The sequence below is a fragment of the Patiria miniata genome, unplaced genomic scaffold (genome assembly GCF_015706575.1).
Source record: "Patiria miniata isolate m_02_andy unplaced genomic scaffold, ASM1570657v1 HiC_scaffold_14, whole genome shotgun sequence".
Lineage (NCBI taxonomy): Eukaryota > Metazoa > Echinodermata > Asteroidea > Valvatida > Asterinidae > Patiria > Patiria miniata.
In genome coordinates, this window is record NW_024037052.1 from 5670321 (window position 1) to 5731106 (window position 60786).

General features: G+C 41.5%; 2 protein-coding genes across 2 annotated transcripts; one reads left to right on the forward strand and one right to left on the reverse strand.

Annotated features, from left to right (window-relative positions):
• Nucleotides 1-21973: 21973 nt before the first annotated feature.
• LOC119721759 (lactose-binding lectin l-2-like) lies at nt 21974-24062 on the reverse strand. The gene has a single exon (XM_038191720.1). It carries the CDS (start codon nt 23720-23722, stop codon nt 23003-23005), a length of 720 nt encoding a protein of 239 aa, XP_038047648.1. The 5' UTR covers nt 23723-24062; the 3' UTR covers nt 21974-23002.
• A 26497-nt stretch (nt 24063-50559) lies between these two features.
• Nucleotides 50560-58307, forward strand: LOC119721760. The gene is made up of 5 exons (XM_038191721.1): nt 50560-50783; nt 55551-55636; nt 56101-56160; nt 57182-57291; nt 58053-58307. The coding sequence occupies exons 2-5, from the start codon at nt 55582-55584 to the stop codon at nt 58161-58163; spliced, it is 336 nt and encodes a 111-aa protein (XP_038047649.1). The 5' UTR covers nt 50560-50783; nt 55551-55581; the 3' UTR covers nt 58164-58307.
• Nucleotides 58308-60786: the final 2479 nt, after the last annotated feature.

Genomic DNA, 60786 nt, shown 5'->3' on the forward strand with positions numbered 1-60786 from the left:
AGGTGCAGGCTAGTAAATCGGTCCGAAATCTGCTTACGCCGGCAAAATCACGATTTGCATGCCCTCAAATTCTTCAGTATTTGAGCATTAGTGTGGGGCATGAACTTGAGGGTTTGTAAAAAAATAAAGGTGGCAGTCATGCACATATGAGTTTGTATTTCTGTACAATTTGGGTGAAATTTGGGCCCTTATAAAGCGCTCTATTTTGCAATGGAGTGTAGGCGCCGTTTTTCAAAATGGCGATGTGCTTCCGGACTGTTTTAAGGGGTGATCATCTTTGGATGGATATTTCTCCCAAAAGTCATCAGATTTCCCCTAAAAATTTGAAAAGAAAATGAAAGATGATGAAATAAGCTTTAATTTTCATGTGTTTTTCGAACACCTTTAATTGTGAGTATTTTCCCTGAATTTCTGAAGTGTGGGCATTTATCATTGGGGTCTATGGCAGTTTATTGCACCCATAGGGGCACTGTATGTTAAAAGCGGACACTCATGGACACTCTCGGACAACAGCGGCGCTCTTCATCCCCTGCCGTCTGACGTGACACGCTTTTTCCGACAGTCCGATGTCGCCGCCCCGATTTTGCTTCTATCAGCGACCCCGCCTGGCTCGCTCTTAAAATCTGTAGCCCGTTGCAATTTGCCACTATGCAGCAACAGGCCCCCCCCCCCTCTGCAACTGCCTGAGGTGGGTAAAATGGACGCTAAGAATATCGGTAAAAGGAAAGGAAAAACAAATATCCGACAAGGCAGCACTAGACTGAACTATTTTTTTTTTTAGAGATCAGCGAAATACTGCATCGTCACGCACATATTTCGTAAAGTATCACTGTTTTTGCAAGTTGATATATAGGGCCTATACATGCTAAATTTGCTTACTTGCTTTTGCAGGCCTTTAGTTTTAAAAATGTGTGTTTAAATGGCGCGCTCCAGTTCAGAAATTTCACACATTGTTCAGAACGAATTAGGAGCGTCCCACTCTTAATTCGGAAGCTGAAATCAATTAATTTATAGCTTGTCATGGGCCAGGTTTTTTTTCTCATGCCGATGCCTTATTGGAAAGATGTCACACCCAAAAACTACGTATACCCCAATTTTAAAATAAATTTAGAAAAATCTCAGAATGTCCGATGAACCTCCTTACTTTTTCACTTGGGTACTACAATGTCAAAAAAGTCCAACTTTTTGATCTAAAATAACTGTTGTTTATCAATGGAATTAAACCAAAATGTCATATCATGTGAAAAAGGCACGACAAACTATTGTATGGAGCGTGTTTCATCCGTTTTGTGCGAGAGGGTGAGATTTGGACGCTATACGAATAAAATACTCACTTTCAGAATGTCGATACAACACTCATGCAGGAGACGGTGCACGGCAGAAGGCGCGTGCTGCAGACGAAATCTTCTAAAGAAAGCAGGATCACCCCGGATGTCATTGCACATCTCCTTGATCATGAATTGCGCCAAGCGATAGAGAAGGTGTGCAATGTCATCAGGGGAGATAATGCATCCCTTCAGAAGCTTTTGGCCGCAGCACGCGCCTTCCGCCACCGTCTTACAATCCGAAAGAAGAAAATTTGATGTAAAACAACACACTTGTGTTCCCGATGATTACTAAATAACTATATTCAAAAGATTGGTCGTAATATACTAAACACATTTCTTGAATATCAACAGAAATCGTCGAGCAATAAATATATTATAGCAAAAAAAAAAAAGGTTGTGTACGCGCGAAAAATAACCATCCGAATAAACGTAAACTTTCAGGGAACAAAAACAACACACTCGTTTTCCAGCAAAAAAACCTCTCCAAACATACGTATTGTATTACATTTTTATTTCAGCCCCTGCAGGATTGGTCGGGATATAGGCCTATAACAGAAATCTTAGAATATAAGAGAAATCCTCAAAAATATAAATGTACTTGTACAATCAAAACAATGCGGTGTGTTTCTATAGGCTGCGCTAAGTATATCAGCCGAATTGGAAACAACTAAAATTTTCTTTCAATAATTATTCTAAACCGTTCTTATAAAGCGCATTTTACACGGGGTTCCAATGCGCTGAACAATAAATAGCAGAGAAAACACAACATTATATATAATTTCAAGAGAGGGCGCGCTACACACAATGTGGTCATGTACAACGTAATATTTCTGTCAACACGAAGAAAAATCTCAGCCTAATTGAAGTCCAACACCTTCGTTTCCAGAAGATAAGTCAAGACATACCTGCTGTATTAAATTAAAATATCGGACTATTGTTGTATATCCTATTATCCTGTTGAATATCGAGAAAACTTATAGTCATAATTGATCGAACGAAATTTCGTTTTGATTATAGTCAATTATTAAAAATTCATTGATACATGACGTAGACCTTTGTTTTGTTTTTAATACTTCCGTAGGCCTGCCGAGCAGATGTAAATATCAAACTAAACCAAAGTTTTTACAGAAATATAGGATAAAGTAAATCAAAAAGTTATGTGCTGGCCAAGCTTTCAGGGTTCGGTCTGAGCCATAACAATGCCCCAGCCAATCCCTTAGTTCTCTTCCGGGCTCTCGGGGGTCCCGACCAATACACACTTCCTTCCCTGTCCATCCATGTAACCCCGGAGGGCCAGTCACCGTGTAAAAGCAAAGAGCTAAGGGAGGAACAGGGCGGCACCCTAAGCCCTGATCCTCCGAGTGGACCACATGCCCTGAACCTGTACGAAGGCGCCAACCTGGAACTCACGGACAGTACCAGCCGCAGTGCTTACCGATTAAGCTTAGGTACGATACAGTTGGTATTTTACGACGGGAAATTAAACATCTTATAATGACTGAATAGAACGCGCGCGTTGAAAAGCAAAAAGACACCGGGGGATTCGAACCCGTGCCCCGCAATGCGTGGAAGACTTCTCTAACTACTAGGCCATTCGCCTTCCTTAGAGGTTCTTCTTAAAAATAATTTGTCTTAATAGGAGGAAAAAAACGTGGGACATTGGCAGGTCCAACTGTTTTGGCTCCCTGGACGAAAAGAAGTTGACATTTCGGGCAGTAATGAGCTCACAGTTTCATTTCTTTGGAAAATTGTATTATGGCAGCCTCGTTAGTCGTGCGCTAAACATACTTATCTTTTACGCAACAATGAGCACTATTGTTATGCAGGGCTTTTATTGAAAAAGTCATCAGGCGTGCAGGGGCGGATTCAGGAATTTTGGCGGGGGAGGGGTCAGGCCCGTTAGATGTTTAAATCCGATCGTTGCGGACAGACGGACCTGATCGCTATATATTTTGTGTGTGTCAGAGCGGGGTTGGGGAATATGGCGGGGAATGGGGTGGGGGTTCGACCCCTCTGGATCCGCACCTGACTTATACTCTTTGCATTTGGACAGATTCTCAACTTCGTCTACTATACTATTTCAACATTGTACGCGGACGTCTTTAAAAAGGGAAACGATCATTGTTTTTATGGATTTGTTTGTTAACACCGTAAATCAGGCCTATATTCCGTTCACTGTTCCCAACAGTCCTTCATCAGCCTGTTATCGAACATTGTATCCGTGAAAAGTCATGTGAACAGCAAGTTCTCCTCCTAGTTTTCAAAAAACGAATATCAAAATGTAGACGATAATAACAAACTACGGGGTGGTGTTCATTATACCGATGTTCATCTTATGATAGCGCTTCGCACGTACCCCCGCCCTGCAGACATTTTGACTTTTTCAAAATTTGACTTTTTCTGGAAATTTCAAAAAGAAAGGTGTTAGCCTTGCATTTTTATCAAAATTGGGCAAAATTGGACTTAATTCTGAAAAATCACCAATGTAAAGGGTTAGCCTTGAATTTTTATCAAAATTGGGTTCAATTTGACTTTTTCTGGAAATTTTAATGTGTAAGGGGTTAGCCTTGAATTTTTATTAAACTTGGGCAAAATTTGGCTTTATGGGTAAATTCAATTATGTAAGGGTTTTTATCAAAATCTGGCAAAATTTGACTTTTCTGGAAATTTCAAAATGTAGGGAGTTAGCCTTGGATTTTTATCCAGATTGGGCAAAATTTGACTTTTTGGGTAATTGCGAATATGTGAGGGGTTAGCATTGCATTTTTAACAAAATATGACAACATTAAGCTTTAACTGGAAATTTCAAAATGTAAGGGGTTAGCCTTACATTTTTATTAAAATTCAGCGAAGTTTGACTTGATCTGAAAAATCACCAATGCTAGTCGTTAGCCTTGCATTTTTTTCAAAATTGGGCAAAATTTAGCTTTTTGGGTAAATTCAATTATGTACGGGTTTAGCCTTAAATTTTTATCAAAATTGGGCAAAATTTGACTTTTTTCTGAAAAATCACCAATGTAAAGATTTAGCCTTGCATTTTTATCAAAATTGGGCAAATTTTTACAATTTGGGTAAATTCAATTATGTAAAGGGTTAGCCTTGCATTTTTATAAAAATTCGAAAAAACTTGACTTTTCTAGAAATTTTAAAATGTAAGTGGTTAGCTTTGCATTTTTAACAATATTTGACAAAATTTGGCTTTTACTGGAAATTTCAAAATGTAAGGGGTTAGCCTTGCATTTTATCAAAAAATGGCAAAATTTTGCTTTTCGAGGAAATTCTCTAATGTAAGAGTTTAGCCTTGCATTTTTCTAAATATTGAACAAAATTTGACTTTTTTTGGAAAATCAAGAATGTAAGGGGTATAGCCTTGCATTTTATCAAAATTGTGCAATATTTGACTTTTTCTGGAAATTTCAAAATGTAAGGGGTTAGCCCTGCATTTTTATCAACATAGGACAAATTTTGACTATTTCTGGATATTTCAAATTTTGAGGGGTTAGCCTTGTATTTTTATCAAAATTGGGCAAAATTTGACTTTTAAAAAAAAAATCACAAACTTAAGGGGTTAGCCTTGCATTTTTAACAAAATTGGACCAAAATCGACTTTTCTTCTGGAAATTGCAAAATGTAAGGGGTTAGCCTTGCATTTTATCAAAATTGTGCAATATTTGACTTTTTCTGGAAATTTCAAAATGTAAGGGGTTAGCCTTCAATTTTTATCAAAATTGGGCAAAATTATTTTTTTTTTCTGAAAAATCACAAATGTAAGGGGTAAGCCTTGCATTTTTATCAACATAGGACAAATTTTGACTTTTTCCGGAAATTTGAAATTGTGAGGGGTTAGCCATGTATTTTTATCAAAATTGGGCAAAATTTGACTTTTTAAAAAAAATCACAAACTTAAGGGGTTAGCCTTGCATTTTTAAGAAAATTGGGCATAATTTGACTTTTTCTGGAAAATCACAAACTTAAGGGGTTAGCCTTGCATTTTTAATAAAATTGGACCAAATTTGTAATTTTTCTGGAAAATCACAAATGTAAAGGGTGAGCCTTGAATTTTTATCCAAATTCGGCAAATCTTTACTTTTTTGAACAATCACAAATGTAAGGGGTTAGCCTTGCATTTTTATCAAATTGGGCAAACTTTGACTTTTTTGGAAATTTCTAAATTTCATAATGACTGAATACAACGCGTGCGTTGAATTGAATGCAAAAAGACACCGACGGGATTCGATACCAGGCTCCGCGATTCGTGGACGACGGATCTAACCACTCGGCCACCAGGCTTCGGATGTTTCGGGCAGTAATGAGTCAACTGTTTTCGTTTGTTTGGGAAATTGTATACGGCAGCCTCATTAGTCGTAGGCCTACACGTGTACTAAACATACTTATCGTACGCAACAATGAACACTATTTTATGTGGGCTATTTTGAATTTTGACGGGGTGGGGGGTCAGGCCCATTTTAATTCTATATCCAATCTAAGCATTTTGATAATTTAGTCTATTTTGTGTGTGTCAGAGTGCAGGGTGTCTGGCGGGATAGTGGAGGGGGAGGGGGGAGCAGTGGCGTAGCCAGGAATTTTTCAGTGGGGGAGGGGGCGCTGGGGGGGGGGCTCTATTAAATCAATATTTCGTCCAATGATTGGTCGTAATACTTTAAACACATTTCTTGAATATCGGGAAATATTGCAGAGCAACACATGAAATATAACCAAAACAATGTGGTGTATTAAGCGCGAAAAGTATATACCATCCAAATAAAAGTCAACTTTCATGCAGGGAACAAAAACAAGACACTCGTTTTCCGAAAGAAAACTCCAGAAATACCCATTGTATTATATTAAAATTTTAGCCCGGGATTGGGGTTGATATGTAACAGAAATCTGTAGAATATAAAAAGAAAGTATTATAAAATAAAAATATTATATTTTTCAAACAATGTAGGCCAAGTATGTTTGTAGAGAGAAAAATTCAGCCAGAACTGAAGCCAACTTCAATTTTCTTTCAAAAGAGGGCACACTCGGTTCAAAATGCTATACAATACACCTGCTATATTGAATTACAATTTCGTCCAATTATTGATCGTCTGATATGACAAAAATCTGTTGAATATCGAAAAAAATTCTTAAACAATAAATATAATATAACCAAACCAATGTGGTGTGTTGTGCTAAAAAAATACAATCCGAAAAAAAAAGAAAATTTGATGTAAAACAACACACTCGTGTCCCCGATGATAACTAATAACTATCAGCAAAAGATTGGTCATAATATACTAAGCACATTTCTTGAATATCGACAGAAATCGTCGAGCAATAAATAGCAAAAAAAGTTGAGTATGCGCGAAAAATAACCATCCGAATAAAAGTAAACTTTTAGGGAACAAAAACGACACACTCGTTTTCCAGCAAAAAAACTCCAAAAATGCGTATTGTATTGAATTGTAATTTCAGCCCAGGGTTGGTCGTGGTGTATAACAGAAATCTTAGAATATAAGAGAAATCCTCAAAAATATAAATGTACAAACAAAACAATGCAGTGTGTTTCTAGACTAGTGCTAAAAATATCAGCCGAATTGAAAACAACTAAAACTTTCTTTCAATAATACTAAACCGTTCTTTACATGCTGAACAGTCAGCAGAGAAAACACGCCATTATAATTTCAAGAGAGGGCGCGCTACACATAATGTGGTCATGTACAACGTAATATTTTTGTCAACACGGAGACAAATCTCAGTGCCTAATTGAAGTCCAACACATTCGTTTGCAGAAGATAACTCAATACATACCTGCTGTATTAAATTAAAATATCGGACTATTATTATATATCCTATTATCCTGTTGAATGTCGAGAAAACTTATAGTTATAATGGATCGAACGAAATTTCGTTTTGATTAAAGTCAATTATTAAAAATTCATTGATTAAAGACATAGACCTTTGTTTTGTTTTTAATACTTCCGTAGGCCTGCCGAGCAGATGTAAATATCAAACTAAACCAAAGTTTTTACAAATATAGGATTAAAAAAAAATCAAAAAGTTATGTGCTGGCCAAGCTTTCAGGGATCGGTCTGAGCCATAACAATGCCCCAGCCAATCCCTTAGTTCTCTTCCGGGCTCTCGGGGGTCCCGACCAATACACACTTCCTTCCCTGTCCATCCATGTAACCCCGGAGGGCCAGTCACCATGTAAAAGCAAAGAGCTAAGGGAGGAACAGGGCGGCACCCTAAGCCCTGATCCTCCGAGTGGACCACATGCCCTGAACCTGTACGAAGGCGCCAACCTGGAATTCGCGGACAGTACCAGCCGCAGTGCTTACCGATTAAGCTAAGGTACAGTTGGTATTTTACGACGGGAAATTAAACACCTTATAATGACTGATTGAATGAGCCCGACTAAAACCAAAAAGACGCCGAGGGGATTCGAACCCGTGCCCCGCGATGTGTGGACGACTTCTCTAACCACTAGGCCATTCGGCTTCCTTAGAGCTCTTCTAAAAAATAAGTTGTCTTAAGAGGAGGAAAAACGTGGAACATTGGCGGGTCCATCTGTTTTGGCTCCATGGACAAAAAGAAGCTGACATTTCGGGCAATAATGAACTCACTGTTTCATTTCTCTGGAACATTGTATACGGCAACCGCGTTAGTCGTAGGCCTACGTGCGCTAAACATACCTATCGTTACGCAACAATGGACGCCATTGATATGCAGGGCTTTTATTGAAAAAGTCATCAGGCGTGCAGGGGCGGATCCCATTTTTGGCGGAGAGGAGGGGGTCAGGCCCGTTAGATGTTTATCCGATCGTTGAGGACAGGCGCACCTTTCATTATTATTGTTATACATATTTTGTGTGTGTCAGAGCGAGGTTGGGGTGGGAGTGGGGTGGGGGTTCGACCCCCTCTGGATCCGCGCCTGACTTATACTCTTTGTATTTGGACAGATTCTCAACTCCGTCTACTATACTATTTCAACATTGTACGCGGACGTCTTTAAAAAGGGCGGACGTCTTTAAAAAGGGACGCGATAATTGTTTTTATGGATTTGTTTGTTAACACCTTAAATCAGGTTTATATTCCGTTCACTGTTCCCAACAGTCCTTCATCAGCCTGTCATCAAACATTATATCCGTGAAAAGTCATGTGAACAGCAACTTCTCTTCCTTAAACAAAACCCTCATACAATCCTTCTGGACACTTACCGCCACTTACCTGTGAGAACTGGGCAAATTCTGGATTAGCCAGCATGGGTACGTGGCAAAGCAGTTCATGGCAACAGTCACTGACAACAAAACCATAAAAACCAAAACGTTATATCTGCAGAAACGAAATATTACTTAGAGGAACAAAAAATAACATTATCACCATACACATTTCACTGTATGATCTTTTTGTTTATAGGTCTACAGAAATAGACATTTCGCAAACGGCGCCCCCATTGAGGCCTGGACATGCATCAATTTCCCAAACAACATTAATTATAAATGATAACGGTGAATAACTTTCAGTCAATGAATATAATTTAATGAAATTTAGAAACCACACCGGTGGGTTTGGAGTGGGGATCATGGTAAGGTAGAAAAAAAACCCCTAAATGCAACACATGCAGATGCGGCACAAAAGTGCGTTGTGTGCGCGGTGATGATTGCGGTGATATACGCGCAGGTGGATGATTAAGCACCCATGCAGTTATTGAAATGTTAGCACTTTGGTGATTCGTGTATTTATAATGAAACGAATGTCACTTTACCGAAGATGGAAACGTAACTGTCAACCGTGGTAGGCCTACCTTCGAGTATCGGTAAACGTCGGTAAGTTTATTCTTTCGGTTTACCGTCGATTTCGCAGATTGTTCCGTGTTTGAGAATGACTGATCAAATATTTAACTATGAAATATCTAATGATGAGATTTTTTTGAAGCAGATAATTAAAAATTGATGAGTTCTGGATTGTTTTACTGTGTTGGTGAAAGATGAATCATATCCGAGTTCAGCACTGCAGAAGTGTCCTCCTTCCCAGAAGTTAGACCCTCATTACGCCACCGAGGACAGGTCTTTGCTCCTCAGGATACGATTGAGTAAAGTACTGCACTTTCATTGTCGCTGAGAGTAAATGTTGTCGTCGTTGAGGGCGCTCTGTGCAAGGGGTACATCGTTTGTCGTAAACGCGCTACTTACGGTTCGGGTGTATGAGCGGGGGACGAATGATGGCGTATGTACTGCGTGGTCAGAAAGGTACGGAACGCCAGACTCGTCAAGAAATCACGCAAAGTCAACAGACCAGCGACTGGGCGAAGTTGGAACTCAGCCTTTTCTGTCAGTGGAAAAAACCACCAAAAAAAAACCCCCAAAAAAGGAAAGCAGTACAAATTTGAAAATCATATTCAATCGTGTTTTATTTATGTATTTGTTTATACTATTTTCATGATACAGGGCGAGTCAAAAGTAAGAAAGAAAAGCGGAACCCAACCCCCCAAAATATATTTCATATGTAAAAAAAAATCTGTAGCACCAAAAAATAATAATGACTCGAAAACCAATTTCACAAACTATTTTCAGATGAACAATAACTGAAACTGCACAATCCGTTCAAGGAATATCACCATTTAAACGCAATGATCCCAAAACCCCTTTCGTCCAAACTCCAAAAAAAAGCAACAGATCTGACTGTTTGGAACAACAAAGAAAATGACGCAGAATACTTGTTTCAACAACTGTCTTCAACTGTAGTACACAATATCTTTATTTACAAGCCTGGTTAGGCAAACAATATGATAAAATCCACTTTGTTTAAAAGACGGGCCTTAAAAAAGGACTTTGTTAGATATATTTTTTGACTTTTAAACTGAGGTTTATCGCTGGTGATGCTTGAAGACAATTATGAAAACGATTTGTGAAATCACCATAGGACGAAAGAGGTTTAAGGGTAATTGCGATTAATTTGGGATATTCTTTGAACGGAGTAACCAATTTAAGTTATTTTTTTTCATCTAAAAGTAGTTTATGAAATTGGCTTTCCAGTCATTATTAGTTTTGGTGCTACATTTTTTTAAATACGAAATATATTTGTTGAGGTTTGGGTTCCGGTTTTTTTTACTCACCCCGTATTAAAACGGGTAGGAGTAGAATATGAGTACCACAACCCTGCCACGTATTGGAGTTTACTTTGAAGTTTTTAAACAAAGTCATAGCTTATATAGATCAAAGCGTCAAATGAGTTATATTTAAATTCATGAAGTATAACGGTGAAGTACTAACTATGAAGTATTATTTTATTAGAAAAGCATCTTTTTACATTGCATGGCCTTTTTAGCATTAATGTTTATCTTCGAAAAGTGACATATCTAGATATTTCAAACAAGGTGGGTGAAATCCGAGACGGGGGCAATAAATAATGACTTTACAGGGTGAGTAAAAAAACGAAACCCGAATGTTGGGAGTCTTGTTTTAGTGAAGTTCTGCTTGTAGCACTTTCAAAATCCATGATTTGAAAACACAATTTAACAGCTTTCTTTTAGTACAAAAATCATTCAAATCACTCATGTACTTTTCAAGTTACGGAATTTTAAACACAACCACCGTTTTATAGTTCTGTCCAGGGATCACAAAAAAAGGTGTGCGTTCTTTCAGCAAAACGACAAACAATTCTCCACAAATCCCTAGGTGATTTGTTTTCGTTTTGTTGAAAGAACACTTACCTTTTTTGCTGATCCGTGGACAAAACTTTAAAAAGGGGGTTGTGTTTAAAATTCCGTAACTTAAAAACTACATAAGCGATTTGAATGATTCTTGTACTAAAAACAATCTTATGAATTGGGCTTTTATATCGTAGATTTGGAAAGTGTTACATGTAGAACTTCACTAAAACAAAAACAATGGTCCCGACATTTGGGTTTCTTTTTACTCACCCTGTAGGCTAGTAACACTCACCAGGTAATGCTGAAAAGGGTGGCAAATCAGCCTTCTCCCGAAAAGGTGAATTTTTTCTTTGGGGGGGGGGGGGAGAGGTTGACGAGGGGCGGTTGACAAAAACACAGGCGGTATTGGCCTTTAAAAACAAAGTACGATTTTGAAGTGCAGGGTAACCAAACGCATCACTCACTCCGTGAGACGATTCATCCCTGGACCCGGTATGAAGTTCACTGGCTGCCGATATCATCTCGTGATGAAATGGAGTACTTTCGTCCAGTGAGATAAATCAAGATTTTCACTACACGGAAACTTGGAGCTTTTTTCCAGGTCTGTACGGCCGGCTCTGGCAAGTAGTTGGTATGTCGGAGAATCGAATGGGTTTACGACGCTTACCTATACAGTGTAGTCCCAAATTTTAATTTCAAATTTAATCCAAGTAATTTATGGAACTCCAAAACCCAATCATTTAGCTGATATCGAAAAGCTAATTTAGTATTTAGGAAAACAAGGCTAGCCTATAAACCTGGTTCAAGAGCTCACAAATCCTATTTAATTTCAATGGCTTGTAATTATTGCAAATTCATCCGTGTTGAATTTGCAAATGTATCCTTGTTTAATTGGTTTTTACCATTATGTCTTCGTAATGTTGCGTTTAAGTTTTACAAATTTAATTAATTTGTCCAGAAGAATTTTATAAGGGTTTTGTTAGAAAAACATTCATATGAATTAATGCAAATTATAGTTTTGTGTATATTGTACTTGCAATTCTGCCGCTGGCAGCCGGCATTGTTTTCCTTTCAAGAAAATCATTTATAATAATAATAATAATAATGTTGTACAAGGGGGACACTTCCATAGACTTGGGCACAGATTTTTTCCATCTTAAATGTCATCTAACCCCATTATTACGTTATCCTGCCCCCACGAATTTCGGTATATTTACTTTTTGGGCCGCGAGCAATAGACCCAGCCTATTTGCGACAACAAAATTCCTTGTCTAAATGGTAGTTAAAACAATACGGCAACACCAAATGGTCGCCCTAATCAGGTGTGTTGCCCTCATATAGAAAAGGTAAGCAAAAAATGTCGCCCTAATGGGGATTTCGTAACTTCAATCCGTGCAGCCGTTGGGTGGGGTGGGGTCACTGGGGTGGGGTGGGGGTGGGGTGGTCGAGGGTGGGTTGGGGTTGGGGGAGCCTCGTTAAAGCACCCCCTCTCGAGTGACCCTTTTAACTGATAAACAGCGCCACCGAGTGTCAGGTGGTGTCCGAAATGGAACAGTGCCCATGGTGCAGTATTACCCAGTCCCCAAGTGGTCTTTGAAAAAAACCCAGAAGCTCGGGGGGGGGGGGGGGGCAACACCAAAAATGGGCACTTGCTCAGAATAAGGAGCACCTTCCGTCGGTGTGATGGGTACTTGTGTTTTTGAGGGACAGTTTTGCATTACAAGAGAGGAGGCAATTTTATTTGTAGCGCGATTATGCTTTCATACGTGGGCGTTTGAGGGGCAGTTTTGTTTTCACCTGGACGGGGACATTAATAACCGCGAGAGGGGCACTTTTGTTGGCCTGGGGAAATCTGGGGGCGGGGGTGGGGTGGGGGAGTGCTCCCCTGTCCCCCGGTTCCGCCGCCTGATTTTAACAGCAGCCAAGCATTGAGTAATTTATTATTCTCATGTCATTAGGGAGCGTCATCAATCATTGATCAGGGTCAATTCCATTAATCCTCGCTTCTTTATCCTCTCGTCAGTGTTAAATAATTTTCGACAGATGCTTTTGATATCTTTAAAAATTAATAATACTTGATTTAAGCTTTTGTTTTATGGTCGACCTATATGCGCAGTGAAGGCCCTATTGCACAAGGAGGGACGATTCAGCTTTTTATATTACCGCCCTCGCAATATTTTACACAAAACAGGTACGAAGAGAAAGAAGGGTCCAGGCACTCAGGATTGCAATGAATTGAATGTTGTTTGTAATTCACAGAATTCGCATAGGTATACTACGTGTAAAATAAAAAATGTCCTACTTTAGATCCTGAATAACTCTGTTGTTTACCAATGGAATTATACTAGCATTTCAGATCATGTAAACAAGGCATGACAAATTTTATGGAGCGAGTTTCATCAGCTTTGTGCAAGAGGGTGATTTAAAGACGCCATACGAAAACAATACTTACTTTCAGAATTTCGATACAGCGCTGAAGATGATGGCGGAAGGCGCGTGCTGCGGCCAAACACTTCTGAAGGAATGCAGGATCACTCCTAATATCATCGCAAACCTCCTCGATCATGTGTTGCGCCAAACGATCGAGGAGGTGTGCAATGACATCAGGGGTGATCCTGCATTCCTTCAGAAGCTTTCGGCTGCAGCTCGCGCCTTCCGCCACCGTCTCCAGCGCTATATATCGACATTGGAGGACGCCAAGTCGAAAGTGGCAGATTCTGAAAGCGCTTTTTTTTGTATGGCGTTTAAATCTCACCCCCTGGCACAAAGCTAATGAAACTCGCTCCATAAAATGTGTCATGCCTTGTTTACATGATCTAAAATTTTGGTTTAGGCCTAATTCCATTGCTAAACAGCATATTTTAGGATCAAAAGTAGGACATGTTTCTTTGGCACGTATAGTAGTTATATGCAGATCAAGAAAACAAGGTAATCTACTGTCCTTTAGCGTCTAACATAACAATCATTATTAGCGAACACACATCAATTAAATATGTCGATTTGCTGAAATCTACTTTGTCCAAATTAAGTTAATTGTCTTTCTTTCCAAAAAAAGTGAAACAGAAATTTAGTCCACAATGGTCAATCGCCTCGACACTATCGCATTCTTGCAAAGTTGTATTCTCAGTGTCTCACAGGTTCATATTGAATTAAAATGGTCCATATGGTTTCCCTCATTTCGTTGGCTAATTTTTCCCCTTTTTTTCAAATTTGAAACAATAAAGTTTGTTGTTTTTCAAGATGATTTTCTTTGTCATTTCTCTCAAAAATGTTTGGACAGTATCACCATACTTCTAGTCGATCTCGTAATAAACGCAATTGTCGTTGGTTGCAGTCTCTCCATTGAAGTTGACGTCAGAGCGCTGGGCTGTGTTGAGTTGGCATGTACTCCCAACGAGGTTGAAGGAGCGGCATCGTGGATCGTCGACGCAATTGATACAGCATATGGCGGTGTCTCGGACTTGGACTTCTCTCAGGACGTGGTTCAGCAGGCAGCCGTGGATCGGGTGCCCCAGGCCGCCCCGCTGATGGCACCGGCCCTGCCGCGCACACTCCGCTCTGCCTCGGCGCTGGCACGCGGTGAACCTCGGCTTCCCGCAGTTGACGTCGGACCACTTGGGCAACCCGTGCCACATCAACACACAGTCGCCAATGCCGTCAGGCTGCTGGTTTCTCCACGGTGCGAAATCTAGCGTAGTGGTGTTTGTGCAGCCCCACACCCCGCCGGTCCGCCGACAGCCCACCCAGATCCCTGCGTCGGGTTGCAGCTGGGCCTCGCTCAAGTTCTGTGCCCGGAACGTGGTCCAAAGGAAGTCTACCTCTTCCCCCGTTACGGGCACGGCCAATTCACCGCCAGCCGCTCGGCAGCGACCATCGGCCTCGGACCAAGTCAATTTAGTCGTGGTGATCATCAAGTAACAGAACTTAGCGTGTTTGGTCCATCCCGCGGGACAAGCAAACTGGCTGCTCGCGTGTAGAATGAAACCCGACAACAGGAGAAATGGAAACATCTTAACACTGCTAACACAAAGCATACACAGATAGTTTTTTCGTTGGTTAACCAAATGTTTTTGTACTCTCCGTGAGCTTGCTAAATAATGACAAAAAATATGGTGACAGTAATTTATAGATGCCCGAGATGGAAAATCTGTAGCACGACAATGTTTTGAATAAATTCAAAAATTCCCAGAGTCCGAAATGACAACCATATGCACGGGCACCGCAATATGAAGTGATGCTCGACGCGGTATCTGCAAACGCCAATGCCAGCTAGTCTATGTAATAGACCACGGCGAATGCCGTGGTCCATTATGCGCGAACAGATTTGCTGATTAATTAGGCAAGACCCCGCGTCTTGACTTCCTAGATTTTGACCAATCAGCAGGCACTTTCTATAGGTCTATTTGGTCTTCGGTCATTCACCCGTTGCGCGTCATAGACATTGATTTAAAAAAAAAATGTCAAGGTGCGCGGCGCTCGGTATCATGTTACGCGAATGCGCTCCCGGCTGTTGTTGTATTACAAAGCGCTGCATTCGAATTGACCAATCACAGCGTTAGTCCTGATTTTGGGATGAAATGACGTCACGATTTAGTAAAGTCGACTCCGATTGGCTGGCGCGAGGCTTGCATAAATCTGCATGCTTTGACATATCAGACGTTAGACAGGAGATGGCTCCGTGGATAACAGGTGATACTCAGACTAATGCCAGCCGCACCTCGACAAAAAAAAGGAGCAGGGAGTGGGCTTCAGGCGCCTTCAGGTCGCGACCTCGACTTTACCTCTCAGCACTAAATAAATTGATCGATGAGGAAATGGTTAATTAAAGAGTGCCCAAATTATTTAACGTTAAAAATGCTTTTATGGCAGTGTTTGTGGTGAAGGTATGGCAACGGGTGGCAAATCAAGCGGAAACCGTGTCAAGAAAATAAAGTGCCTGCTCGCAAAAGTGCATCCAACGAAATAAATAGTGGGTATTTTCTACTAATATTTGCACCAGATCTCTCAAAAGTTTCGTCGTTTCTCCTTTTTTTCCCCACGAACGGTCACCGGCCCCACTGACGTCGGGATGGACAAAAACAGATTTATGCATTTCCCTCCCCCAAAGGTCTTGTTCATTGTCGACAGCTGCATAACCAGGGACAATTGTCCTTAGACGAGGCAATAATAACATTTGATAGTATCTCTAACCTAACTCTAAAACATTTGCCTTTCTTCAAAAACATGATAGGTGAATTTTTATGTTTTGAATATCAGATTAAAGCTGAGATCCTTTTCTTTCAAATATTAAAACAAATCTTGAAAAACAGCACACTGGGTTGCTGAGAACATGCCAAGTATGTAACAACCCCTTTTTTGGTCCATTCCAATGGCATTACCATGCACATTTTAGGGGATTGTGCATGAAATGCCTGTGGCGCATTGTGTCCTTACAAACAACGCGGCACATAATATGACAAGGGTACAAATGAATTTCATGCAAATACCTTTTATTTTTCACCTGAACATGTATTTTAAACTTTTAGTTCTATTTTAAACCATTTCACCATCATAAATATGTCAAAATGTTAAAGAAATTGCACAAATGAAAGACAATTGCACAGTGGCTTACAGTAACATGTGTCACTGTTTAAAGCACTTAGGAAAGGAGAAAATTCACTTCTTTTACATAATTGGTATTTTCTCAGCAGCTTAATGTGATGTTTTCATGATATCTTTCAGTATTTCAAAAAAAAGCTTTCAGCTTCAGTTTGATAACCGAAACATGAATATTCACGGTACACGTTTTTGAAAAAAGGCAAATGTTTCAGGTTGCATTTTTTGGGTCACCCTGTAGTACTTAAACCCCATCGTTTGTATGTATGCCATGTTATTGATACCTTTTGGTTTAGTGTATCGCGTTTTTTTTTTATTTTCTTGCTTACAGTTCCTTATTCAAGAAAAAATGCTTAAAATAACTCAAAGGGTTTACCAAAATAAGCAAATGACCACATCCCTGGATTTTTCTTTTCTTTTACACCTCCTAAAAAACACCACCGAGTTCTTCGCAAAACTAATTTGATACCACAACCGAAATGCAAAACCAACAGATTCAGGGATAGTGCCGTACCATACATGATTAGTCTAATTAATTCTTTACAACATCTTGCAATGTAACGAATAATAATATATACCTGTTGAGTAACATAGATTAAGCATTTTTTTTATACAGCTGTACTTTAATTTTTGATTTTAAGCTAAATATATATTTTAAGTTTCTAGTTTTGTTATTATAAATTTCGCTGATTATCACCAATGCTTGGGAACCTAGTCTGATCTAAGTTAGTCTTGTCTTGTCATGTCATGTTCTGTCCTTTCCGGTGTTGTCTTGTCGTGTCATGTCATGTTGGGTTATGTCATGTCTTGCCCTTGACTTGTTTGATGCTAATTTTGTTTTAAAAGGTGCATATATTTTCTTAAATAAAGGTATTTTTAAGACATTTTATTTGTAATAGCTTGCAGTTTTTTTTGCTGATTGTTGATACTTGATTGTCTAGTCCTGTCCTGTCTTGTCTTGTTTTGTGTTGTCTTGTTACGTCTTGTTTTATCTTGTCTTGTCCTGTTTTCTCTAGTCCTATTATTGTTTGATGCCAATTTCAAGTGTTTTCATATTTTATATTGTTTTGGCTGAATTTTTCTTGTCTATTATTAGTCTTTTTAATGCTAATTTTTTTTTTTCAATATGTAAATTTTGATTTAATACAGCTCTGGGTTGTCACTTAAAATTTTATCAATAAACCATTTATAATAATAATAATAGTCCACGGTGTCCGACTTCCGCTCACTTCCAACCGTTCGGTTTTCGATGGGGTAAAATCCGTTCTACCTGCAATCACAGTGTGCTTTGTCGACAATTGTGTTGTCCTTCAATCGATAGGTCTGGCGATGCTGGTGGACTTGTGGTTGACTCGTTATTGATTTGTAATGAATTCACATTAACTATACCACTCTTGAATTAATGGTTTCCTTGCGTGGGAAGGTTAAACTATTTACGGTATTCTTTTGTGACCTTTTTGTTTAAATACATGACTGAATCAATACACCCTCTAATGGAAAATTGATAACGATTTTCCTTGAAGGCTGAAGGGTATAATATTTAACAAGACACTGCTCCATAAAGATTAAAATGTTGATGAATTTCACTTAAACAAAATGAATGTACGCTTCACTTGCCAATTTTACTGGAAAAAAAATCAGGGTGACGTATATAAACTGAAGCGACGTATTGAGCTCAATAGTGAAACGTGTTTCCCTAAAAAAATGATTTAACAGATTAATAGATTATTAAAAAGCAAAACGTGCCCGCAAAAGTACATCTTAAAAATTCGAAATTGTTGCGTATCATCGTGCGAAGGAACTGTTTTTCTTAAACATTTTAGGCCCTAAAAACTTTTTTTTTTTAAATGTGAGCAAAAAGGTCAGGGTAAAATCTGCCCAAGGATACACGATAGCATTTTGAATAATTGAGAATAGTGTAACTAGACTATAGCCTGTTTGCCTTGTTTTAAACTTTCAGTACTCAATGAGGAGATAAACAGGCCACCATCGAAACGTGGATGCAAATCTATCTACCACTGTGTGAACAATTCGGATGACGCAGCAATTGACGTGGTTGATCAGGGGCCAATTCCATGGAGCTGCTAAGCATAACAATTTGCTTAGTCCAAAAAAAGTCTGGCTTAGTAAAAGCAGGTTACCAGCCAAATCTCCATGTGATTTTTATGCTAAGCAAACAACAGCTGAATACCAATCACAAGCAATGTACATCACAAGGACATTTGGTTGGTAATCCTGTTTTTTTTTGCCAAGGCAGACTTTTCATGCTTAGCAAATTTTTGTGCTCAGCAGTTCCAATGAAATTTGCCCCAGGATACTTGTATGAAGTCGGTGATAGACCCTTTCACCCGAAAACGATAATGTGTGCAAATGAGGGCTGTGAGGCGGATGCGTAAGCGGTCCATTGAACATTTACAGAGGTCCACATTCGGGGCATTTTCTATCAATTTGTAACGCACGAGTGTCCGTGGGAAGTGGGCTAGTTTAGGAGAGGCTGTACAGCAAAGACTCATAGCAACCTATAATTTGAAACCAGCCATAACCCTAAAAGGGCCTCTACTTTTTCTGCGATAGCCTTAAAAAAAAATTTCGCGACCCGAGCTGTTATGGCTTTTTAGCCTCGAGCCTTGCGCATCTTTTGAAACCCAAAATATAAAAATCGGATCACGTGTTGCCGCGCACCGAAAAATTTCCGGCGCTATGCGCCGTGAAAACTGAATTTTCCCATAATACGTTGTTTACACAGAGCAGAATTACCATTCGTACATAATTAATTAGCCATAATTCCAAAACCCCTTGACCTATAGTCATGAAATTTCTTGGGTATGTTTATGATGAGTTGCTCTATGCATGTACCGAGTTTCAAACGTTTTCGTCACTCGATGGCCGAGTGAACCCCCCCCCCCCGGCTGAGAGATGGTCAAAATAACCCGACCCTTTTAGGGATAAAGTTCCCCCTTCCAACCTTGTTCCCAGAGCTTACTTTATTTCCAACCTCGTTTTCAATAGTAAGCTGTTTTGGGAGAGCAGGAAGTGGTGGGAGCGTAAACTGCTCGTCATCTTGGGAACGAAGTTGACCTCATCCCAGGCCAAGTTCGGGCAAGGACCATTAGTCGACTAGTGGTTGATTTGTGACGTACCTTACGCCTGCTCAATGATAGCAACGTGCGAACGTCTCTAGGAGTCAAACGCTGGTCAAAATGTCATCGCAAAACTTCTGGATCCTGGCTCTCTGCTAGCGTTATGAATGCGCGCGGCTCTTGGTTACCTGCGAAGCAACCAACCCCAGTAGGCTGGTTCCAAATAGTCGACTAGCGTTGTCAACCACCGTCGACTAGACAGATTTTGGGCGAACTATAGTCCTTGCGCGAACTTGGCCCCAGTTGATCCCGTTAGCTGAGTAACAGCGCCACCAATGTCCAGTCTCGTCCGTATTAAACAGCGCCCATGCAACGGAGTCATTTTAGCCAGCCTGCATGCTAGTTTCTGGCGACTGGCCACACCCCCCAACATGATTTCAGGTCAGGAAATGCCATGAGACCCATGATTATAGATACTGTCAATATAGAGCATCGTTTCCTGCTTAGGCACATGCGTGAGTGTAGGATGTCAAGGGAATTAAGCAATGCATTAACAGATTCATCAGTATTTTTCACAGCAGTCAAGCACATGCCTTTGTGTTGCTTAATTTATTGTTCTTTGACTATTAGAGGGCGCCATCAATTATTGATAAGCGAGTTGAATCCATGAAACCTCGCTTCTCGCTCCCATTCGTTAAGCGTGATATAATGTATCAGATGCTTTTAGCATCATGAATATTAATTCTTCAATGGGGCTTTTATTTCATGGTTGACCTACTTGTGCAATAAAGGCCCTATTACAAAGGGCAGGGGCGGATCAATCTTTGGCCCAAGAGAGGGGGGTGTTGCTGGCATGTGCTACTTTTTCTGAATGATTTTGCCATTTTTTCTGCAGCCCAGGGAGGGGAGGGGGAGGTTGAGTTAGACTCCCTACCCCCCCCCCGATTCGCCATTGCAGGGAGGTAACCTATAACCGTTATTCATTTTAAAGGGACACTACGTCAGGGAAAGCGCCAAATTGGGCTACAGAACGCGTTTTAAACAATATTAATTGGAAAGAGCACTTAAAGGTAGAATCTAAACGTCCACACGGACTTCCTTTGAAAATTGGCCTTTTTGTGTTATTCTTGCGACAACAAATTTTGGGGGATGAAATTTTGACTCTCAAAACTGGAGCTGTTGGGTGCTAGTAGTGATTCCAGTCTCGCATGTTCCATGAGCGCATCACATGCTGCGGACGTGCTGGAAACAACGTGTGTATTGGTGCTGTGTGCACTTGTACATATTTTGTGTACACACACAACGTCTGACAACTGCTGGGGGGCAACGTAATGTCCAAGAAAGAGACCTATATTTACGGCTAGAAAAACGTATGCGTATGCCACAAAATGACCGCCGCGTCAGAAGTAAACAACCGGTTTCTCCGTCTTTTCTCGATATTTCAGGAACAGTACGACATTACCTTTCAACCAGACCTTTGAAATAGGATGAGTAAACAATCAGTGGCGAATCCAGCTTTTTTCCGCGGACACTTTGCCTCCGTAAAATCAAACAGCGCAGGGGGGGGGGGGGGGGCGCCCTGGTTCCCTTCTTCCAAATGCGGGGGGGGGGGGGGCTTTCCACAACAGACCATTATTGTACATACTCCAAAATATATGCCGATTTTCACGGCGCAATGTAATGGTTTTGGAGTTTGGTTTTCTTTTTTTGTGTTCATGTCTGAACTCTCTAACCATTTATGGAAATTGTTACGGGAAAAAATATCGTTCCAAAAAATCAGCCGGGGGGGGGGGGGGGGGCAAAGTGCCCGCCTGTCCCTCTCTGGATACGCCACTGTAAACAATCGTATAAACATACATTTTCGGCGATTTCAGGACGATTTGCCCATTTTATTTAAGTCCACGCACTTATAAAGAGAAGCGAATGAAAACGGGATTAAGACATGCATGAAAGGCAATGAAATGCAGGCTATTGTCAACAAGTTTGAAGTTTACAGGACATGCGCACAATTTTGTTTGTAAACATTGGCGCCATTTTATGTGGGCTGCCGAAAGCGCATAAACTTTGAAGCTGTGGTTGGCAACATATTTCCCCCCCCAAAAAGTCCTCATAATGCCCTCAATACAATAGTAAAAGGGCATGTTTAGGAATTATGTTGTAGCTTTGTTGACAATTTTGTATTTCCAACAATCAAATAATATTTCGGTTACCTGTAATAACTCTCCTTCATTTTTGCAGTGTTGGACCTTCCATAGTTTTGCAACCCTTGGTTGGCAAACTGTGCAGTTTGTCAACCAAGCTTAGAAAGGTCAAGAAATACAGGGCAAGTAATCTGCTGCCCTCTAGCGTCTAAAATAACAATTATTTTTTCGAACTATAATATATAAGCGAACACATTTTGAAGAAATCAATCTAAATATATTCTTTGACCACAATTAAGTTATGGGCCTAGTAGTCTTCGTTGAAAAAAATACAACATCGTCATTATATCCCCCAATTGTTGCAAAGAGTATCCTTTTCCTCATTTAAAGATGAAAGCTTATTTTCGAGTTTGACCTGGACAAATAAATTGCTATTTTCCTGGAATTTAAAGGCTTTTCACTTTTGAATGAGACATCGAACGAAAAAAAACTGCACTGACGTTTACTTATTGTATTATTTCTTCACAAAATTCGAATTCATTAGCTACCAGACAATAATGCAGCTCTCGCAAGGCTGATTCGTTTTTCGCACAGAATGGATTGCCCGGGCCTTTCCAGGATTCAGAGGTCGCAGACGCCAAAAATCGGTTTAAGTAGCTTTTTCCGTTAAAACAAAACATAGGCCTATATACAAACAAACTGCAATTTGTTAGGAGAAAAAATCATTATTTTTTTTCGAGAGCACGGGGTATGGATGCAACTTGAATTGGCTCATTTTATCCCTCCAGATCCCCTAAAAAGTTCCCCGATTAGAAACAATGAAGTTTGTTGTTTTCAAAATTGAACGTCTTTATAGTTTCTCTCAACCATAATTGAAAAGTGTCAATATTCACGTACATGTAGTCGACCTCGTAATAAACGCAAGTGTCGTTAGTTGAAGTCTCTCCATTGAAGTTGACGTCAGAGCGCTGGGCTGTGTTGAGTTGACAACAAAACATACATACAAACTGCAATTTGTCATGTGAAAAAAAATCCAATTCTTTTTTTAGAGAGCACGGAATATGGATTCAACTTGAATCGGCTCAAGTTCCTCCAGGTCCCCTAAAAAAAGTTTGCTAGCAAGTTCTCCGATTTGAAACAATGAAGTTTGTTGTTTTCCAAATTGAATATCTTTATAGTTGCTCAGTGTCAATTATTGGACAGTGTCAATATTCATGAACATCTAGTCGATTTCGTAATAAACGCAAGTGTCGTTGGTTGCAGTCTCTCCATTGAAGTTGACGTCAGAACGCTGGGCTGTGTTGAGTTGGCATGTACTCCCAACGAGGTTGAAGGAGCGGCATCGCGGGTCGTCGACGCACTTGATACAGCACATGGCGGGGTCTTGGACTTGGACTTCTCTCAGGACGTGGTTCAGCAGGCAGCCGTGGATCTGGTGCCCCGGGCCGCCCCGCTGATGGCACCGGCCCTGCCGCGCACACTCCACCCGGCCTCGCCGCTGGCACGCGGTGAACCTCGCCGTCTCGCATTCGGCATCGGACCACCTGGCCTCGTGGTGCCACATCACCACACAGTCGCCACCGTCAGGCTGACCGCCCATCCACCATGCGAAATCTAGCGTGGGGGTATTTGAGCAGCCCCACAGCCCGGCGGCGGTCCGCCGACAGCCCAGCCAGATCCCCCCGGAGGGTTGCAGCTCGGACTCGCTCAGATTTTGCGCCCGGAACATGGTCCAAAGAAAACGTATCTCTTCCCTCGTTACGGGCAAGGCCAATTCACCGCCAGCCGCTCGGCAGCGACCATCGGCCTCGGACCAAGTCAATTTAGGTGTGGTGATCATCAAGTAACAGAACTCAGCGTGTTGGGTCCATCCCGCGGGACAAGCAAACTGGCTGCTCGTGTGTAGAATGAAACACGACAACAGGAGAAATGTTAATATCATCTTAACACTGTCAACACAATGAGTTTTGTAAAATATGACAACAAGTTGTTGCGACAGGATAGACACGAGAGGAGGAAAACTCAGTAGACTATCGAAAGGTTTACGTGTTGACAAAATGACAGCGTCATAATGGGCACCGTTATAATAAGCGATGCTCTTGTATGCGGAAACTGCAAATGCCAATGCCAGCCACACTGCAGATTCTCAACTAGCGGGCCTGAAAGTCAACAGTTTGAATAGCCTCACGGGAGGTCACGGCAGTCACTTATTGATGAGGAAATAATTCGCGTAGGATTAGTAACATGCATTTTTTAAGCGTAGTCATGGCAACGTTGTCACACCAAGCATGGGCGTCGGAAGGGGGCGGGTAGAGTAAAAAGAAAGAAAAGAAAAAAAAGAAAAAAGAAAAAGAGGTGTGCAGTCATTGCTATTAATTTAACACACATTTAACAAAATGGTCGCTTGCAGGGGGGTCAATGGGGGTGGGATGGACAAATATCCCCCGCCCACCCTCGAAAAAAAAAAGATAAACTGAGAATATGCAAGCGAAAGTACAAGGATTTGGGGGGGGGATGTGCTTTGCCCCCCTCTAGAAAAAAATCCTGGCGAAGCCCATGACACCAATACAAGCGAAACAGTAATATAGTGCTTGCCGTGTATGTAACCAGCGGAATAAATGGTGGCCATTTTTAATCAGAATTGCTGTCGCAATTTGCGATAGGTTTGGAGCTGTCTACAAAATTGGTTCATGGAGGGGAATTTATGTATAATGCGATAAACGCTTTGTACCTATTCTGCAATTCACTGCCATCCGCTCGGCAGCGACTATCGGCCTCGGACCATGCAAATCTATGAGTGGTGATCACCAAGTAACAGTTACCCGTTGCCAAACTTCTTTGTTGACAAACTTCAAATTTATTCAGTGAAATACTGATACTTTTACCTTATTAGTGCTTGCTATATAACCTCTGTGAACAATCTTGTTGTCATGAATTTTAATCCGAAACTTAAAAAACGGCGGCTTCCGGAAATTGGGCACAAAATCGGCTGAGTGTTCCCTAGCGTGGCGCACTTGAATAAATCAAGGACAATTTCAAATTAACATTAAAGAATTTTTGTAAAGTTGACAAATTCTGATAAACCGTTATTATCTCTTCTTACATACCCAACTTGAAATTTGTCAGAAAATTATGTTCTTATTTTTTTTGGGAATTTTGAAAGGGTTCACTGTGCACTCCGAAACCAAATCGGAAAATCACGCTGGTCCCCATCTCCCAAATAAAGACGCCCTTCAAAACTGACCATTATTATGCATACTACATATTATATGGACATTTCCACGGCGCATTGTAATTGTTGTTGAGCGGGTTTTCTTTGGTGGGACTGATGTCAGAAGAACTCTAAAAACATTTATTTAAATCAATGCTGACAAACACATTTGGTTGAAAAATCCGCCGGGCAGAGGGGGGGGGGGGGGGGGCTAGTTCCCCCTGCCCCTCCCCCGCTGGATACGCCACTAAGGGCAAGTTCGAGCAGTCGATTATAGCCTCACGACAGTCACTTACAGATAACGCAATAATGCACGTATTGAGACTGGTATAATCATGCATTTTTGTATCGTATTCATGGCAACGTTGTCACACCTAGCGAAAACCGTGCGTGCCAAGCGGGTAATGGACTGATTGCTCGTATTAAGGTGCAACCAGTGGAATAAATGGACGAAGCCATTTTAATCAGAATTGCTGGAGGGGTGAGATTTGACAAAAACGAAAAATCCACGAACTTCGGTTGAGGGTTGACATGTATGCGTGTAAGGGCGGATCCGGGGGGGGGGGGGGGGAGGGGGGGCCAAAGGGGGTCATGGCCCCCTCCCCCTAAACGAAACCAATTTTTTTTTTATGTGACATCGCAATAAAGGCAGGCAATGAGTACACCACCATCTTTTCCTCAAAAAACATTGGTTAAAGTGGTCAGAAATTGCCTCAGATCACACCACAGAGCATCTAGAATCCAAAAAAATTCGGGGCCCTTAAGCGGGCCCCGAACCCCACGCCGTAATTTTTTAACCCACTTTTTTGGGGAACCAAAAATTTTTTGGGCCCCCCAAAAAATTGTGTTCTGGATCCGCCCTTGTCGTGTATATGTACATGTTAGTGTAATTGTACATATAATATTGTACATTTACTTGTATAGATGTACATATATACATGCACATGCACGTATGTACTAGTTATAAACTCCCACTCTCCCAGGCTTCCAAAACATTTTTGTGTTGGTGGTGGCTAGTTTTCAAAGCACTACTGCTGTACTGCAGCTCAAACTGATTTCCATCCACAGTGACACTTAAGTACCAGTTCATCCAACCATACTCTTAAATTCCTTGACAAAATCTCGCACTGCTGATGGGTGTCATCGCGGCAATATTGACACCAATGTGTTTGCGAATTGCTAGCTCACGATCGTCACTGTACAGTACATGCAAAATACATACAAACATAGCCTCAAACGTGGATGCAAATCTATCTACCACTGTGTGAACAATTCGGATGACGCAGCAGCTGACGTGGTTGTTCAGGGGCCAATTTCGTGGAGATGCTAAGCATAACAATTTGCTTAGTACGAGAAAGTCTGGCTTACAAAAGCAGGTAACCAGCCAAAACTCCATGTGATTTTCATGCTAAACAAACAACAGCTGAATACCAATCACAAACAAAATACATCACATGGACATTTGGTTGGTAATCCTGTTTTTTTTTGCCAAGGCAGACTTTTCATGCTAAGCAAATTGTTGTGCTAAGGAGCTCGTATGCGCATGCCACAAAATGTCTGCTGCGCCAGATATGAACAACCACGTTTTATTCGTCTTTTCTCAGGAACAGTACGCAATAGGTTAGTTCTCTTTCAACCACACCTTTGAAATAGGATGAGTAAACAATCGTTTATACATACAATTTTCAGCGATTTCAGGACGATTTGCCCTTTTTTTCATAAGTTCCACGCAGTTACAAAGAAAAGTGTATGAAAACGGGATTAAGGCATGCATGACAGGCAATGAAATGCAGGCTATAGCTATATATTGTCAACACGTTTGAAGTTTACAGGACGCACAATGCTAATTATACATAGATCAAGAAATATAGGGCAAGTAATCTGCTGCCCTCTAGCGTCTAAAACATTAAGTATTATTAAGAAATGAGTGAACACACTTCGCAGAAATCAATCTCCGAAAATGTTTTTCGATCGCAACTATTAAAGTTAGGCCAAATAGTCATTGTTGAAAAAAAAACCCAAGTGACTAAAATGTCCCGCATCGTCAATGTAGTCCCACATCAGCCCTTCTGTTGCGAAGTGTATTCATTCCTCATTTAAAGATGCGTTCCCCGTTCTATTTTCGAGTTTCGCCTCAAAGAAATTGCCATTTTCCTTGAAATGTAATACTTTTCGCTTTTGAATGAGACATCGAAAGAAAAAAATGCACCGACGTTTACTTATGTAATTATTTCTTCACAAAATTTGTTTTTCGCTCAGAATGAATGACCCCTTTTCAGGGTTAAGGGGTTGCAGACGCCCAAAATCGGTATAAAGTAGCTTTTCCCGTTACAACAAAACATACATACAAACTGCAATTTGTCATGTGAAAAAAAATCCAATTCTTTTTTTAGAGAGCACCGGATATGGATGCAACTTGAATCGGCTCGTTTTATTCCTCCAGGTCCCCTGAAAAAGTTCGCTAGCAAGTTCTCCGATTTGAAACAATGAAGTTTGTTGTTTTCCAAATTGAATATCCTTATAGTTGCTCAGTGTCAATTATTGGACAATGTCAATATTCATGAACATCTAGTCGATCTCGTAATAAACGCAAGTGCCGTTGGTTGCAGTCTCTCCATTGAAGTTGACGTCAGAGCGCTGGGCTGTGTTGAGTTGGCATGTACTCCCAACGAGGTTGAAGGAGCGGCATCGCGGGTCATCGACGCACTTGATACAGCACATGGCGGGGTCTCTGACTTGGACTTCTTTCAGGACGTGGTTCTGCAGGCAGCCGTGGATTGGGTGCCCCGGGCCGCCCCGCTGATGGCACCGGCCCTGCCGCGCACACTCCGCTCTGCCTCGGCGCTGGCACGCGGTGAACCTCGGCTTCCCGCAGTTGACGTCGGACCACTTGGGCATCCTGTGCAACATCATCACACAGTCGCCACTGCCGTCAGGCTGGTGTTTTCTCCACGGTGCGAAATCTAGCGTAGTGGTGTTTGTGCAGCCCCACACCCCGGCGGTCCGCCGACAGCCCACCCAGATCCCTGCGTCGGGTTGCAGCTGGGCCTCCCTCATGTTCTGTGCCCGGAACGTGGTCCAAAGGAAATCTACCTCTTCCCCCGTTACGGGCACGGCCAATTCACCGCCAGCCGCTCGGCAGCGACCATCGGCCTCGGACCAAGTCAGTTTAGACGCGGTGTTTATCAAGTAACAAAACTTAGCGTGTTGGGTCCATCCCGCGGGACAAGCAAACTGGCTGCTCGTGTGTAGAATGAAACACGACAACAGGAGAAATGTTAATATCATCTTAACTCTGTCAACACAATGAGTTTTCTAAAATATGACAACAAGTTGTTGCGACAGAATAGACACGAGAGGAGGGAAAACTCAGTAGACTATCGAAAGGTTTACGTGTTGACAAATGACAGCGTCATAATGGGCACCGTTATAATAAGCGATGCTCTGTATGCGGAAACTGCAAACGCCAATGCCAGCCACACTTTGGAAAAAAAAGATGAAATTCTCAACTAGTGCCTTAAGGTCGATAGGTCGATTATAGCCTCACGGCGGTCACTTATTGCAATTGATGAGGAAATAATTCGCGTAGGACTGGTAATCACGCATTTTTCAAGCGTAGTCATGGGCGTCGCGAGGGGGGGGGGGCACTTGCCTCTCCCCCCCCCCCCCGAAACGGAAAAACAGGAGGGCAAAAAAGAAGGGATAAAAAGGAAACTGAGAGGTGTGAGAGGAATTTAATACAGATTTAACTGGTCATCAGCAGGGGTGTCGATGGGGGTTGGATGGGAAAATGTCCCCCGCCCATCCTCGAAAACAGTAATTATATTGAGAATATGCTAGCGAAAGTACAAGTAGGGGAAAAGATGTGCTTTGCCCCCTACCCCCTTTCCCCCTTGGAAAAAAATCCTAGCGAAGCCCATGACACCACAAGCGAAACCGTGCCAAGATAATGAATGGGCTGCTCGCAAATGTGTAACCAGTGGAATAAATGGTGGCCATTTGAATCAGAATTGCTGTCGCAATTTGCGATTGGGTTGGAGTTGTCTTAAAAAAAAATGGTTCAGGAAGGGGAATTTATGTATAATGCGGCAAAGGCTTTGTACAAATTTTGCAATTCATTGCCAGCCCTTCGGCAGCGACCATTGGCCTCGGACCAATCTAGGAGTGGTGATCACCAAGTAAAAGTACGTAGCGTGCTGGATCCATCCCACGGGACAAGTAAACAGGCTGCTCGTGTGTAGAATGAAATATATGATCATCGGAAAAATGTGCACGTCAACGCATGTGCAGTGATTTTACTTTCGTCCGTTAAAGGGAATATACAACATTTGCAAACATAAAAAAACTAAATGATCAAATTATCACGAAATATTTTACTGGATTGTTAGGGAATTACAGTCCAAAGCATCCTGTAAAATCGTGGCTCCTGGTGTGCTGACATTTTCAAGAAAACTTATATTTTTCCAATGCTGGTCGGCCGGCCAGCGTTGGAGAAAACTGGCCTTTTTTCAAAACTGCTCCTAATTTTCATATTTGGTTATTCCGCATTTTCTTTGCAATTCTTTACACACCTGTGAAATGGTACAAGCCGGCTAGACTGATTCTCTGATTCTCTCCCCAAAGTCTATACATTGCTCCGTTTAATCATAATTGGGGTCAGGGAACCAGACTACAAGGGCATGGTTGGTTTTCTTGGATTTTATAGCATCTCCGAACCCAAAACGTGAAGCAAGCCAGCTTAACATTATTTGCTACAACATACTAAACCTCCAAATCCATTTATTTCTGACGATTGCAGCAAAAGCAAATGTTGAACATTCCGTTTAAGCCAAAAGAGTATCTAGCTCTTCGACAGTTTTCTAAAATACGACAAAATGTTCTAATGACAGGAAATGTATAGACACCAGAGGTTATAACTCAGTAGAATATCGAATTCCAGAGACAAAATAGGCACCGTAATAGTAAACGATGCTCTGTATGCGGAAACTGCAAACGCCAATGCCATCCACACTTTGGAAAAAAAGATGCAGAATCTCAACTAGGGCCTTAAGGTCGATAGGTCGATTATAGCCTCACGCACGGCGGTCACTTATTGCAATTGATGAGGAAATAATTTGCGTAAGACTGGTAATCATGCAATTTTGGAGCGTATTCATGGCAACTGTGTCACACCAAGCGTAATCCGTGCCAAGGTAATGAAGTGGCTGACTGGCTGATTGCAAATGTGCAATCAGCGGAATAAAATGGTGGTCATTTTAATCAGAATTGCTGTCGCAGTTTGTGATTGGTTTGGAGCTGTCTAAAACTTGGTTCACGGAGGCGAATTTCCGTATAGTGCTGTTAACGCTTCGTTAACCTCAGGATTTTGTTGCCGTGTTTATTCACAATTTTCACGGGGATCACTTAGACAGGATCAAAGGTGGATCGGGGGGGGGGGGGGGCAAAGGGGGCCATGCCCCCCCCCCAAAAAAAAACGAAACCATTTTTTTTTTTTTTATGTGACATCGCAATAAAGGCAGGCAATGAGTACACCACCATATTTTCCTCAAAAAAAACATTGGTTAAAGTGGTCAGAAATTGCCTCAGATCGCACCACAGAGCATCTAGAATCCAAAAAAATTTCGGGGCCCTTATAAGCGGGCCCCGAACCCCACGCCGTAATTTTTTTCGACCCACCTTTTTGGGGGGTGGGGGGGGGGGGACAAAATTGTGTTTTGGCCCCCCCCCAAAAAATTGTGTTCTGGATCCGCCCTTGGACAGGATACGTATTCTCTGCGAGTGCTCCCCGGTTGCTGTATCCCAGGTCTGTCTGTATTGGGCGGGATCCCTGGCTACATTGCGTGTACGGGTTTATGGCTGCTGACTAACGCCCCTTGAACAACGATATTGACGAAATGGGCCCGATCCGCCAACATAGGGCTGGATAGCTCAGTCGGTAGAGCACCAGAACGGTAATCCGTAGGTCGCAGGTTCAATCCCCGCTCAAGTTCTTTGTTCAACTTCTTAATAAATTATTTAAAATATCCTACGCTTTTCATGACAACTGCATGAGGGCGTTGTTGCTGATGTCATTTTAGGAAGGCGCTGTTCAGTTTAGAGGGTTTTCTGTTCAAACTGTTAATCCAAAATGTAATCATTAAAAATATAGAAAGGCTTGCTCATTGGTTAACCTCATACATATTCATGAATGACAGCCGAATTCTAACTGGTTCATTCACCGTCACGTGCCATCCGCTATTTTTGGTGTTTATCAATCGCGCACGCAAGTGTTCACGCACATGAAAAATACGCATGCGTAGTAGACGTACAAAGGGGCGCTTTTATCACAATATGTAACAAAGCTTTCCCTCCTTAGCCGCTCTCCATAGCCTCTCCATAGCCGCACTCTTTCTTTAGTCACACGGTTTTTATACTTTGTTGCTCAATTTTTGGATGAAACATGATTTATGCATCCATCCTCTTGCCTTAAAATGTAATGTGGTCTGGGGTGAAAGGGTGCCGACCTGTGAAAAGGCCCAAAATTGCCTACGCCGGCCAAATCACGAATTGCAGGCCCTCAATTTCTCAGGTATTAGAGTACTTTAAGGGCCGTGAACTTGAGGAATTGTAAAAAATGAAGTGTGGAAGCCGTGCAGAGGACTGCGAACTCATATTTCGGTGAAATTTGGATGAAATTAGGCCATAAAAAAGGCACTATATTGCAATTTTTAAAATGGTGATGGGCTTCAGGACTGATTTTAGGGGGTGATATTTGGATGGAATTTTCTCCCAAAGGTCATTGGTTACCCCCCCCCCCCAAACTCCCCCTCCCCCCAAAAAACATTTGAACGGAAAATGAAAGATGATGAAAAAAAGCTGATGTGTGTCTCAAACGCCTTGGAGAGTTGTGAGTATTTTTTAATAATTTTGGGAAGTGCGCGTTATTACCACTGATGTCTATGGCAGTCTATTTAATGGTCTGGAACCACTACCCAGCCTCGAAGCTAGTTTCTGGCGACAGGCCAATCTCCCCCCCCCCCCCATTCGCTACGCCAATCCCATTTGTTGAGTGTTGAATAATTTACTAGATGCTTTTAGCGTCATAAATATTTATGGAGGTTTTATTTAATGGTCGCAATAAAGGACGCCAACAAGGCCCCATTGCACAGGGCAGGCAGGGGCGGATCAAGCTATGGCTTGGGAGGGGGGGGGGAGTTGCAGACATGTGCTACCTGTTTTCTAAATGATTTTCCTAGTAATTTTTGGCGGTCCAGGCAGGGAGGAGGGTGTGTTATAGGTCCCAACCCCCTAGATCCGCCACTGCAGGGAGGGCGCTATAATCGTTCACATCATATATTTTCCCGGCCAATTTCCTGAAATGTTCATTCACTTCTGAAAATCGGTCATTCGTTTTCGTCTGAATTTGAATGCCCGTCTTGAATCCCATTTCAATTCAACGAAAGTTCAATTGTTTTTATTGTCCGTGCATTCGGTTTTGAGAAACAGACGGCCAATTACGTTACATGTGCATTCATTTACGCAAGCGTACCTTTTTAAAATTGATTTCAGGTACAGCTAATTTGATTGACGGTTGATGAAAATGAAACCCCCTAATTGTATCTGGTGCTGTTGGCATTAAACTAAAAGTGAAAAAGAATGGTGAATGTTTGAAATCGCCCCCTCTAAAAGCGAAAAAGAAGTCTTGTAAACGAACCTAAATATATATTTTTAAGTCCACTTGAGATTTCCGCCGTCCGGCTGCCATTTTGTCCGTTTCATGGAATGAACAACGCATGCGTGTGACGTATTTTCACCACTCTGCTCCACGAGTACGGTCTGCCCCCCGGTGAGCCCCAAAAATGACGTCAGAGCTAATCGAACGGCACGGGGCTGACCCCTGTCGACCCGGGTGAGCTACACGAACGCACCCTTAAAGGGACAATACGTCCTGGAAAACTCCCAATTGGGTCACTAAACGCTATTTAAATAAAATGATATTAATTGGAAAGAGCATTTAAAAAGTAGAAAATAAACGTCCACACGGACATCCTTTGAAAACTGGTCCTTTTGCGCTATTCTTGCGAGAACAAATTTCGGGGTTCAATATTTTGACTCTCAAAAATCGAGGTGTTGGATGCTAGTCGTGATTCCAGTCTCGCATGTTCCACGAGTGCATCGCATGGTGAAGAGGTGTTGGAAAACACGGGTGCATTGGTGTTGTGTGCACTTGTAAATCATGACTGTGTATACACACGACGTGTAGGCAACACATGTCCAAGAATGAGACTTATATTTGCGGTTGAAAAACATATTTTTCGTAATTCCCTATACCTTATAGAGACGTTTGTGTAATAGGGAACAAAACATTGTAAAGGTCCCCACAAGGCAATTTCTATAGGTGAATTCGTCTCCACAAGGTTTTCACGAAATAGATACATGGATTTTACTCAAAAACTAGGAATTTCCAAGGTGTGTTTATCGGTCGCAAATTGAAGTATTTTATGTTACGGATATTTGGTCCGAATTTCAGTCAAGGAAATCAATTCTGGTTAAAATAGGAGCATTTTTAAACTAGATGTTCACACTCTAAAATTTTATTACACGAGAACAAGGAGATGAACCAGGGTGTATTCGTCTTTTCTCAGGAACAGTGAGACATTAGGTTCGGTTCCTTTCAACCAGACCTTGAAAACACTCAGGATAAGTAAACAATCGTATATTGATACAAATGTCGGCGATTAGCTAACATGAAGATTATAGATCAAGTAATATGGGGCAAATTAACTGCTGCCCTTTGGCGTCTAAAATAACAATTATAGCGGACACAGACCTGAGCGGACACATATCGAATAAATCAATCTCCAAAAATGTTCGTGAAGAAAGTTGAAAAAGAAGTGCGAGTGCACAATAAGCTCTGGCCGTCTTGCATGAAAGTCTTGCATGAAATCTATAAAAAAATGATCCCTGCCAGAGCTGGAAAATGCGATGCCAAAAAAACCCAAACAACTGCGACGCCGATGGCACTTATGGGACACCATACTTTAGATGTTTGCCTAGATTAATAGCGATTTGTGATAAATATCACGCGACTATAACATTACTGCGCATATTTTGCCTCCATTTACAATCTTTCCATAAGCATCTGTCCCAATTGTTACAAACAATTAGTATTAAAGTATTTAATTTAATTTGTTTGATTTTTTTGGAAAATTAAAATTTGGCAGTTAGATTTTGTGGGAAACTTATGGGGCCTTATTTTGGTCAATTTTCCCGGGGACAGACCGACCGACCGACCGACCACCAAGTGACATGTAGAAGTTCCTGCCAGAGCTTAATAACAAGCGGCCGAAATGTAGCCCCACATGGTCAATTATAGTCCCCCGACTATTCAAGGTGTATTCTTTTCTCTCTTAAAGAAGTCATATTGAATTTAAATATATATTATATTTTCCTCATTTAAAGATGTGGTCCCTGTGCTATTTTCGAGTTCACAAAATTTTTTTTATTTTTCCTGGCTATGTAAAAAGTTATGCACTTTTGAATGAGACATCTAACGAGAACAAAAAACACCAACGTTTAGGCCAAAAAAAAAAGTCTCCGGTTTCTGGTATAGAGCTTGCCCAAAAAGTGATTTGGCGACGCGGCTTTTTTTTTTTTTTACCTGATTTTTTTGCTTCAAATGTCGGCTGATGACTGCAAATGGTGCCCGACTAAACTTAGTGCTTATGGGAGTCCAGAGAGGCCACATAAAGCTTATTCTCGACCATAATCCAATCTAAAAACACGTTAAAATTGTGCAGCAGCAGGATTCCAGTCAAACCAGTGAGTTTGGCGGTTTTGAAACATCATCTTTCATTGAAAAAAAAACTTTTTCATTTTGCCGAAGCGCATGGCTACGGCGACGCGCGCGCATACCAGAAACCGGAGACTTTTTTTTGGGGGGGGCCTTAGTTATTGAATTATTTCTTCACAAACACTCGAAAAGTACCACACATAATCCAGCTCTCACAGGGTGGATTCGTGTTTTGCACTAAAGAGTGCCCTTTTTTTCAGACGGCTGCAGACATCTAAAATCGGATTAAAGTAGTTATTTTACGTTACGCTGGGAAAAGAAAGCCATTTTTGAGCTCAGGGCATATCACTTTAATCGTCTTATTTTATCCCTGCTGTCGATTAATAGTATAACGAAAGAGTTTGTTAGCAACTTCCCCGATTTGAAACAATGAATTTTGTTGTTTTTTCAAAATGAACGTCTTTATAATTTCTCTCAAACCTATTTGGACAGTATCAATAATATACATCTAGCTAGTCGATCTCGTAATAAACGCAAGTGTCGTTGGTTGCAGTCTCTCCATTGAAGTTGACGTCAGAGCGCTGGGCTGTGTTGAGTTGGCATGTACTCCCAACGAGGTTGAAGGAGCGGCATCGTGGATCGCCGACGCACTTGATACAGCACATGGCGGGGTCTCTGACTTGGACTTCTCTCAGGACGTGGTTCAGCAGGCAGCCGTGGATCTGGTGCCCCGGGCCACCCCGCTGATGGCACCGGCCCTGCCGTGCACACTCCACCCGGCCTCGCCGCTGGCAAGCGGAGAACCTCACCCTCTCGCATATGCCGGTGGACCACTTGAGCCAGTCGTGCCACATCACCACACAGTCGCCGTCAGGCACATCGTCTCTCCACAACGCGAAATCTAGCGTGGGGGTATTTGAGCAGCCCCATAGCCCGGCGGCGGTCCGCCGACAGCCCAGCCAGATCCCCTCGTAGGGTTGCAGCTGGGCCTCGCTCAGATTTTGTGCCCGGTACATGTTCCATAGGAAACGTATCTCTTTCCTTATTACGGGCAGGGCCAATACACCGCCAGCCGCTCGGCAGCGACCATCGGCCTCGGACCAAGTCAGTTTAGAAGCGGTGTTTATCAAGTAACAGAACTTAGCGTGTTGGGTCCATCCGGAGGGACAAGCAAACTGGCTGCTCGTGTGTAGAATGAAACATGACAACAGGAGAAATGTTAATATCATCTTAACACTGTCAATGAGTTTTCTAAAATATGACAAGAAGTTGTTGCGACAGGATAGACACGAGAGGAGGGAAAACTCAGTAGACTATCGAAAGGTTTACGTGTTGACAAATGACAGCGTCATAATGGGCACCGTTATAATAAGCGATGCTCTGTATGCGGAAACTGCAAACGCCAATGCCAGCCACACTGCAGATTCTAGTAACATGCATTTTTCAAGCGTAGTCATGGCAACGTTGTCACACCAAGCATTGGCGTCGGAAGGGGCGGGTAGAGTAAAAAGAAAGAAAAGAAAAAAAAATCGGCTGAGTGTTCCCTAGCGTGCGCACTTGAATAAATCAAGGACAATTTCAAATTAACATTAAAGAATTTTTGTAAAGTTGACAAATTCTGATAAACCGTTATTATCTCTTCTTACATACCCAACTTGAAATTTGTCAGAAAATTAAGTTCTTATTTTTGGGGGGAATTTTGAAAGGGTTCACTGTGCACTCCGAAACCAAATCGGAAAATCACGCTGGTACCCATCTCCCAAATAAAGACGCTCTTCAAAACTGACCATTATTATGCATTCTACATATTATATGGACATTTCCACGGCGCATTGTCATTGTTGTTGAGCGGGTTTTCTTTGGTGGGACTGATGTCAGAAGAACTCTAAAAACATTTATTTAAATCAATGCTGACAGAAACATTTGGTTGAAAAATCCACCGGGCGGGGGGGGGGGGGGAGAGTTCCTCCCTGCCCCTCCCCCGCTGGATACGACACTGAAGGGCAAGTTTGAGCAGTCGATTATAGCCTCACGACAGTCACTTACAGATGACGCAATAATGCACGTATTGAGACTGGTATAATCATGCAGTTTTGTATCGTATTCATGGCAACGTTGTCACACCTAGCGAAAACCGTGCGTGCCAAGCGGGTAATGGACTGATTGCTCGTATAAAGGTGCAACCAGTGGAATAAATGGACGAGGCCATTTTAATCAGAATTGCTGCAGGGGTGAGATTGGACAAAAACGAAAAATCCACGAACTTTGGTTGACATGTATGCGTGTACATGTACATGTTATTGTAATTGTACATGTTATATTGTGCATTTACTTGTATAGATGTACATATACATGTACATGCACGTATGTCTGTATATAGGGTATGTACATTTCACGTACCGTAGTTTCTGTAACGTTTGCAAATTTTGTCGCTTCAATTAAGAAAAAAAATGCGGGAAAATGAGGAAAGACATGTTTGGTCTTTAAATATAATCCATACGTGATCTCAATAATGTCTTTTTCTGTGGTGATGTCATTACTTTCGCATGTTTGCAGAGAGAAAGAAACGATTCACAAAAATACCAATCTTACTAGTTATAAACTCCCACTCTCCCAGGCTTCCAAAACATTGTTGTGTTGGTGGTGGCTATTTTTCAAAGCACTACTGCTGTACTGCAGCTCAAACTGATTTCCATCCACAGTGACACTTTAGTACCAGTTCTTCCAACCATACTCTTAAATTCCTTGACAAAATATCGCACTGCTGATGGGTGTCATCGCGGCAATTGACACCAATGTGTTTGCGAATTGCTAGCTCACGATCGACACTACACAGTACATGCAAAATACATCCACACGCGATATACAAACATAGCCTCAAACGTGGATGCAAATATATCTACCACTGTGTGAACAATTCGGATGACGCAGCAGCTGACGTGGTTGTTCAGGGGCCAATTTCATGGAGATGCTAAGCATAACAATGTGCTTAGTACGAAAAAGTCTGGCTTACAAAAGCAGGTTACCAGCCAAAACTCCATGTGATTTTCATGCTAAGCAAACTACAGCTGAATACCAATCACAAACAAAATACATCACATGGACATTTAGTTGGTAATCCTGACTTTTCATGCTAAGCAAATTGTTGTGTTAAGGAGCTCGATGAAATTGGCCCCAGGATACGTGTTTTTAGGGGGTATACCCCCCTCCCCGATTATTTTCTAAAGATTGCCCTTTTCCATTCAAATGTCTTTTTTTCACCAGAGCTTACCCCCCCCCCCCATATTTTGTAAAGAGTGCCCTTTTTTAAAGAAGAACCATTTTTTCTGAAAAAAAAAGCACCACAAAGCCTGAAAAGCACCACAAAGTTGTCTGTTAGTGTGCATGATCGTCGGTTTTGAACAGCACCCCCATCGACAGATTGGTACCGGCTCCCCCCCCCCCCTTTTGATTTTATCGAGGCTAAGTGTCCGGAGAAAAACGTGTCTAAATTTCACCACGGGTGTGCAGGTGCCCTTTTCAAACATTTTGTACTCCCCCCAATCAAAATGACCTTGCTACGTCACTGTGTTTCCTGCTTAAGCACGTGCGTGAGTCTAGGTTGTCAATGGGAGCAATACAGACAGATTGATCACTTTTTTTACACACAGTCGAGCACGTGACTTTATATTGCTTAATTGATTGTTCTTTGACTATTTAGGGCGCCATCGTCCCATTCGTTAAGTGTGAAATAATGTATCAGATGCTTTTACCTTCATAAATTTTAATTCTTCAAAAGGGCTTTTATTTTATGGTCGACCTACTTGTGCAATAAAGGCCTATTACAAAGGGCAGGGGCGAATCAAGCTTTGGCTAGGGGGGGGGGGGGGTTAGTTGCAGACATGTGCTGCTTTTTCTGAATGAATTTGCTATTTTTTTCTGCAGCCCAGAGAGTGGGCCGGGAGGGGGTTCGACCCCCTAATCCCCCCCCCGAGCTGTTAGGTGCTAGTCGTGATTCCAGTCTCGCATGTCTCAACAATGCATCACATGCTGCGGACGTGTGGGAAACAACGTGTGTAATGGTGCTGTGTGCACTTGTACATATTTTGTGTATATACATACAACGTGAACCGCACATGGAATCGTCTGACAACTGCAGGGGGCAACGTAATGTCCAAGAAGGAGACTTATATTTACGGCTGGAAAAACGTATGCGCATGCCACAAAATGTCTGCTGCGCCAGATATAAACAACCACGTTTTATTCGTCTTTTCTCAGGAACAGTACGCAATAGGTTAGATTCTCTTTCAACCACACCTTTGAAATAAGATGAGTAAACAATCGTTTATACATACAATTTTCAGCGATTTCAGGACGATTTGCCCTTTTTTTCATAAGGTCCACGCAGTTATAAAGAAAAGTGTATGAAAACGGGATTAAGGCATGCATGAAAGGCAATGAAATGCAGGCTATAGCTATATATTGTCAACAAGTTTGAAGTTTACAGGACGCACAATGCTAATTAAACATGTATATAGATCAAGAAATATAGGGCAAGTAATTTGCTGCCCTCTAACGTCTAAAACAACAAGTATTATTAAGAAATGAGTGGACACACTTCGCAGAAATCAATCTCCGAAAATGTTTTTCGATCACAACTAAGTTAGGCCAAATAGTCTTTGTTGAAAAAAAAACCCCAAGTGGCTAAAATGTAGTCCCGCATCGTCAATGTAGTCCCACATCAGCCCTTCTGTTGCGAAGTGTATTCTTTCCTCATTTAAAGATGCGTTCCCCGTTCTATTTTCGAGTTTCGCCTCAAAGAAATTGCCATTTTCCTTGAAATGTAATACTTTTCGCTTTTGAATGAGACATCGAAAGAAAAAAATGCAACGACGTTTACTTATTTAATTATTTCTTCACAAAATTTGTTTTTCGCTCAGAATGAATGACCCCTTTTCAGGGTTAAGGGGTTGCAGACGCCCAAAATCGGTATAAAGTAGCTTTTCCCGTTACAACAAAACATACATACATACTGCAATTTGTCATGTGAAAAAAAATCCAATTCTTTTTTTAGAGAGCACGGGATATGGATGCAACTAGAATCGGCTTGTTTTATTCCTCCAGGTCCCCTGAAAAAGTTTGCTAGCAAGTTCTCCGATTTGAAACAATGAAGTTTGTTGTTTTCCACATTGAATATCTTTATAGTTGCTCAGTGTCAATTATTGGACAGTGTCAATATTCATGAACATCTAGTCGATCTCGTAATAAACGCAAGTGTCGTTGGTTGCAGTCTCTCCATTGAAGTTGACGTCAGAGCGCTGGGCTGTGTTGAGTTGGCATGTACTCCCAACGAGGTTGAAGGAGCGGCATCGCGGGTCGCCGACGCACTTGATACAGCACCTGGCGGGGTTTCTGACTTCGACTTCTCTCAGGACGTGGTTCAGTAAGCAGCCGTGGATCGGGTGCCCCAGGCCGCCCCGCTGATGGCACCGGCCCTGCCGCGCACACTCCGCTCTGCCTCGGCGCTGGCACGCGGTGAACCTCGGCTTCCCGCAGTTGACGTCGGACCACTTGGGCATCCTGTGCCACATCAACACACAGTCGCCACTGCCGTCAGGCTGCTGTTTTCTCCACGGTGCGAAATCTAGCGTAGTGGTGTTTGTGCAGCCCCACACCCCGGCGGTCCGCCGACAGCCCAGCCAGATCCCCCCTTCGGGTTGCAGCTGGGCCTCCCTCATGTTCTGTGCCCGGAACGTGGTCCAAAGGAAGTCTACCTCTTCCCCCGTTACGGGCAGGGCCAATTCACCGCCAGCCGCTCGGCAGCGACCATCGGCCTCGGACCAAGTCAGTTTAGACGCCGTGTTTATCAAGTAACAAAACTTAGCGTGTTGGGTCCATCCGGAGGGACAAGCAAACTGGCTGCTCGTGTGTAGAATGAAACACGACAACAGGAGAAATGTTAATATCATCTTAACACTGTCAACACAGTGAGTTTCTAAAATATGACAACAAGTCATTGCGACAGAATAGACACGAGAGGAGGAAAACTCAGTAGACTATCGAAAGGTTTACGTGTTGACAAATGACAGCGTCATAATGGGCACCGTTATGATAAGCGATGCTCTGTATGCGGAAACTGCAAACGCCAATGCCAGCCACACTTTGGAAAAAAGATGCAGATTCTCAACTAGTGCCTTAAGGTCGACAGGTCGATTATAGCCTCACGGCGGTCACTTATTGCAATTGATGAGGAAATAATTCGCGTAGGACTGGTAATCACGCATTTTTGAAGCGTAGTCATGGGCGTTGCGAAGGGGGGGGGGGGCACTTGCCTATCCCCCCCCCCCAAACGGAAAAACAGGATGGCAAAAAAGAAGGGATCAAAAGGTAACAGAGAGGGGTGAGAGGAATTTAATACAGATTTAACTGGTCATCAGCAGGGGTGTCGATGGGGGTTGGATGGGAAAATGTCCCCCGCCCATCCTCGAAAACAGTAATTATATTGAGAATATGCTAGCGAAAGTACAAGTAGGGGAAAAGATGTGCTTTGCCCCCTACCCCCTTTCCCCCTTGGAAAAAAATCCTAGCGAAGCCCATAACACCACAAGCGAAACCGTGCCAAGATAATGAATGAACTGCTCGCAAATGTTCAACCAGTGGAATAAATGGTGGCCATTTGAATCAGAATTGCTGTCGCAATTTGCGATTGGGTTGGAGCTGTCTTTAAAAAAAATGGTTCTCGAAGGGGAATTTATGTATAATGCGGTAAACGCTTTGTACCAATTCTGCAATTCATTGCCAGCCCTTCGGCAGCGACCATTGGCCTCGGACCAATGTAGGAGTGGTGATCACCAAGTAAAAGTACGTAGCGTGCTGGGTCCATCCCACAGGACAAGCAAACAGGCTGCTCGTGTGTAGAATGAAATATATGATCATCGGAAAAATGTTAACGTCAACGCATGTGCAGTGATTTTACTTTCGTCCGTTAAAGGGAAGATACAACATTTGCAAATATCACAAAAACTAAATGATCAAATTATCACGAAATATTTTACTGGATTGTTAGGGAATTACAGTCCAAAGCATCCTGTAAAATCGTGGCTCCTGGTGTGCTGACATTTTCAAGAAAACTTATATTTTTCCAATGCTGGTCGGCCGACCAGCGTTGGAGAATACTGGGTTTTTTTCAAAACTGCTCCTACTTTTTCATATTTGGTTATTCTGCATTTTCTTTGCAATTCTTTACACACCTGTGAAATGGTACAAGCCGGCTAGACTGATTCTCTGATTCTCTCCCCAAAGTCTATACATTGCTCCGTTTAATCATAATTGGGGTCAGGGAACCAGATTACAAGGGCATGGTTGGTTTTCTTGGATTTTATAGCATCTCCGAACCCAAAACGTAAAGCAAGCCAGCTTAACAATATTTGCTACAACATACTTAACCTCCTAATCCATTCTTTTCTGACAATTGCAGCAAAAGCAAATGTTGAACATTCCGTTTAAGCCAAAATAGTATCTAGCTCTTCGACAGTTTTCTAAGATACGACAAAATGTTCTGATGACAGAAAATGTATAGACACCAGAGGTGGAAAACTCAGTAGAATATCGAAAGGGTTAGTGTTGACGAATTCCAGAGACAAAATGGGTACCGTAATACGGTAATAGTAAACGATGCTGTGTATGCAGGAACTGCAAACGCCAATGCCAGCCACACTTTGGAAAAAGATGCAGAATCTCAACTAGTGCCTTAAGGTCGACAGGTCGATTATAGCCTCACGGCGGTCACTTATTGCAATTGATGAGGAAATAATTTGCGCAAGACTGGTAATCAGGCAATTTTGGAGCGTATTCATGGCAACGTTGTCACACCAAGCGTAATATCCGTGCCAAGGTAATCAAGATGCTGACTGGCTGATCGCAAATGTGCAACCAGCGGAACAAAATTTGCGATTGGTTTGGAGCTGTCTAAAACGTGGTTCAAGGAGGCGAATTTACGTATAGTGCTGTTAACGCTTCGTTAACCTCAGGATTTTGTTGCCGTGTTTATTCACAATTTTCATGGGGATCACTTAGAGAGGATACGTATTCTCTGCGAGTGATCCCCGGTTGCTATATCCCAGGTCTGTCTGTATTGGGCGGGATCCCTGGCTGCATTGCATGTACGGGCTTATGGCTGCTGACTAACGCCACTTGAACAAAGATATTGACGAAATGGGCCCGATCCGCCAACATAGGGCTGGATAGCTCAGTTGGTAGAGCACCAGAACAGTAATCCGTAGGTCGCAGGTTCAATCCCCGCTCCAGTTAATTTCTTTGTTTAACTTCTTAATAAAGTGTTTAAAATGTCCTATACCCTTTTCATGACAACTGTATGAGGGCGTTGTTGCTGATGTCATTTTAGGAAGGCACTGTTCAGTTTAGAGGGTTTTCTGTTCAAACTGTGAATCCAAAATGTGCTCACTAAAAGGTTTGCTCATTGGTTAACCTCATACATATTTATGATCGACAGCCGAATTCTAACTGGTTCATTCACCGTCACGTGCCGTCCGCTATTTTTGGTGTTTATCAATCGCGCACGCGAGTGTTCACGCACAGGAAAAATACGCATGCGTAGTAGACGTACAAAGGGGCGCTTTTATCACAATATGTAACAAAGCTTTCCCTCCTTAGCCGCTCTCCATAGCCACACTCTTTCTTTAGTCACACGGTTTTTATACTTTGTTGCTCAATTTTTGGATGAAACATGATTTATGCATCCATCCTCTTGCCTTAAAATGTAATGTGGTCTGGGGTGAAATTGTAACATCTCGCTTGTTTAAAGGGTGCCGACCTGTAAAAAGGCCCAAAATTGCCTACGCCGGCCAAATCACGATTTGGAGGCCCTCAATTTCTCAGGTATTAGAGTATTTTAAGGGCCGTAAACTTGAGGAATTGTAAAAAATGAAGTGTGGAAGCCGTGCAGAGGACTGCGAACTCATCTTTCGGTGAAATTTGGATAAAATTAGGCCATAAAAAAGCACTATATTGGAATTTTTAAAATGGCGATGGGCTTCAGGACTGATTTTAGGGGGTGATAATATTCGGATGGAATTTTCTCACAAAGGTCATTGGTTACCCCCCCCAAACTTCCCCCCCCCCTCAAAAAAAAATCCCCAAACAACATTTGAACGGAAAATGAAAGATGATGAAAAAACGCTTTAATTTGATGTGTGTCTCAAACGCCTTGGAGAGTTGTGAGTATTTTTAATAATTTTGGGAAGTGCGCGTTATTACCACTGATGTCTATGGCAGTCTAAATGGTCTGGAACCACTGCCCAGCCTCGAAGCTAGTGTCTGGCGACCGGCCAATCTCCCCCCCCCCCCCATTTGCTACGCCAATCCCATTTGTTGAGTGTTGAATAATTTATCAGATGCTTTTAGCGTCATAAATATTTATGGAGCTTTTACTTATTAAATGGTCGCAATAAAGGGCGCCAACAAGGCCCCATTGCACAGGGCTGGCAGGGGCGGATCAAGCTATGGCTTGGGAGGGGGGGGGGAGTTGCAGACATGTGCTACCTGTTTTCCAAATGATTTTCCTAGTAATTTTTGGCGGTCCAGGCAGGGAGGAGGGTGTGTTATAGGTCCCCTACCCCCTAGATCCGCCACTGCAGGGAGGGCGCTATAATCGTTCACATAATATAGGTTTTCCCGGCCAATTTCCTGAAATGTTCATCCACTTCTGAAAATCGGTCATTCGTTTTCGTCTGAATTTGAATGCACGTCTTGAATCCCATTTCAATTCAACGAAAGTTCAATTGTTTTCATCGTCCGTGCATTCGGTTTTGAGAAACAGACGGCCAATTACGTTACCTGTACATTCATTTACGCAAGCGTACCTTTTAAAAATTGATTTCAGGTACAGCTAATTTGATTGACGGTTGATGAAAATGAAACCCCCTAATTGTATTGACGGTTAATGAAAAAGAAACCCCCTAATTGTATCTGGTGCTGATGGCATTAAACTAAAAGTGAAAAAGAATGGTGAATGTTTGAAATCGCCCCCTCTAAAAACGAAAAAGAAGTCTTGTAAACGAACCTAAATATATAGTTTTAAGTCCACTTGAGATTTCCGCCGTCCGGCTGCCATTTTGTCCGTTTCATGGAATGAACAACGCATGCGTGTGACGTATTTTCACCACTCTGCTCCACGAGTACGGTCTGCCCCCCGGTGAGCCCCAAAAATGACGTCAGAGCTAATCGAACGGCACGGGGCTGACCCCTGTCGACCCGGGTGAGCTACACGAACGCACCCTTAAAGGGACAATACGTCCTGGAAAACTCCCAATTGGGTCACTAAACGCTATTTAAATAAAATGATATTAATTGGAAAGAGCATTTAAAAAGTAGAAAATAAACGTCCACAAGGACATCCTTTGAAAACTGGTCCTTTTGCGCTATTCTTGCGAGAACAAATTTCGGGGTTCAGTATTTTGACTCTCAAAAATCGAGGTGTTGGGTGCTAGTCGTGATTCCAGTCTCGCATGTTCCACGAGTGCATCGCATGGTGAAGAGGTGTTGGAAACACGGGTGCATTGGTGTTGTGTGCACTTGTAAATCATGACTGTGTATACACACGACGTGTAGGCAACACATGTCCAAGAATGAGACTTATATTTGCGGTTGAAAAACATATTTTTCGTAATTCCCTATACCTTATAGAGACGTTTGTGTAATAGGGAACAAAACATTGTAAAGGTCCCCACAAGGCAATTTCTATAGGTGAATTCGTCTCCACAAGGTTTTCACGAAATAGATACATGGATTTTACTCAAAAACTAGGAATTTCCAAGGTGTGTTTATCGGTCGCAAATTGAAGTATTTTATGTTACGGATATTTGGTCCGAATTTCAGTCAAGGAAATCAATTCTGGTTAAAATAGGAGCATTTTGAAACTAGATGTTCACACTCTAAAATTTTATTACACGAGGAACAAGGAGATGAACCAGGATGTATTCGTCTTTTCTCAGGAACAGTGAGACATTAGGTTCGGTTCCTTTCAACCAGACCTTGAAAACAGGATAAGTAAACAATCGTATATTGATACAAATGTCGGCGATTAGCTAACATGAAGATTATAGATCAAGTAATATAGGGCAAATTAACTGCTGCCCTTTGGCGTCTAAAATAACAATTATAGCGGACACAGACCTGAGCGGACACATATCGAATAAATCAATCTCCAAAAATGTTCTTGAAGAAAGTTGAAAAAGAAGTGCGAGTGCACAATAAGCTCTGGCCGTCTTGCATGAAAGTCTTGCATGAAATCTATGAAAAAATGATCCCTGCCAGAGCTGGAAAATGCGACGCCAAAAAAACCCCCAAACAACTGCGACGCCAATGGCACTTATGGGACACCATACTTTAGATGTTTACCTAGATTTATAGCGAATTGTGATAAATATCACGCGACTATAACATTACTGCGCATATTTTGCCTCCATTTACAATCTTTTCATAAGCATCTGTCCCAATTGTTACAAACAATTTTTGTTAAGTATTTAATTTATTTTGTTTGCTTTTTTTTTGAAAAATTAAAATTTGGTAGTGACATTTTGTGGGAAAATTATGGGGCCTTATTTTGGTCAATTTTCCCGTGGACAGACCGACCGACCGACCACCAAGTGACATGTAGAAGTTCCTGCCAGAGCTTAATAACAAGCGGCCGAAATGTAGCCACATATGGTCAATTATAGTCCCCCGACTATTCAAGGTGTATTCTTTTCTCTCTTAAAGAAGTCATATTGAATTTGAATATATATTATATTTTCGTCATTTAAAGATGTGGTCCCTGTGCTATTTTCGAGTTCACAAAAAAATTGTTATTTTTCCTGGCTATGTAAAAAGTTATGCACTTTTGAATGAGACATCTAACGAGAACAAAAAAACACCGACGTTTAGGCAAAAAAAAAAGTCTCCGGCTTCTGGTATGGAGCTTGCCCAAAAAGTGATGCGGCGAAGCGGCTTTTTTTTTTTTTTACCTGATTGTTTTGCTTCAAATGTCGGCTGATGACTGCAAATGGTGCCCGACTAAACTTAGTGCAAATATATGGGAGTCCAGAGAGGTCATATAAAGCTTATTCTCGACCATAATCCAATCTAAAAACACGTTAAAATTGTGCAGCAGCAGGATTCCAGTCAAACCAGTGAGTTTGGCGGTTTTGAAACATCATCTTTCATTGAAAAAAAACTTTTTCATTTTGCCGACGCGCATGGCTACGGCGACGCGCGCGCATACCAGAAACCGGAGACGTTTTTTTTGGCCTTAGTTATTATATTATTTCTTCACAAACACTCGAAAAGTACCACACAATAATCCAGCTCTCACAGAGTGGATTCGTGTTTTGCACAAAAGAGTGCCTTTTTTCAGAGGGCTGAAGACATCTTAAATCGGAATAAAGTATTTTGTTTTACGTTACGCTGGGAAAAGAAAGCCAATTTTGATCTCAGGGCGTATAACTTTAATCGTCTTATTTTATCCCTGCTGTCGATTAATAGTAACGAAAGAGTTTGTTAGCAACTTCCCCGATTTGAAACAATGAATGTGGTTGTTTTTGAAAATGAACGTTTTTATAATTTCTCTCAAACCTATTTGGACAGTATCAATAATATACATCTAGCTAATCGATCTCGTAATAAACGCAAGTGTCGTTGGTTGCAGTCTCTCCATTGAAGTTGACGTCAGAGTGCTGGGCTGTGTTGAGTTGGCATGTACTCCCAACGAGGTTGAAGGAGCGGCATCGCGGGTCGTCGACGCACTTGATACAGCACATGGCGGGGTCTCTGACTTGGACTTCTCTCAGGACGTGGTTCAGCAGGCAGCCGTGGATCGGGTGCCCCGGGCCGCCCCGCTGATGGCACCGGCCCTGCCGCGCACACTCCACCCGGCCTCGCCGCTGGCACGCGTAGAACCTCACCCTCTCGCAATTGGCGTCGGACCACTTGGACTCGTCGTGCCACATCACCACACAGTCGCCATAACCGCCAGGCTGACCGCCTCTCCACAACGCGAAATCTAGCGTGGGGGTGTTTGAGCAGCCCCACAGCCCGGCGGCGGTCCGCCGACAGCCCAGCCAGATCCCCCCGTAGGGTTGCACCTCGGCCTCGCTCAGATTCTGTGCCCGGTACATGGTCCAAAGGAAACGTATATCTTCCCTCGTTACGGGCAGGGCCAATTCACCGCCAGCCGCTCGGCAGCGACCATCGGCCTCGGACCAAGTCAGTTTAGTCGTGGTGTTCAACAAGTAACAGAACTCAGCGTGTTGGGTCCATCCGGAGGGACAAGCAAACTGGCTGCTCGTGTGTAGAATGAAACACGACAACAGGAGAAATGTTAACATCTTAACATTGTCAACACACCGCATAATGCAGTAAGTTTTCGTTCATCCATACATTAACTGAGTGAGATTTCTATCAAATGACAAAAAGTTGTGGTGACCAGTGACAGGAAATGTGAAGATACCTGACGTGAAAAACTCTGTAGAATGTCGAAAGGAGCACCGGTTTACGGATGACAGCCACAAAAATGAGCACCGTAATAAGAAGGGATACTCACAATACACGGACTCTGCAACTTTGTGCAAGCTACGCCAACGGTCAGCCACAAGTGATGCAGGCAGTGAACCTCACGGTCTCAGGTCGATCGAGACGCCAAGCCTCACGGCAGTCACTGATCGATGAGGCAATTGTTCATTAATTAGTGGTTGCCTCGAATCTGCCAAACCGAAAAGATTGCCCAATATTTCACGTCAATTAAAAAGGCCGTTTTTGTATCGTAGGTATGGCAGCTGCGTCGCCTTTAACAAAATGAAGCGAATTGCTCACAAACGCGGAACTGTCGAATTGATGGCCATTTTTAAGTAAAATTTTATTGGAAGTGCAATGAGCAATTTGCATTGGTTACGGTGGAGACAGGTGGTCAAATGAGTTTTGTTCAAGGTTGCAGACTATAGACGTGACATCACCTTACGTATTTCGTGCAAGGCGCTCTTCTATTCTTTGTTTTCCCAAAATAGCCACCGGTGCCTCTCCGAGATCGCTGCGCTTCTTTGATCATAATCAAATATTAAGTGCGTCTCGCTAACGGCGAAAGTACGTAATTTGTGCATCGTTTGTCCGAAGGTCTGGTTAATGGCTGACTCTGCATAATTTATGGCCGACTCTGCATAGTCACTATGAATAGGTGTGGAGGCATCATCTTAAAAAGCTGAAGCTTGTGTTGATGTGCCCAACAAAACAAGACAAAACAACACTGGTTGCAAGATGTGGTTGAGTAAACACAATAATTAGATACTTTGAAAATAAATCACGTGTTTTCCTAGATGACAAGGTATAGATTCTTAATAAAGGTTAAAAGGTTGATGAGTTTCACTTTAAAAAATCAAAATAACAAACAAAAAATTACAATATAAAAGTTCACACAAAGGTACACCTTGAAAATTTGAGGATTGCGGTGTTCAATTATCTTTCGAAGGAACTTTTCCCCAAATATATTAGGCCCTACCCGCTTTGTTTAAGGGGACATCGCGACTTTCGAGAACGAATTTCGGGGTCCAATTTTGCGTGGCTGTTCAGTGATAGTTGTTATTCCACCTGTAAGTGTGCTGCCTCTTGCGGACGTGTAAGAAACCACATTAGTGCATTGGTGCTGTGTGCAATTTATGCGACAAGCGCAAAGTGTATCGTACATTGAATGAAAACGACAGGAAAAACGTATGAATAGGCTACTCCGTCGTGTCCGATGTAAACAACCGGGTATATTCGAATTTTCTCGGGAACGGTAAGACACGGTCAGACAGGCCGAATGCCCCTTTAATGAATAGTGAAATAAAGGGTCTGTATAGAATAACCTACAATTCCCAACCACCTTAGTTCTGCCCCATGGTCGATGACACAATAGCATTTTGCTGGTCCAAATGGGGCCAAACTATAGTCCTCCTTGTGCCTAATTGTTTGACTTGTGAATTAGACTTAAGTCCTACTTCGGCCCAGAGGTTTGAAATGGGTTACACCGTAAAACAATACATGCATAAAAAGGCTTTCAATTCGATTGAATTGAGTTTTTTTGCTCTCTGGGGCCAGCTTTACTAGGCTTTCTTTGTCTTGTTTCAAACTTTCATTAGGAGGCCTAACTCGATGAGGGGAAAATAAAACTTTTGCCACAGTTAGCTTAAAAAACATGCATTCAGTGCTGCTGTCTACCATTCCACTATGTGCAACTTGAGCCTCAGCTGACGCGCAGCAACTCACGTGCTTGTTCTGGTTTAGACTTGATTACAAGTCGGTAATTTTACATGAACCGTACTTTGGTTCTAAACCAAAAGACTCTGCCTATATATATCGTGCGAATCTTAGATCAAGGAGGCGCCACTTTCACGTGACCATCCTTTACATCACTGTCCGAGGTTTCCGAATACGTTTTTCGTAGACGGTCGCAATAGCTTGGGTACATCCAAGTGTTTTTATGAAACGAAATATGCCTACCTATCATAGCTGTCATTGCTGTTAACATTAATTGAAAGGTCGATTTAGATTGTCCGTATTAATGGCTTTCCAATTATCGTGTTCTATTATTGAATCTGTCGGTTACCCGACCTACAATCCACTTTAGCTAGAGGGGTTTGGGATCATCAGGTCCGGGAACCAGACTTAAGGAACCAGAGTATGGTCCCGACAGACAAAACGCGACTGTCAACCGACTTGACACCAAGTCTAGCTATCAGTTTACACTCCGCAAACAATAAAATTGCCACGCACTTTGACCCATCAATAATGTTCGTGCACAGCTCAGTCAGATCCTGTCCCATTGAACGCCGCTTTGACTGGATCTGAACTATAAATTCTTTGAAACAACCAGTATTTCGTTAACTGAGTTCAATATTGCGGGATGTGCCTGGCTAGCTCGAGCCACTGTGTACCAGCCTTCGATCCACTGAACGGCTCACTTACAACTGTACGGTCACAATAGATCGCGGACTGTCAGCTGCTGGAATCTCCATGGTAAGAATATTAATTGGTAAAAAGAAACACCCCTTGTGATTCTAAATGATTAATCTAAGTTCGTCTAAAGGTCCAGATTTAGTCGTCTGACTGTATGTGAACACTGCAAAATCAAATATTTACCATTATATTTCTGGCAGTTACATGAATTGGTTTTAACGATTGAAACGAGAACTGTGTTTGCAAGTACATGGGCAACAACAATGCGGAAAAGTTCATGACAACATTCGAGTCACATTTGCATGCCACGATGATGTAAAGAGCCGTTTTCTGCGGCGTTGCATATAGGCCTGTAATGATGTATATGATCAGGGCGGCGTTTTTTCCCTGATGGTTGTGAATGGGGTTGTGTACATGTGTCATGGGTTTTTCCCCAGTACTTTCATCTTCGTCCGATAATGGTCAAACTTGCCGCCATTCAGGACAACAAGTACATCGGCAACAACAATGCAGACAAGTTCATGACATTCAAGTCACATTTGTAGAGTTTTGTAAATGTCTTAACAATGTCACAAAGGGGTTTTCGGAACTTTGGTCATTTTTTTTTAAAACAAATTTTCAACAAATATCATGTGGTTTAAGTTGGAGTTTTCCCACGCAGGCCTGAATGCGCGGTATACTAGCTAAACAGGATTTCCTTAAAGGGAAAATACAACATTTGCAAACATCAAAAAATAAAACTACCAAATCATTTTGAAATACCTTGCTGGACTGTTAGTGAATGACAGTGTAAAGCATCCTGTAAAATCATGGCACCTGGTATACTGTCATTTTCAAGAAAAGTGGTATTTTTGTATCAATTTCCAACGCTGATCGGCCGATCAGCGTTGGAAAAAACTGGCTTTTTTTCAAATACTGGCCCAGTTGACCATCGCACTTGTTTGCAATCGATTACACACCTATGAACGGGTACGAGCCAGCTAGACTGGTTCCCTGACCTTACAATACCCCAATGTATGTAAACTGCTCTGTTTCTTCTTATATGGAGTCAGGGAACCAGACTACAGGAAAATGATTGTTTTTCTTGGTTTTTATAGCATTTTCGAACCCAAAACCTCAAAAAAGTCAGTGTAACTATATTTGCTATATATTTCCAACCCCCCAATTCCATCCATTTCTGAAAATTACAGCAAAAGCAAATGATGTATATTCCCTTTAAAGGCACGTATACGTATAGGAACATTTGCGGTGACCCGGAAACGTACATACCGATTTTACGAGCAATTCCTTGCTCACTGTGAAGATAAGACTGTTATCTTCTGAAGAGTCCGCCTGAAAGGTAATCATTCGGAAGAAAACAATAATTGAAAGGGGTTTCCAAAAATGTGCCGGCGGGCACAGTTGTTTAAGTGCGCGGAATCCAGTTACGAGACCACGTAAAAACTGTGCCTATAGCCTACTCTGATTTCTCTAAAAATTAATAATGTATGCTGAAGTATCCACTCAGTTGAAAGTTCGTCGAGTTAGTTGCAATGCACTCTCCTTAAGATTTCGAGCAATTTTGTTATTTCAATCGAAAAAATAGGGGGAAAAAGTAAATGATCAAATGACCTTTAAAGCCATTGTCAACATGTAGGCCTATACAACTCGTAAAAGCACGGAAGCCGTCAAAGGGGAATTATAATGAGAGCATCGCCTGCAACACAATTTGGCATATACACGTAGGCTCAGTTACATCGAACATATTTCCTTTTATACTACTCATACCACCATGACACCGTACGCCTACCCTTCGTTAATTCGGAGTTCCGCATTATTTAAAGGATGCATGTGCTCTAAACGTGCGATGTAATTCCATAAACAAAACTGTTTTGTATAGGGTGAGTAAAAAAGAAGCGGAACCGAAACCCCAAAAATTATATTTCATATCTAAAAAAAAAAAATGTAGCACCAATCATTATAATGACTGGAAAGCTAATTTCATAAGCTACTTTTAGATGAAAAAAATACTGAAATTGCTCAAGCTGTTCAAAGAATCACCATTTAAATACAATGACCCTAAAAACTCTTTCGTCCAAAAATGCGATATCAAGAATCGTCGTCACAATTGTCTATGAACATCACCTGCGATAAAACCTCAGTTTAAAAGTTAAAAAATATTCAACAAAGTCCTTTTGAAGGCCGGTCTTTCAAAAAAGTGGATTTTATAAATCATATTGTTTGCCTAACCAGGGTTGTTAATACAAATATTGTGTACTACAGTACTGTTGTTGACAGTTGTGGAAACAAGTATTCTGTGTCATTTTCTTTGTTGTTCCAAACAGTCAGAATACACAATAAACTGCATTTTTGACGAAACAGGTTTTAGGGTCATTGTGTTTAAATGGCGATATTCTTTGAACGGATTGAGCAATTTCAGTAATTTCTTTTCATCGAAAAGTAGTTTATAAAATTGGCTTTCCAGTCATTATTATGTTTGGTGCTACATATTTTTTAGTCATGGAAATATAGGTTTTGGTTTGGGTTCCGTTTTTTTGACTCACCCTATACAAAAGTTTGCAAAATGTACACAACGTTTTCATATGAAACAAAAGTTATCTAAACAAACATCCGTATAATATAAACCTAAACTAGTAAACTGAGAAGCAATGGTCACATGCCTTTCACAATGAGAAGTTTACTTTAAAGGGTGCAGGTCAGTAATCAATAGACCCAATATTGCCTACGATTTGTATATGCCCTCAATTCTTTTGCTGTTGTTTGTAAAAAAAAACCAGAAGGTTGGATCGGAAGCCTTGATCAGGTCTGCGACAGGACTAGGCCCTAAATTTGCTCTATTTTGCAATGGACCGTGGGCATCATTTTTCAAAATGGCGGTGGGCTTCATGACTACTTTCAGGGGTGATAATCTTTATATGGAATTTTTTTCCCAAAAGTAATCTGATTACCTCCCAAAAATTGAACAGCAAATAAAAGAGGATGAAATAAGCTTTAATTTGAAGGGTGTCTCAAACACCTTGGAGAATTGTGAGTATTTTTTTCTGATCTTGAGAAGTGACGGGATTTTATCACTGAGGTCTAAGACAGTTTATTGGTCTGCATTCTTAATCTTTCCAAGATGCTGTGGGTGCTCAACGGTAAATAGACCTATACTCATTCGCCGAGCTCATGAATACAAGTGATACCCTCAAAATATTCTATATTAGAGAGTTCTGAGAGCCATTATATTGGGGAATTGAAGAGATATGGCAATAAACATATGGCCCGGAATTCGGGCTTCCAATTCTGAGCATTTTGGATGCATTTTGGCTCGGAAGTGGCACTACTTTGCCATATTGTGGAGGGATCGTTTTTCAAGATGGCTACTTTTCTTTGGGAAAAATAGGGGCGTCGTCTTTGGGTGAGAATTTCTCGAAAAGTCAAAGGTCAACCCAGCGACAATGAAAGAAAATGATCAAAGATGACATGTTGATCATCATTTTTCTGTGCAGCTTAAATACCTGTGAGAGTTCTGAGTATTTCTAAAAGAATTTTGAAGTATGGGTATTTAGCACTAGTGTCTATGGGAATTGTAATACAGGGTTGCACCCTTAGGCCTCGTCTGAATTATTGTTGACTGTTAAAATGGCTGTATGGGTTTTCGACATCGACGCGCTGCACTGTAAATCCATCGTAACCCGTGGAATCACGGATGCCGTGAAGGGTCCTTAGTATAGGATCATTTACTTTTCATGCATTTTGTTGTTTCCACTGATAATATCGCTAAAATTCCAGAGAAGAAGGTTCAAAATCTAAACTGTTGAAGTTTCAGCTCAGTGGATATTACATTTTTTTGAGATCGCAAAACCCATTGTTCACGAAACACGATTTCATCAAAAGCACTCTTTTATTTCCAAAAATCGGTCAATCGTCGAAAAGCACCTATGACAGTAAGCCAGAGTAATTTCACAAGGTATTTAGTACCAGTATGATCTTTAATTCAAGCAAGCTTTTAAATAATAAATCAGTAGACTACTTTTGGGGTAAATGCATCAATCCTATAGGCATATATGCATTAAAAAACAGACTGGAATGGACAGAAAAAATATATATAAACTAGTTTGATTTCAACAGGGTAGCCTTTTCAGTTATTTGAACTGCTATTTTTAAGGGCCCTTAAGCTGAGTACATAAAAAATAAATTATTAAATGACGTTAAAAAGGTAACAAACCAATGAAAACAGAAAAGAGGGGCGAAGCACGGTCATTTTTATTGGGGGGGGGTACAATTTTTTGAAAAGGGCACTTGCACATCCGTTGTGAAATGTAGACAGGTTTTTTCCTCCGGACACTTGGCCTCCGTAAAATCAAAAACTGGGGGGGGGGGGGGGGGGGGGGGGGAGGCTGGTCAAAAACCGACAATTATGCACACAAAGGGCCAATGTATGGTGCTTTTTAGGGCGATACATGTGCGAAATTCTAAAAAAGGCACCCAAAACGGCAGATGCCACAAAAAAGGGCACTCTTTACAAATTATTATTATTATTTTTTTTTGGGGGGGGGGGGGTAAGCCCGTTGAAAAAAAGGGCATTTGAATGGAAAAAGGCAATCTGTACAAATTATTGGGCGGGGGGGATAAATACACCCCCCCCCCCCGCTAGCTACGCCTATGGAAAATAAATTTAAATGCATTAATAATAAAATATAAACAGTTAAAAGAATGCACAATAACAAAATATAAGAACATGTGAAATTTGTGAAATTCCTCATTCAATTTTGAGGTAGGTGAAATGTCACCTTGTGGCAAGTTATCTGAAACACGATATTTTCTTGTCCTCCGTATGAACAGAACGTTTTCCGATTTTGTCAGACCATGAAGGATGGGTAGCTGCTGCAGCGGTGAAGACAATACAGAGAAAGAGCCGATTAGCGAAGGTATGCTTGAAATAGTTGGAGGCCTCGCTACATTTTTTCCCAATCATTTCCAAGAATACAAATTATGGAAAGCCTTTCTTTACAAAAATTCTGGACAAAATATGAGATCTTCAACGAAAATTATTCTCTAGCCTTGATCGAGTTGCGACTTAAGGGATCACAGAAGACGGATTCAAAAATGGCGTCCTATACAACTATGTCCAAAAAAAGTGTTCGTCTGACTATTTTTAAAAATAACTACAAAACCATGAAATCAATTTTGAAAATTTTTGATTGTGCAGATACTATCTTATCCTAGGCCTATACCCCTATGAGTTTCATTTTATTTCGGTCACGCATCACTACACAATTGTCAATTGGGCACAATAACATTTTTGGATACTGTGACCAAGTTACTTGTGTTAACATGAGCAGGAATCTGCGAAATACCGAAGTCGATCCATTTTGTTCCTAATTTTATTCAGATTCTGGTGACAGACGGGGCCCTGTAACATCAGATCAGGCACGCAGCAAATACGTCAGAGGTACGTTAAGTTTAATACAATAGTGGTTTTTGTTGTAGCTTTGCTTTGTGAAATACGTCGTGTCCCAAACATTTTAGCTGTGGGATAGCAGCTCAACAAATCATCATGTCTCTCCGTTAGTTAGTTATCGGTAGTTAGTAACAAACGTTGACATTGTCTATTGCTCCTACATATTTTGATCGATTTCAATCAAACTTAGTCAAAAGTACGGTGGCCCAGCCCCAACATGTCACATGACTAAACTGGGGTCAAAGGTCATCATGGGGTTACTGGGATCAAAAATCTGATTTTTTTAAAACTCAAAACAGTACCCCTTTCAGAGAAATTACATGGCACAATCACGTGACTCATGCTTGAACGCGAACTGGTTGGCCCGCAGCTTCCGAGATCCGATCCAGCTTGTTTGCATCTCGGTATTAAGTCATTGACCGTAATACGCATTCGTGAAACATATCACGTGAACGAATAAATAAGTCACCTGATTCGGAATAAGTTCCTGTATATAGCTTATATTCCACGGCAGTCAGTGTATACCTTGTATCAGTTTCGTATACCTTGATGCACCGGGTTCAACTCGTGGAGGAATTTTACTGATGATCTATATTGGAATGACTATAATTGGTTGCAGAAAAAGTAATAGCAAACCGCGACCCATCCCAACGAAAGGAATAAAAAAAATATTCCCTCTTGCAACCTTTAATGGTATGTCATTTAGCAATACTCGAGAGCTCCAATCGCAGTCTGAATAATAGTTACACATAAAGTGTCACTCCCGTAAAATATCCTACAAAATCTCTGGCTGCTTTCCATCGTTTTTAAAGTTAACAGAGTCGGCAGCTCAATAACATGCAAATACAATTAGTCACAGACTAATTGGCATTTTGACAGGTAGACCATACAAGCAAATTCTCATCAACAAAAAAGTGCAGCAAAAATTCTGAGAGAACCTGGAGGTACGTTTTGAAAAAACTATAAATTCATCAAATTATTGTGTAAACCTGAGCCTTGTTTTCTACCACAGAAAAGCTCAAAGCTAAAGAGGAACGCCAGCCATTGCTCCCCTCTGCTGAAGAACCGAATAATGACCGGTCAAAGGCGGCCGGGCACGGTGCTATAACTGACCCAAGAGAGGTAGGTTTTGCGGGAGGCTGTAGTTAACTTTATGCAGTGGGTGCCGATTGAAAAATATAAATAAAAAAAATTAAAAAATAAGTTCTGATTCCTCGTAGGGCATATTTACCCTTGCCCCATGCGGAATAACAGTTCACAAATTAAAGATATTTTATGATAAGAAAGGAAACAGACAAAAATGAGTCGACACTATCCAAAGTTTCCGATTGATGTCCTGTAAAGCTTGATTTCCTTTTACGCGGCCCAAAGACAAGGATATATCCCTTATGTTACATTCATTCTCCACTATCCCAATCGGTTTTTTCGTCAATACACTAATAGGTTACCATTTTTGTGCAAAACGTTCGTCCAACAGTAGGCCTATTTCTTATGCACAAAAAATGGACAATTTTGAATTCATATATTTGATGAATTAAACATTTTCAGGAATCATTGAACAGGCTTTGCAGTTATTTTGTTAAACTTTGTTTTTCACAACATGAAACATTTGAGATACCTCGATCATATCCGAGTGTCGGAAAAAAGTGAAGAAAAAAAAATCGGAAATTTTTAGAAACAAAAGGAATGCTGCTTAATTTGATCCCATGATATTGAAAAGTCGGAATCTTTAGGTCTAGGAACCAGACTAAAAGTTGGCTTTTCGAGCCGAACTTTTAGGGGCACACTGCATTGTGAATCCCCGCATTTGCATTGCGCTGGATCTGTCGCACCGCGTATTATTTGCTAAACAAAGTTGAAACTTGATTGTTTTGACTCCCTAGGTTGCCCATATCAGAAGGGAGAAGTTAAGAGAGGCAGAGGTGGCAACTGAGAAGATGAAATCAGGCGCATCGATATGGAAAAAGACAGCCGCTTTACTGGCAAGACGATGAACTGCGTGGACGATATATCTTATGTAATACTAACAGGGGGCGATTTTCATCCTTTAAAATAGCTGCATTTCCATATTCATGAGCTAAGTGTGATGTCATTTCAGGCAGAAAACTCAATGTTACAGCTATTTCAGCACCAAAAATTGCCAGAAGTTTTGATATTTTGCTGTCCTAAATTTAATTTTCGTTGGCGATTCGTTGTTGTTTCGGTAAATGACAGTAAGCCAATGAGCAAAGTTTTCTCACAGTTATTGTCTTCAATGAGCAAATTTGAAATGAGAAAACCCCTTAAGTCAACAGTGTCTTTCTGAAATGACATCACGGCAACAGCGCCCTCATTTGGCAGGAACAGAATGGAAAATTTACAATGTTAAAAAAGTGCACTTTTTGAAAAAAATTCACCAATAAGCAGTTTCAAAAAGATATCAAACATTTAAGAGGAGTAGAAAGTTGCACAAGATATATGCCCAAGCAAGATTCATGTCATGGGCCCCTTAAGTAAATAGACCACTTGCCTCTGACGTCATATCATAGGGCAGGTCTTTGGTCGTCTGTGAACGCATCAGTAGACGCATATTGTACTTTCATTGTCACTACATTTAAAATAAAAGCAATGACAAAAAGCTGTCCTCAGACAGGGTGCACCTTGCAAAGGGTCTACTGATGCATAATTGGGCCCAAATTGCTTTCTCCTTGCATCTGGATGGGGCGATAATGTTGAACAATGCCATTTTGGCAGCGTCTTTTTGAAATATTGAGGGCACAATTGCTGAACTATCATCAGTATGTATGAACGCACTTTTCGTCTTTCAAGGGTGCGTTCCCAGTGCTTTTTCAACTTCCACCTCGAAGAAATTTATTTTTCAATTACTCTTACCCTAGCAATGTAAACGTTATTCACTTTTTGTATAAGAAATTGAACGATAAATCCATTGACGTTTAGTTACTGAATTATTTCTTCTATTCACAAAATTCGAAATATTGCATGACAGACAATATTTGGCTCTAGCAGGTCGGTTCATTTGTGCGCAAAATGAAATCCTTCTTTTGAGAGATTTGCAGACGACCAAAATCGAAAAAAGTAGTTTTTTTCGTTAAAACAAAACGTACACATTGAAGTTTTGTGAGGACCAAAAACACTTTTTTTTTAAGAGCACGAGGTATGTAACATAAAAGTTTTTCTGCCAAAATATTCTGATTTAGACAACAATTATTATAGAGTTACACTTTGAAATTGCTAAACATCATGAGCGCTGAATTGAAATAAGTGAATGGCGATATCGTACCGGTTGTGCTGTCGATAAATTTATTATAAGTTTCATTATGGCCAACTTAAGGCCTGATGAATGTTTTAAAAATGATACTTACATCATTTTTATATCCGTAATTTTTTTGCAATACTAAATATATATTCATATATAAAATAACTAAATATTCCTTGAGTATGTTGTTCTTTACTGGAACTTTTCGTCCATTTCCATTCGTTATCCTTTTTGTGGAATTACTTGGTAATATAGCTGCAGTGGCGCACCCAAGGGGGGGGGCCCTCGGGGGGCGTGAGCCCCCCCCCCCAAGAGGTTGTCATTTTTTGTTGTTGTAATTTTTCTTTTTAGTTCCACGATTTGACCTTGGTTATATGTACGTGGCCTATTTTCGAGTAGTATAATAGGGGTGTAAGTGGCACCACCAACGTCAAAATAGTCCGTCCCCCCCAAAAAAAAAACCCCACTGGTTTCCAGTCCCTCCGTCATCGGTCCTGACTTAGAATGTAGGAGCGGGAACCAGTTTAATGAACACTGAAAAGCGGGGAATTTTCTGTTGCAAGAAGCGGTGATATTTTCACTGAAGCAGAGCCATAAAATTGGGCCCAGTTCGCAGACCAGTGAATGAACCCGAAATTGCCTTTACGCCGACCAAAATACTTTAGTTTTCACTCTTTATTAAAAGAGAGTTTTGCGGACCTTGCATTTGAGATCGAGAATTTGTATAGCACCAATGGTTGATCCAGACGTGACATGTAACTTAGTGCTGAGAAAGTGAGGATAAAATGTGACAGAAAAGTCACTCTATGTTGCATTTGAGTGGATTGATACTTTTCAAAATGGTGATGGACTTCAGGACTGCTTTTTATGCGGTGGTCGTTCTTTAGAGGCAAAAATCATCCAAAATGCAAGGTCAAGCCCACAAAAAATTGAAAAGAAAATGAAAAAGGGGTAATTAACTTTAATTAGATGCCTATATCTTGAACACCATGGGTAGTTGTGGGTAATTTTATTTATTTATTTATTTTTAAGTAGGAGTATTTATCGTGGTGTCGATGGGAATTTATATACAGGGCAGCACCAATCAATGTTTAGGTCCAGTCTAGTCTGGTTCCCTGTCCCCATTGTCATTCAGACTCCAAATATGGGGACAGGTAGCTAGCAGTGAATCCTGAATGCATTAAGAGACTTTCCCCATGATGTTGCAGATTATATGCATGACGTACATGGTCTGACTCCCGCCTCCTGAATTCAAAATCACAACGGTAATGTTTGCGCGCAACCAGCCTATTACGAAATGCAATAGGCTCTGCCACGAATGTGCAATATCGGAGGTGATGAGGTTCGATTTTTGCTGAATT

Bases quoted from the DNA above. Each gene is read 5' to 3' on its own strand.
- LOC119721760 (XM_038191721.1), top strand. From the start codon at position 55,582: ATGGGTAGCTGCTGCAGCGGTGAAGACAATACAGAGAAAGAGCCGATT. The intron at 56,161-57,181 runs GTACGTTAAGTT...TTTCTACCACAG, and splicing joins ACGCAGCAAATACGTCAGAG to AAAAGCTCAAAGCTAAAGAG. The intron at 57,292-58,052 runs GTAGGTTTTGCG...TTGACTCCCTAG, and splicing joins CTATAACTGACCCAAGAGAG to GTTGCCCATATCAGAAGGGA.
- LOC119721759 (XM_038191720.1), bottom strand. From the start codon at position 23,722: ATGATATTAACATTTCTCCTGTTGTCGTGTTTCATTCTACACACGAGC.